This window comes from Pseudorasbora parva, chromosome 1 (genome assembly GCF_024679245.1).
Source record: "Pseudorasbora parva isolate DD20220531a chromosome 1, ASM2467924v1, whole genome shotgun sequence".
Classification (NCBI taxonomy): Eukaryota; Metazoa; Chordata; class Actinopteri; order Cypriniformes; family Gobionidae; genus Pseudorasbora; species Pseudorasbora parva.
Genome location: NC_090172.1, coordinates 70,441,483 through 70,512,032, shown reverse-complemented (window position 1 = coordinate 70,512,032; position 70,550 = coordinate 70,441,483). Strand labels below are relative to the sequence as shown.

General features: G+C 42.4%; 4 protein-coding genes across 4 annotated transcripts; all 4 read right to left on the bottom strand.

The window, feature by feature from the left end:
* Window positions 1-16,681: 16,681 nt before the first annotated feature.
* Window positions 16,682-41,477, bottom strand: LOC137081699 (mucin-2-like). Its single transcript, XM_067447666.1, has 10 exons — window positions 41,398-41,477; window positions 25,218-25,282; window positions 24,537-24,652; window positions 22,738-24,347; window positions 22,536-22,600; window positions 22,034-22,215; window positions 21,832-21,944; window positions 21,685-21,749; window positions 21,419-21,597; window positions 16,682-17,461 (listed from the first exon to the last, which is right to left on the bottom strand). The coding sequence occupies exons 3-10, from the start codon at window positions 24,628-24,630 to the stop codon at window positions 17,370-17,372; spliced, it is 2,400 nt and encodes a 799-aa protein (XP_067303767.1). The 5' UTR covers window positions 24,631-24,652; window positions 25,218-25,282; window positions 41,398-41,477; the 3' UTR covers window positions 16,682-17,369.
* Window positions 25,409-34,865, bottom strand: LOC137082287 (mucin-2-like). Its single transcript, XM_067447706.1, has 4 exons — window positions 34,721-34,865; window positions 31,282-32,705; window positions 26,464-30,750; window positions 25,409-25,423 (listed from the first exon to the last, which is right to left on the bottom strand). Exons 1-4 carry the CDS (start codon window positions 34,863-34,865, stop codon window positions 25,409-25,411), a joined length of 5,871 nt encoding a protein of 1,956 aa, XP_067303807.1.
* On the bottom strand, window positions 36,895-37,437 carry LOC137082271 (integumentary mucin A.1; the record flags this gene model as incomplete). Its single annotated transcript, XM_067447705.1, has 1 exon — window positions 36,895-37,437. A coding segment is annotated over exon 1 (543 nt), but the record flags the coding sequence as incomplete, so codon positions are not given.
* A 1,657-nt stretch (window positions 41,478-43,134) lies between the features above and the next one.
* On the bottom strand, window positions 43,135-47,499 carry LOC137077831 (uncharacterized; the record flags this gene model as incomplete). Its single annotated transcript, XM_067445273.1, has 4 exons — window positions 43,135-43,319; window positions 43,502-43,601; window positions 44,515-44,685; window positions 46,144-47,499. Coding segments are annotated over 4 exons (1,812 nt in total), but the record flags the coding sequence as incomplete, so codon positions are not given.
* Window positions 47,500-70,550: the final 23,051 nt, after the last annotated feature.

Below are 70,550 nucleotides of genomic sequence, written 5' to 3'. Positions count from 1 at the left end.
CTCCGAGAGAAACAGCAGCCGTCCCGCTCCGAGAGAAACAGCAGCCGTCCCACTCCGAGAGAAACAGCAGCCGTCCCACTCCGAGAGATACAGCAGCCGTCCCGCTCCGAGAGAAACAGCAGCCGTCCCGCTCCGAGAGAAACAGCAGCCGTCCCACTCCGAGAGAAACAGCAGCCGTCCCACTCCGAGAGATACAGCAGCCGTCCCGCTCCGAGAGAAACAGCAGCCGTCCCGCTCCGAGAGAAACAGCAGCCGTCCCACTCCGAGAGAAACAGCAGCCGTCCCACTCCGAGAGAAACAGCAGCCGTCCCGCTCCGAGAGAAACAGCAGCCGTCCCACTCCGAGAGATACAGCAGCCGTCCCACTCCGAGAGATACAGCAGCCGTCCCACTCCGAGAGATACAGCAGCCGTCCCGCTCCGAGAGAAACAGCAGCCGTCCCACTCCGAGAGATACAGCAGCCGTCCCACTCCGAGAGAAACAGCAGCCGTCCCACTCCGAGAGATACAGCAGCCGTCCCGCTCCGAGAGATACAGCAGCCGTCCCACTCCGAGAGATACAGCAGCCGTCCCGCTCCGAGAGATACAGCAGCCGTCCCACTCCGAGAGAAACAGCAGCCGTCCCACTCCGAGAGAAACAGTTCAAGACGACGCTATCACGCATGCAGTATCTCAGCTCACCGGTTCTCACAGCGAAACATGTCTCAGTTCAGTGAACGGCCGGAGTTATACTTCAAGATATTAGTTTATGTCTAGTCTGAGGGACTGTCACTCATGTCAGAAAGTGAGTAACTATAGTAACTTGTGGGATCAGCGCTGATTTGAGACATGAACCGTTTAGAACGATTCAGTCCGATTTGGTGAACTGGTTCGACCGGATCACTAAAAAGATCCGGTTAAAAAGAACGATTCATCCGCAAACCGGACATCCAGCAGCTATTGTTTAGGGTTCTTGCCACCACGAGACAAATCGGCATTGCAAATTGAACATATAGCTCGGCTTTAAATTGACTTCTTGTGACTGAAAGTACTGCTAAACAACACATTTTCTGTTCACAGGTTCCATTTTCACGTTCTCACAGCCGACTGCATTCGAACGGTCCACCTAGTAAACACGTTGCCATAATCAACCGCAGAATCATCGACCAGTATCGCGTAGTGCAAGCGGGTTCGATTCGGTGGAAAAAAATTCTAAGGTTTGGCAGAAACCGAACCCGAATCCTGGATTGGGTGCAACCCTAGTTGAAATAAATGAGTTTCTTCAGTGTGCATTATTGGTCTTATGTAGCGTTTGGTGGATTTACATTATATTTGCATTTACACTATACTTTGTTGATGGTCGCCTACTCTAATCATAGGGAAGTATAACTGCTAAAAGTGTTTTAGGTTTATCACAGCAGAGTGTAACTCGTGCAAACAGAGTATAGTAATGTGAGCCGTGTTTCATATGGTAACAAAGTGTGTTTTTTAAACAGAAGTGTATAGTGTTTACAAGAGTGTTTAATTATGCAAAGGATCTGTATTGTTTTGCTAATTGGGTGTTTGGCTGTGCTCATCGTGTGTAGTGTTTGGAAAACACAGGTCCTGTTTTGAAAATCGTGCTTAAGCAATCCAAAAAAACGGTAAATGGTTAATGTGTGTCATTAACAAAAACCTGTGGTTAACTCATGCGAAGCAATGAAACCTGATGGTAAAGTGTTACCGATTCTGCACGACAGCAGAACTCTTCTTGGGATTATAAGCGTGACATATGTATTGATTTCTAAGGAACTGCTCCAGATTCCTCCTGCGCTGTGATTGGACGGTGGGTTTCATGTGATCAGTGCATGCCGTGTGTGTGTGTTGGGCGTGTGCATGTACATTTTTCAGGGTGTGTGCGTTTCTTTTCACAGGTCTGAGGCTATAAATAGTGTGCTGCCCTGAGGCGAGTAAATAACTTCCGCCTCTGAGATCTGCAGTTATCAGAGTTTCTCTGGTTGGGTGTGAAAGGGTGTCTCCAGATCTAGATTAGAGCTGCTCCGTCATCGGCCGTGGGCAATGGCAGGGCTTTAAAAACAAAAAGCCAAAATTTTAACATCAATCCGGGACCTAAACGGTAGCCAATGAAGAGAGGCTAGCACAGGAGTGATGTGCTGGTGGTTTTTAGTGCCAGTCAGTAGTCTGTGTTCTGAACCAGTCTGTGTTCTTTCTTTGACAGCATCATCTTAATTTTAGCAATATATCTAAGTTGAAAGAAACTGCTTTTTACCACAGCGCTAATCTGCTTGTTAAAACATCAAAAATTACACCAAGATTCCTGACACAGTCATGAACATTTGAAGATAGAGAACCTATCTGATGGGGCAAAGATAATGATTTCAGTTGTTTCATAGGTTAGCAGCTCAGTGTGAAGAAATCAACTGTGAGAGCAATTATTAGAAAGTGGAAAACATACAAGACCAATGATAATCTCCCTCGATCTGTGGCTCCATGCAAGATATCACCCGTGGGGTCAACATGATCAGAAGAACGCTGAGAAAAAATCCCAGAACCACACGGGAGGGAAAATAAAATAAAGGGAGGGAATGACCTGCAGAGAGCTGGGACTAAAGTAACAAAGACTACCATCAGTAACACACTACGCCGCAGGGACTCAAAACCTGCAGTGCCAGACATGTCCCCCTGCTTAAGCCAGTGAATGTCCAGGTCCGTCTGAAGTTTGCTAGAGAGCACTTGGATGATCCAAAAGAGGACTGGGAGAATGTCATATGGTCAGATGAAACCAAAAATAGAGCTTTTTGGTAAAAACTCAACTTGTGTTCGGAGGAGGAAGAATGCTGAGTTGCACCAAATCTACTGTGAAGCTTGGGGGGGGGGGGGGGCATCATGCTTTGGTTCTGTTTCTCTGCAAAGGGACCAGGATGACTGATCCATGTATAGGAAAGAATGAATGGGGCCACGTATCGTGAGATGTATCCTTTCATCAGCAAGGACATTGAAGATGAAACATGGCTGGGTCTTTCATCATGATAATGATCCCAAACACACCAACCGGGCAATGAAGGAGGAGCTTTGTAAGAAGCATTTCAAGGTCCTGGAGTGGCCTAGCCAATCTCCAGATCTCAACCCCATGGACAATATTTGGAGGGAGTTTAAAATCTGTGTTGCCCAGCGACAGCCTCAAAACATCACTGCTCTAGAGGAGATCTGAGGGAGGAATGGGCCAAACTACCAGCAACGGTGTGGGAAAACCTTGGGGTGACTTACAGAAAATATTTGACCCCTGCCATTGCCAACAAAGCATAAATAACAATGTATTAAAGTATTTTCCACCATAATATGCAAAAAAAAATTTTTGTTTAAAAATCAGACAATGTGATTTTCAGTTTTTTTTCTCATTCTGTCTCTCATAGTTGAAGTGTTCCTAATAAGCCCCGTTTCCACCACAGGAACTTTACCCAGGAACTAGGAACTTTGGGTGGTACTTCGTGTGTTTAGACCGCAGGAACCAGGGTAAAATTGAAGTTCCGGGTAAATATTTCCCCCTCCAAACGGCCCTGCTCGCGAGGTAGTACTTTTTCAAAGTTCAGGAACTTTCGAGGGCGGGACTTGGGCGCTGAACATGCTGATTGGTTGAGCTCACGCAGTTCAACCGGCATTTTTAAAAGTCTTTTGCGAGGTTCGTTCTGCGTTCAGTAAATATCAGTCTTTGCTCTCTGTCTGGTGGCGCGCGGTCGTCTCAGCCATCTCACGTTCAATGTCCGTAATAGCTGATAATAATATACATTGTCATTTTAAATCTAGCTTTAGAAGCTTTCTGAATATGCTGCATGCTGCTGAATCTGCATATTAGTGCTCTTTTCTGTCATTGTTAATTACCTCTTTAGTAAACCTATACATAACCAGCAAAAGCAGCAAAGCTTGAATCTCGTCCATACTCGTTATTAATTTTTTTTCACCATGTAAACGACCTGACCGATTACTTTTAAGTGTGTGTCCTTACATGACGTGACGGCGCGCGCCGCGCTCATGTTGACAAGAGAGGAAAGTACATTTTTCTGAGGGGTAAACTTTTTATTTCGTAAGTTATGAAGATAATGTTGGAGTAATGACACAGCGTATATTGCCCCAGGCAGTTTTTACTTTAACTGCGCCTGACAGAAGATTTTTTTTTCTGAGATGATTATTACACTTTACAACAAATAGCTATAAATAATACTGTATTAGTCCTGGTGGCCGTTAAGAGTTGCTCTGGCTACAGTAAACACAGCTGCTGGAGAAAACAGCGTTGACATTTTTGATGCGGCAGACAAACTGCATGTGACAAAATGATTGCGATTGAAAGTCATCACATGTAAACACCAGATCGGTTTAGATAACGTCTCATGTAAACAGATCACTAAATCTTTCAATCGGTACACACACAAATGATTACTGTCCTTCACTGATTTGGAGGAACAGTCGCGCGCAGTCCTACATCACCGGACTAATTTGCCTAATCTTCTCGGAACTTTATCGCGGTCGAAACGCAGACAGCTGCAGGTCTGGGGGGGAGAAAAGTTCCTGTAAAAAAGTTCCTGGTACAAATAGTTCCGGGTAATTTTGGTGGAAACGGGGCTTATGATGAACATTACAAGCCTCTCTTATGTTTTGAAGAGGGAGAACTTGCACAATTGGGGGCTGACTAAATACTTTTTTGCCCCACTGTATGTGGAGTTTGAAGAAAAAAAATCTCCCAAGAATAGAGAAATGTGTCCTAGTGATTGTAAAACAACAACAACAACAACAACAACAACAACAACAACACTGCAATAGCAGCTGTAAATGTGGCCTTATTAATTGTTCAGAATCAGTGTTAAGCATATTCACACAAGCACATGCAATATCGGTTGTCTTTTATAGAACTTAAGCTGAGAGAAAGACATTAAACAGACTCAAACACACACCCAGAAGTGTTACAGTGCTGTGGAAATAGCAGCAAAGATAATTTACATATCAATAATGGACGGCCTCAAAGCCATTGTGTCTCAGGTGAGGCCAAAAGAGCTCTCAGATCACCAATACTGTTTCCCCAGTCACAGGATCATCAAACTCCTCATTACAGTTTTACAATTGCTATGACAATTTTGTCAATACCTTTAACAAATTTCCTAAACTCTTAAGCAGCTATCACAACACCTGTCTGTGTGGGCTATACAAATAACACATTTCTTGTTGCTTTGACACAAAATACATGGATTTGTACTGCCGAATTCCCCAGTGCTTAACACTGTGTCAGAACAGATAACACCTTGGTCTAAACCTAACCTTATAGCCTAAAGTCAAGACAGACAGCGGTTCATATTGTGAAACAGAGATATATAAGCTCAACAAAGACCAAAACTATGGTACTGCCAAATTCCCCAGTGCTTAACACTGTGTGTCAGAACAGATAACACCTTGTTCTAAACCTAACTTTATAGCCTAAAGTCAAGACAGACAGCAATTCATATTGTGAATTGTGAAACACAAATATATTTTGTATTTTATTCCAAGGATTGAAGGTTTGCAAATATATACATCTCAGCTGATTTTCATTTAGGAATTGTTCAGGGGTTGATTTTCTTTCATTCACATGGCCATGTATGGTAAACACAGGAGTGAACAATATAAAGCAACAGAAAAATGCCTGCATGAAGGAGAGGAAGATGAGTACCGGGACAAGAGAAAGGATTGGGACGAGGACAAGGTGGATGTTGAGGAGTTAGCATGCATGCTCAATGAAGGACCAGAGTTAGGGTACCTGATGAAATAAGAGCTACTAGCACATGTCATAAACCACAGGCTATCATACAGAGAGGCTGGTGAACGAACACAGCCTAATCTCAGCCGGGACACAGTGGCATCCATTATCCAGGATTTTCCAGAAACCAACAGGAAGGATATTGTGTAAGAGCTTCTCCAACTGCACAATGTGAATCATTTTCCCCTGTATTACAGTGACTTTATATCTCTGGAAATGGGTTAAAAGTACTGACAAAATTGTCATAGCAAATGTAAAAAAAAAGCGTAAAACCAGAGAAGGTGCTGCGATTGACCTGGCCAATTAAAGTACAGGTTTTTTTTCATTCAGTATGACACATTTCTTAAGGTCACTTACTTTCAAACCTTACACACTCCTAACAAAGCTTGGCTAAAAAAGAAAAAGGTTTTGATAGCCTTTGATTTTTTTTTTATTCAGACTATATTTGACTATGGTGTTCCTCTAGAAATGTTGCAGACGTCTGTCTTATTCATTTGTGTGTGTTGGGGTTTTAACGTAAGTTTAAGAGTTTTGAGAAGAGAATGGAAACATGGCCTCTATTGTACATCATGTTTTGCTGGTGTTTGTGTCGAAGAGAGAAAATAATTCATGTAATTTGTAAACAGATGTCGACATGAAGTGTATTTAATGCCAAAGCAATGATAAATAATTAGTTTTTCTGTATAATTCCGGCAGAGATGCGTTGCTTTTAGACAGCAGTGTGCTAGCATTCAAAGAATGTGCTGTAAATATATAGTTCTGCAGATGGGGAATACGAATGACAAAAGTAAAGGTGGTCATTAAATGCATTTTGTGTGAAAGCAATGTTCAATATCATAATAGTGCTGCGGTAGTATTGGCCGATGCGATAAAAACAAACACTGTAAAGCGGTGTGCAGAAACGGTTAACACCAAGAACATGTCACTTCTAATAAGTTGACAAAATAGTGTTCATTTTAAAACTATTTAAAACATGTTAACAGTGTTTTCTACAATCGGCAGGATCCATCTCTCAATATTCACGAGACCTCACTCGGGGATGGCATCATGAGCGGCGGATGATTTATCATCGCTCTGGCTCTAAACGTGTGTCTCTTCATTGACATGCCTTCGTTTCTCACTCAGACACAAACACCAGCGGCGTTTGATGAACTATAAAGGGCCATTTGAACATTTTTTTAATTCTCTTTTCAAAATGTTTCTGTTATTGCTGTTTATAATTAGTTTTAGTTTTGTTTTGTGTTTTTCCTTTTGTTCATCTCTATATTTCCTTCAGTTTCAGTTTGGGTTATTTCAGTCATCAGACCGATCTCAGTGACAGCTCATTTAATTCGTGAGAAACACACACTTCCTTCTTCACACTAAACGCTCCTGACAGATGTGCTTCAGATGTGTGTGTGTGGGTGTGTGTGTGGGCATGTTTTTGTGACATATGAGGACACAAATGTGTGTAATGACATGGGTATGACAGGAGAGGGTGAAATATGAGGACATAAGTAAAAATGCAGAATGTTTCTTGTGATGGGTAGGTTTAGGTGTGTGTGTGTGTGTGTGTGTGTGTGTGTGTATGCTTCCTCTACCCTTAGAACTGTATAATCTATGAGGATCTATGAGTGCTGCTGTGTTTTAATCTGTCAGATAATTCAAAAAATTTGATCCCTAATGAAATGACTTGTAATGTGGAATCAAATAAAGTATATAAAAAAATAAATAAAAAAATGTGTGTGTGTGTGGATTATTATTATTATTATTATTATTATTATTATTATTATTATTATTATTATTATTATTATATTGTAATATTTAAGTTGTTCTTAAATAAAGGGGCAGAGCATGTATTAGTTTATGAATAAAGGAAAAGATGATGGATTATCAGTAAATCTGTTTGTAAATCAATCACCGTGAAAGTAAGAATTCAATAAAATGACAGAAACACATTACAAAAATATTTAAAAAGAGTAGCACAGTAAAATTAAACCTGATAATAATTCTGAATATGAATCTTAAAATATATGAGTAATCAACTGGAATGAATAGCTTTATTATAACCAGAGCTGAAATAAAGGGATATATATCATTAATAATAGATTAGGAAATGTGAAACTTTACCTTGACAACTGAAATAAATAAAAGCCCTAAAACGACAAAACATAGAAACTAAAACCGAAACAAAAATAACCTTAATAATTATAAAAAAAAATAAAAAAATAAAAACTGTCTGACAATCTGAAAACAGAAATAAGAAACAAATATATATTAATGACACTTTATTTTTATTTTTTTATTAGAAGTGAAAAGCATAACTTAATTTGTAAAATTTTAAAAAGACATCCAAAAAAATAAGACAATTAAAGAAAAGGGCTTACAATGTATAAAAATTAAACAATGAAAAAAACCCGAAAATATTAATGACATTTTTTTTTTCTCATTTTCATGCATAATGAATGCCAGGGATAGATATATTAATGACCCTAACGCAGCAGATGAGGGTGTGTGACGTCAGGGTCACGTGTGCAGACAGCAGCGTCAGTCTCGCAGCGCCCTCTGGTGGCACACACACACACACACACACACATACACACACATTTCATGACTTCCAGAGTTTGAGGAGGGGTTGTAAATGACAGATTTGGCAATGCAGTTTTAGGCACGTATGTAGATGTGGCTGGAAGGAATGTGAGAGAGTGAAGTGTGTGCGTGTGTGTGTTTGTGTAGTCACGCTGTCTGGCTGATTTGACTAAGTGGAAATTCCTGCCTCTTGTTTGCTTTGACAGAAGGCATTCAGCAGGTGTGTGTGTGTGTGTGTGTGTGTGTGTGTGTGTGTGTGTGTGTGTGTGTGTGTGTGTGTGTGTGCACGTCTCACTCACTATATTGTCTCTGAGACAGCATTACAGTAAGAGACCTGACCTTTCTTCACTCTCCATGTCAAAGCTTTATTTCTATAGGTTCAGTTCTCACACAGTCAGATATAAATAATGTTTAATAATATAAACTCCATCAGTGACAAAACTGATTTAAAACTCCAAATCCGCTTCATTGATCTGTGGTGTTCCACAATTTTTCTCTCACTTGATATATATATATATACTATAAGTTGTTCAGTCTCTTCATGGCCACAGGTGTATAACTCCAGCTCTCGGCCTGCAGACGCTTCTACACACATTAGTGAAAGAATGGGTCGCTCTCAGGAGCTCAGTGAACTCAAGCGTGGGGCCGTGATAGGCTGACACCTGTGCAATAAGACCATTCCTACAGCAATTCTATGTCTAAGTGAATGTTAAAATCCCCAGCAATAGTAAAACAGTCAAACTCTGAGGAAAATTATTGATAGCAGTTCAGTAAAGTCCTCAATAAAGGCTGCAGAGTATTTCGGAGGCCTGTAAATATTGATAAGCAGGATGCGTGGAGCACCTTTTAACACAATACCCAGATATTCTAGAGACAAATATTCATCAAATTGTAACATATTGTATATGTTATACATATATGAGGTTATGAGGACATCTAGTGGTCATCTGATATAATGACATGGAGTCACAGGTGTATGCGGGGTGAATAGGGAGTTCAATAAAGTGCATGTGATGATGCAGCATCTCGTCTTGGTCTGTCTGTCTAGAAAACAGAACACAAATGACACTTGCTTACATTGAAAGACCTCTTTAAGAAGAGCAGCAACACCTCCACCTCTCCTAACCGCTCTGCAGACACAGTATAGTAAAGTTTCATAAAAGTAAAGTTAGGAGGGGCTGCTTCATTAAGGACTGTTGCACTACAGTTTTCTTCTAGCCACGTTTCATTTAGAAACAAAAAATCTAGGTTGTTTGTGGTAAAGTTGTTGACTAGAAATGATTTGTTCTTAAGTGAACAGATGTTTAAAAGTGCTAACTTAACAGTATTAACTTTTCAATGAAAATCAATGAAATTTCAATGAAATATCGGTTCTTGTCAATTTCTGGTGATATCCCCTGCAAGATTATTTTCTCCCGTAGTATAAACCCTTCCAGGTCTCTCTCCTTCAATCATAGGCTTTCTGAGAAGTCGTCATAGACAGGAAGCAATTTACTGGCTGCTAAAGCTGTCGAATCGCCTATGGTATTCGTTGGATAAAGCCAGTCAATGCCTAGCCAATGTCTTGCCAGCAAAGTTTTGATGGATGGATGTAGTAACAAATCAAAAGGCATCATCTTGCACACATTTTATGTAAACAGAAAGTACTATTGGTCACGTCTTCATTCACGTTCACAAACCGGCAGGCGCCTGTCAGTTTATGCACACATCGCAGTGCGGCGGACAGACTCTATGACAAATGAGTTTTTTACATGTAGTAAATTCTGTAAATAGTTTCTTTCGTTTTTCAGGATGCCGCCAGCCATACGTGGCCACCAGAATCATTGTCTGACCAAAAAAAATGGTACGGTGAACTCCTGGATGACAGGCTATGCTGGAACAATGACCCCACTGAATGTCGGACCGATTTTCCTCAGGCAAAAATTACCGGTTCCGTGGGCAGTCGGGCGGGAGCGTTACCCCTTCTAAGACAGACAAAATCTTCGATTCGACCTCCCACCTGAGAGTGGAGACGAAAAGAGTCTCGGGTAAAATACACTCGGGAGTAGACGGGCGTACGGAGGGGTCAAAATGCGATAAGGAATCAGGTTTGATGTTTTTAGAACACAGGCGGTACGAGAGAGAAAAGTCAAAACGTCCGAAAAAAAGTGCCCACTGAGCCTGCCTAGAGTTGAGTCTTTTGGCGGTTCTGATGTATTCTAAGTTCTTGTGATCGGTCCACACAATGAAAGCCCTTCCAACCAGTGATGCCACTCTTCCAGCGCTAATTTGACGGCCAACAACTCTCTGTTTACCAATGTAATAATTAAGTTCGGCAGGAGATTAACGATGGGGAAAAAACACGCAAGGGTGCATCTTGTCATCTGTGGAAGCACGCTGGGAAAGAACTGCGCCTACCCCCACCTCGGATGCGTCGACCTCTACCACGAACTGACATGATGGGTCAGGGGCCACGAGGATGGGAGACGAAACGAAGCGGCTTTTCAGGTTGACGAATACAGCCTCGGCTGTATCGGACCACCTGAACGTAGTTCGGGGAGAGGTCAAGGCGGTCAGAGGTGCAGCTAGTTGGCTGTAGTTGCGAATAAATCGCCGATAGAAATTGGCAAATCCCAGAAACCGCTGTAGGGCTTTACGGGAATCTGGGCTTGGCCAATCTACCACAGCCTTAACCTTGTCAGGATCCATACGCACTCCCTCAGACGAGACGATGTACCCTAGGAAAGGAACAGACTGTGCATGAAAAACGCATTTCTCCACCTTGACAAAAAGTCCATTCGCTAACAACCTCTGAAGCACTCATCTGACAAGCTGAACATGATGCTGAAGAGAAGAAGAAAAAATCAATATGTCATCCAGGTAGACATATATACTAGTCGACCATATCTCACAGCACGTCATTGATGAGTGCCTGGAAGACCGCTGGGGAGTTGGGCAGCCCAAACGGCATGACCAAATATTTAAAGTGCCCCCTAGGGGTATTAAACGCGGTTGCTGCATCCATCGATTGTCAGCTCGTTCTGTAATCATACACGGACAGTAGATGCAAATGCAAAACACTCTTTATTTGTATGGCAAAAGCCTAGAAGCACACAGGGTCAGACGGTCACAAGCCGATGCCGATGAATGCAGGGACCTCGGTGGACAGCGTGGTGAAGGTGCTCCAATCCCGTGGGTGATCCAGTGAAGTGCTCGAATCCCGGTGCTGAGTGGAACAACCAGACGACAGCACACGACGAAGAACTCCAGGGACCAGAAACAGCGGGGAACAGCAGGAACACACACACAGGAACCACGATCTGACAACATGAGACAAGGCAAGGCAAGGCAAGGCAAGGCAAGTTTATTTATATAGCACATTTCATACACAATGGCAATTCAAAGTGCTTTACATAGAAAGGAATTAAAATAGGGCTAAAAAATGCATAAGAAAAAGAATACAATGTAAAGAGAATTAAAAATAATAAAATGTTGATAATCAAAGAAAAGAACAGGTAAACTTAAACAGTTATAAAAAATTATTTAAAAAATTATGCATAGATAAGGTGCAATCAGTCGGACGTACAGTGGCACAGTGCTCATTCAGTAAATGCACAGCTGAACAGATGTGTTTTGAGTCTGGATTTGAATGTGGCTACTGTTGGAGCACATCTGATCTGTTCAGGAAGCCGGTTCCAACTACGGCTGGCATAATAGCTAAAGGCAGACTCTCCTTGCTTTGAGTGAACTCTTGGTATTTCTAACTGACTTGATCCTGCTGATCTAAGTGATCTGTTGGGTTTGTATTTAATCAGCATATCTGCGATGTATTGAGGTCCTAGCTCATTGAGTGATTTATAAACAAGTAGTAGAACTTTATTCGATCCTAAATGTAACTGGAAGCCAGTGTAGAGACCTGAGGACTGGTGTGATATGGTCATATTTTCTGGTTCTGCTCAGAATCCTGGCAGCAGCATTCTGTATGAGCTGCAGCTGTCTAATGGTCTTTTTGGGAAGGCCGGTGAGAAGGCCATTACAATAGTCCACCCTACTGGGGATGAAAGCATGAACCAGTTTCTCTAAGTCTTGCCTGGAGACAAAACATCTAATCCTTGCAATATTTTTCAGATGATAGTATGCTGATTTAGTTATTGCTTTGACATGACTACTGAAACTCAGGTCTGACTCCAAAATCACTCCAAGATTCCTGACTTGATTTTTTGTTATCAGACCTTTAGCCTCAAGATACGCGTTCACCTTGAGAATTTCATCTTTGTTTCCAAATGTAGTGATTTCAGTTTTGTCTTTGTTTAAACAGTTACTGAACATATAAAGGCACACACTGATGATAACCAGCTGGACCACTCTTGGCAATTACAAATATTCTGATTTGAATGGCCTTTTTGAAAGAATGCCTAGACTTTTTTGACATAAAAGCTTAACAGAAGCACATTTTTTGAGAGAATCATCGTCAATCAAAACATGATCAGACATTCAGTATTATATTTAGGTTATTTACAGGGCCTCAACATTAGCTTTTTTTCTGAATGCTTAAACCCTAACCGTGATTCTTATAACAAAATTTCTAAAACTATTAATAGCAAAACCACTCACTGAGTTTGCAAAACTAAAAGCACAAACACTGCTTTGCACTCAGTTTGCAATTTTGTAGCATACACTTTGCAAAACTGTAGGTACAATCCACTCCACAGGACTCTTATTGCTGAACTGTAAACACAACTCACTGCTCTACACTCAATTCCCAAAGGATCAACACACTCCTAGCAAAACTATACACATGTATGGCTATTATTTACACTATTTTGCCAACTGTCTGGCACACTGTCGCATGTAAAAACATCATTTTTTCACTTTGCAATCAGCCTAAGCACTATAAATAAGCCACAGGTAAGTGGAGTACAATGGAAAGAGCAGATTGAGTGAGAAGAGTGAGAATTAGAGGAGGAGACATGAAGGTGAAGAAGTAGGAGAAAGAGGAGGAAGAAGAGGACACATAGGTGAAGAAGCAAGAGGGTGAGGACGACAAGGACAAGGAGGAGCAAGAGGAGGATGAGGAGGGGGAAGAAGAAAGGTAAGAAGAGGAAGAAATAGAACAACTGATGACATCAGAGCTGCAATAGTGGACCATGTAATGAACCATGGACTGACCCTAAGGAAAGATGGCCGACGGGTTCACCTTAACTTGAGCCGCTACACTGGAGCAAGCATCACAAGGCAGTGTCCAAACAACAATTAAACCAAAACAGTTTAACCAAACAAAACGAAAGTAACGTGGGCAGCCCCTCACGGACAACTGCAACGCGCACACACATAATAAAACGTAAACACAACTCAACGTCAAATCCAGGTCTGGTGATCTCTCCAGATCTATACCTCCGAGCTCCCTCAGAGGACTCGAGACCGCTCGCTCTCTCTCTCGCTCGTCCACCTCGCCACAGAAATATTGCACATATTTTTAATCTGCGCTACTACCCGCCCACACAGAGTTAATTATCTGCCCGCATCCCCGCCCGTGAATTTTATAAATGTCACAATCCACCTGTTTAAGCCACGTTTATGCGGGTACCTTACACGTTGCAGGACTCTGTCATAAGGGCATTTCAAAAGGAGAATCTGTTAGTACAGTCACTTTACACTAGGTTTTGTAGCACTGCCATACTGCCATATAAGAAACACAACAATACACGTAAAATACTGAAATTGTGACTTTACAGAATTGCGTCCAGATGCTGGGGGCAGAGGAAGAATGTTCACTGCAGAACAAGAGACCCATATAGTCAATATGGTGATTGCAAATAATTTCATAAGGCTATGAGAAACACACACTCTTCCCTGCACTCAACCTCCCCCATACTCTCCATTCCTGAGTCCAATAGAAGAGTTCTTCTCTGCCTGGTACTCTCTGCATCTCCATCAACACAAAGCCCTTACAGGCACTGGAGGAGGCATGTGGAGATATTGACTAGGCATCATGTCAGGCCTGGATACGGCATTCCAGAAGATATTTTCCCCGTGCCTTGGACTAGAGGACATCGTATGTGATGAAGACGGAATTTTGTGGCCGGACCCAATATTTGATTGTTCAAGGGCATTAAGCCTATAAATACACTCTCAGAAAAAGAGGTACAGTGCTGTCACTGGGGCGGTACCTTAAGGTACAAAAGTGACCTCACCCTTAAATGGTACATACTAGTACCTTAAAGGTACATGTCAGTATCTTTTCGGTTTTGTACCTTAAGGTACCGCCCCAGTGGCAGCAATCTACCTTGTTCTCAGAGAGTGTAGAGCACATTTCGGTATACTCGTGAGCGCTGACAGACGGCAAACACACCTGTCCTCAGCTAGTCTGACATCGGCCCGTGTGTCATTAGCGAATTGAGCTTGTATACAGTGCTTTTTTAAAAAACGATTTATTGTTATCGGGTATATCATACTTTTATTTGGTCATTTATTAACCATTTAATAAAGTATAGAACAAAGTATAACAATAATAATAATAATTTGCATGGTTTGATGTGAGCTAAGTGATCGTTAGATTTGATGACCATTGGTGGTACAGTTTATTGCTTTTTTGTTCTAAGTTGGTTGTTCTCAGAACCAAAGTGGCAGACATCGTATTCACTTGCTCAGATGACATTTTCTGGTGAAAAATCTTATTTTGGTCAAACTTCAGTGAATCTGAAGTACAGTATCCGCACCGGTGCGGTGACTGACAGCCACACACACTCCTCATCTCTTACAAAGCACTGCTCATTCTGACACAAGCATGCCCTCTAGTGGTCACACTCCCAGATAACATCATAATTCAACATACAACAGATTTTATATGATGATTTATTGGATAATTAATATGCACATGACACATTGCATGTTTGTGTTGGGTTGAAACATAACATGTTTGCTGTTTAACAATTTTAAAATTCTTGACATGTTTGATTTACTCATATTTCTGAGTCTCTTAAATAAGTAACCTTTAATGAGGAAAATGAGAAATGTGAATGGTTTTAATGGTATCACACACTGATCATATCATATGAGATTTTAAGACCTTGCACATTTTGGCTTATTGAAAGTGTACAGTTTCGGCTTAAATGCAAATGAATGTATAAATGAATGAATGAATGAATGAATGAATGAATGAATGAATGAATGAATGGCTGAATGTATGAATGAATTACTGTAAGTGCATTGCTGTAGTGGTGTATTGGGCCCTGCTTCTGCTTGTGACCCAGCAGATGGCGCTATTTAATGGTTTGTGGAATAAAACAGCAATGGCCCAAAATAAATCCTTTCAACAAGCCCAATGTTTGAGAGGAACATTTTGATGTAGAGAGTGAACAGCTCAACATTACTTGTAGTTGCTCTTACTCATGCTGGATTTGAAGTGGTGCACTCTTTTCTATTTATTTATGTTGAACTGGCTGATATAGCAATCATATAATAATAGTAGTGGCCTGTTTCTCTGGCATTGGATTAATGAAGAGAGGCCTTGATGAAGTGAGCAGTTATATGATTTTGCTTTTATGAAAGGTGTCGTATATTTGTAAAAAAGCACTGTTCATTTCTGAGGAAGTAAATGAGGAAGAGGCAGCCTGGCCTAAAGTGATGGCCACATAATTTGATAATAATATTTGAATAAAGGGTGAAGATGTAAATTTAGAGTCTAGAGTAGACGGCACTACTGTGTGTTGGAGACTACAATCTTGAAAGTGATTCTTTCTTTCTTTCTTTCTTTCTTTCTTTCTTTCTTTCTTTCTTTCTTTCTTTCTTTCTTTGTGTTTGGACATTGACTCTCATGATGGAATGTAAAAAACAAAATATCTTTTGTGTGTTTTACGCTCATACAGATTTAGAATGAGATATGAGTGTGAAGAAATGATGACATTTCTTGGTATTTTTATTGATAAAGTTTTGTGATATTTACATATCACATGTTTTAGGGAAAGCCAGCGAATCACAGATGAGCCTGCAGAAACTGAACAGACGGCTGTAGGAGGACAGAGTAACTCTATGATCACTGAGAGAAAGAAAGACAAGAGATGAATGATACAATGATATAATTTTTTTAATTATTTATCACCTTTATAATTCTAGTTGTGCCACCAGAGTTTATTTAGCATGTCCTTAGGAAAGCGATAAATATTATTACATACATATCTCTTATTACCACATCCAGCGTGAACAACAATCAATACAACTGAGAGAAAAGACCTGAGTTTAACATTAAATTAACATAAAAAAATATTGCATATATTTATTTTTTCTAGAATATATAATTTAGAGAATACTGATATAATGCATGAATATATCTGTTAAATATTATGCAGCTTAGTGTGCTTAGAAGATGAGGAATATCCATTTAGTGTTGTGTGAATATAATATTTTATCTGTGCCGTTTCCCACCAGACGTTTCTGATGTTGTGTCCTGTGAGTATTTATCATTCTCCTGAGTTGTTTTACAGGTTTCATAATCATTGAAATACTTCCCCCTTTTGTTGATCATAACCTGTCAGCCAGCATAAAAGAGATTTTCCAAAACACGGTTTACGTCCAGTTTCAGTGGAGTGGTTATACTGCATTTCAAATGCAATTCTTATTAAGATATATATCATTTTTTATGAACGTTTCCGTGTGTCAGGACATAATAGTTCTTATTGTAAAATGTATGCTAGTTATGTTTATGGAGTTTTTTAATCTATATAGAGTAGAGTAATGATAACATTGAGAATCCAATGTTTAATTGTGGAGCTTGTGTTATCCCATTTCTGATCATAATGCATTCCAGAATGATTTAACTTTACAAACCAGTGAAGTATTTATAAAGAACTACTGTACATACAGTAAGTGCACAATGCTGGGTTCTGACATAAATCTATAAAAACATGCAGGAATATACAGATCCAGACCTGTATATGATTATTTAAAACAGTATGCTCATTACTAGTCATTAAGTATAATCCGTAGCTTTATGTCTGAGTCCTTCCCTTGATCATCATTTAGACCCGTCTGAATCCGTTATGTTGGGATCCCGTGTAGTTATGGTCAATCAAACCACGGGACCAGAAGAGACACAGCCACCAGGAGTAAAGCGGTCAGCACACTGATCTTTCTGCTGACTTCAGCTGATGAAAATGCTGCGTTACAGAGAAAACAGAGCAGAATTCATCATTCAATGACATTTGGAAATGTTCCTGAAGCTCAGAGTACAGTATTAATTCATAGTTTCTGCCACGGCATTATAAGGACACCAGGTTTGTAGTAAGTTCTAATGTATTGATATAAAAATACCAAATTAAATATACACCTTTTTGATCATGCATAATTTGTACAGGCAAGCAGATGAACATGGGAAAATTAATGCAACACAAGGTTGTTGTTTTGTTTTGTTTTTTCAACGAAAACCATAAAGAAAATGCGTTGCGTTCACATTCTTGGCTCATTTACTCGCCCGTATATAGTATGCCTCATCAAAGGTGTAAACCAGACAGTAGTGAAGTATTTTCATGTTTGACTTAAGGACTTTTTTTTTTAAAGTATGTGTACTTTATCAGTGTCAAAGCATAATGGTGTACTTTGTACAGTATTACATTTAATTATTTTTCCAACACTTACAGTTTTTTTCCAATTGCTAACACACTAAAATGACATGCACAGCACAATTATTTAAATGGAGACACAGAGAGCAAAACCTCTACTCAAGTCTCCTAAAGTCTAAACACATATTCTGCTTTACACACATTTTGCAATTCAAAATCACTCTTTTCTAAATGCACTTTAGTTTTTTTGCATAAGACACAAATATTGGACATAAAGTCACATGCCATTTCAAAACACCTGGCCAAACACCTCACTGGTTAATGGCTAACACTTCAATCAGGATGGAAGCACTATGAAAACTGCCTTCGTTCCCTAGTCATATGGAAGAAACCTTGGTTTCTGTCCCAGGGGCCAGTGTTGGGAGCGTCCTGTTGCCGGAAGTCTGTTTCAACAGATGCCTCGCTCACTGGTTGGGGTGCGGTCATGGACGGCCGCTTTGCTTGGGGCCCGTGGGAGGGCCGTCATTCCACCTGGCACATAAATTGCCTGGAGATGATGGCGGTCTACAAAGCTCTCAGGAGCTTTTTTCCGGACCTCCGCGGCCAACATGTCCTGGTACGGACAGACAATATGGCTGTCGTAGCGCACCTAAATCACCAGGGAGGGTTGAGGTCGTGCCCTCTATGCAGATTGGCGCATCTAATCCTCCTGTGGTCCCAAGGGAAACTGTTATCCATCAGGGCAATGTATGTCCCGGGGGTGGAAAATCAGAGAGCAGACATCCTGTCGAGGCTGGGGCTGAGGCTCGGGGAGTGGCGGCTCCACCCCGAGGTGGTGGAGGCCATGTGCGAGAGGTTCGGCCCAGTGGTAGTGGACCTGTTTGCGTCTCGAGAGAAGTCCCACTGTCCACTGTGGGTGTCCCTCACGTATCCAGCCCCACTGGGGGTGGATGCCATGGTTCAGACGTGGCAGAGGCTGCGTCTGTACGCATTTCCCCCAATTGCTCTGCTCCCGGGAGTCCTGGAGAGGGTTCGTCAACAGAGGGTCAGCCTACTTCTGGTGGCACCCCGTTGGCCGACTCGAGTTTGGTTCTCGGATATCATAGCTCTGCTGGCAGGTCATCCATGGCAGATTCCTCTGAGGAGGGATCTCCTGTCTCAGGCGGCGGGCACAATATTTCACCCCCGGCCGGAGATTTGGAACCTTTGGGTCTGGCCCCTGAGGCTGGCCTGTCGACAGAGGTAGTAGAGACCTTACTCAGTTCCAGGGCTCCGTCTAAGAGGAGACTGTACAGCCTCAAGTGTAATGTCTTTTCCACTTGGTGCAGGGAGCGTGAGGTGGACACAGTTAACTGCCCAGTGGCTTCAGTGCTGGAGTTCCTCCAAGATCGCTTCTCTGCGGGTCTAACCCCGTCCACACTCAAGGTGTACGTGGCTGCCATTGCAGCTTTCCACACTCCTCTGGGTGATGGGCCTTTGGGTAGGCACCAGCTGGTTGTACAGTTCCTCCGTGGGGCTCGGAGGATTAGGCCTGAGGCTCCAACCTAGGATCTGGCAGTGGTTCTCAGAGGGCTGGCTGAGGCCCCCTTCGAGCCATTGGAGTCGGCGGAAGCGAAGAACCTGACCCTTAAGGTGGCTTTTCTCCTCGCCATTACCTCTCTTAGGAGAGTGGGAGATCTCCAGGCCTTGGCGGTAACGCTAACTTGCCTGGAGTTTGCACCGGGTGGAGTTAAAGCCATCTTACATCCTAGGCTAGGCTATGTGCCTAAGGTCCCATCAAGGTTGGTCAGGTCGTTGGTTCTGCAGGCATTTCATCCTCCGCCTCACGTGATGGTGGAGGAAGGTAGACTTCACCTACTCTGCCCGGTTAGGGCGCTTAGAGTGTATTTGGAGAAGTCTGCACAGTGGAGGAGATCTCAACAGCTTTTAGTGTGTTTCGGTCACCCAAGAAAGGGTTGCCTGCATCTACTCAGACAATCAGTAATTGGATTGTCCAGGCGATAACCATGGCCTATCAGGTGCCCAGTTTGCCTTCACCTATGGCCGTGAGGGCTCATTCCACCAGAGGCATGGCCTCTTCGATGGCCCTCCTTTCTGGGGTCCCCTTGCAGGTTATCTGCGAGGCGGCTGGGTGGACTACCCCACACACCTTTATCAGGTTTTATAGCCTGCATCTCCCTACGACGCCTGGCGCTACGGTGCTCCAGTCAAGTTGTGCCCGGGTTCTGGCTTCACACTAGGGCAGGCGCTACCATTGGTGTGGCCTAGTGGGTACTCGTTTCCCAAATTTGTCGTTCTGACGCAGTGGGAGTTCCCTCGATAAGGGAACGGCTCGGGGTTATGTATATAACCCTTGTTCCCTGAGAGGGAATGAGTACTGCATCGCGTCGCCACACCTCGGCACGCCTGGAGCGCATGCTTCAGAACCATAGCTGCCCCATTTTTTGCCGGCTCCCCTTTTATACTTGCAGGTATGCCGTCACAATGACGTCATCACGCACGCCAATCGGATTGGACTAGTGTTTATTCAGACTTCAGATTCGCTGATGCTTAGGGAGCATCCCCAAGTTCGTTGTTCCGACGCAGTGCTTGTTCCCTCTCAGGGAACAGGGGTTATATACATTTACATTAATTTATGCTATATATGGATCACAAGTGCCCAAAACTTGCATCTTGAAATATCCATGTGTACATTAGCATTCTCTCTCCAGAGGGCATATTTGTTTTTAATGACACTGTAAGTTAAGCCATCAAAATATGAGCAAATTATGTTTTTAAATATAAATGAAAGCAAAATGTTACATTTGTTTATGGTATTTATCTTACAAAATTATTTGGCAATCACTCACAGATAAAATAAATAAATATGAATATTTTGTTGGTGTTTATCATTACTTCGTATGACAAAAAAGACGGCCACACAACTTTCTGTTATTTTTCATTGAGTTATTATCACACATAAAAATTATTAATTCCAAGCACAACTACGCAATGTGACTACAAATTATTTAACACATTTGTAATAATATTCTAATAAAGGGTGAAGATGTCTATTCTTCGGCTGGACATCACTTTTGGCCAGGAGTTTTTATTCCTGTCTAATAATGAAAACTAACTGTGCCTCTTATTGGCAGTTAATACAAACTCCTCACTATTGCTTATAGCGAGGGTTATTACGCTAGTTTTTAAGTTGGGTCACTCTAAAAAACACTGGGTTGTTTCAAGTTAAATTTGTGGCAATCCTAACCACTGGATTACATTTTTAAATACAATTTTTTAAAGTTGGGTTTGTCCATATTTTACCCAAATCTGAGTTGAAACATCCCAGCATTTTTTAGAGTAAGGGATGTACAATAAGGTCATGCAGAATAATGCATTAATATGTGCTTTATAACAGCCAAGAGCCTAGTGATGTGCATGCTAATAAGTAACTCAAATTCTTACCAAATTGTCTTCAAATCAGAGTCTGAATTTTGTTTGTGAAAATGGGGAATTTGCTATTAATAAAGAGCACTTGGACTTGTTGATCAAATACTCATCAAGTGCGACACTTACCTGTACCATTTATCACAATTTCATTTGTGAAGATCTGGAAGGGCAGTGTGTTGTTTTTGGCTGCTCGAACTATAGTGTTCACTATCTGGGTACTGTTGGGTAGGAGGGTGTTCGCCGCAAATGCAAGATCCATAGAGTTTCGGATTGTGGGCACACTCCTTGTTTTTACATTGGCATCACTGGAGAGAGTTTTAAGTCAAAAATCATCCATTAAACCTGAGAATTATGTTAAATCAAAAGCTATCTCTGAGAACACATCTTCATACCTGAAGCTTGTTACAGTTAAGATGCTGAATAATCCAGGGTAATCAGCAATGAAATATGGTTCGAGCTGCAAAACAAGAGTCGTTTAGTTTAGACTACACTGGCAAAAGCATGTTTCCCCAAATAACGAGGTGAATAATCACACTTACCCCTGTTTTTATAGTGCTCGCCCTGGTCTGAAACTCATTTGAACTTGAGTTTGAAAGAGCAGCCACAAAGGTTCCATTGGTCAGGATTCTCAATGGGATTATCTGCAGTGTTTCTACAAAAATGATTTAAAAAGTGTCACAAAATGCACATCATTTTCATGGCAATTTTTTTTATAAAAACAGGGCATATCAGACAACTTACTGATAACAGTAATAGTGTTGACATCAATACTAATGTTTAAGGTTGAGTTTGAAGCTGTTGCTGCTTCTTTCAGAGTCTCCACAATGGCATTGTTGGTGGGAATGGGTTCGGTTGACGTTTGGTTAAACACTAACTCAACCTCCGCTTGCACATTTTCATCTGCCCGGGTTTTGGAGACCGAACTGCAACGAAAACGACACACCATTAATGCTTACGAAAGTAAAATAAATCTTCCCAATTGATCTGCTGTGTTGACAGTAATGAGTATGCTAATATTAATAAATGTGTTTCTAGTCAGAGGAAATCAAGTTTAGGTGTTTAGCGCGAACAGTTCCAGTGTGTGTAGTGATGATGAAATATATTACATTGAATGCAAGTTGTTTTGGATAAAAGTGTCCGTTTAATGCATAAATATAAGTTTATATGACATGCACACAATCTATCTGACATCGAAAGCATTTAAAATAAATTATTCAAATAATGAAGCAAGCTATTAACTTACATGAAAGCAATCACAATGGTCCTGATGAAACGATCTCCATACTTTTTTTTGTAGATGTCATCAAACTGTAAAAACAGGGAGTCAGTTTTATACATGTTTCTAAATATTCTCTAAAAATTAAACCTGTTCTACAGGTACCTCGGCCCTACAGAACATAAGCAGTTTTAAGGAATGGATGGATGTCCTGCAGTTTGAAACTTACCGCAATCTGTACCTTTATGGCAAGGTTTTTAAATTCTGGGGTTTGCGAGTTTGAAAGTGCTGGAACAAATATCTCAATAATAACAATCTGGATGGCTACTATTGGTGGAGGACGTGCTGTTGCTGTGGGGGTGGTTGTGGTGGTGGTGGTGGTGGGCGTTGTTGTTGTTGTTGTTGTTTGTGTGGTAGTTGTGCTTGGTTTGGCAGTAGTGGTAGTTGTAGTAGGTCTTGTGGTTGTAGTTGTAGTTGTAGTAGCACTTGTGGTTGAGGTTGAAGTTGTAGTAGGACTGGTTGAAGTTGTAGTAGGACTGGTTGTAGCTTTAGTAGGACTGGTTATAGTTGTAGTTGTAATAGGACTTGTGGTTGTAGCTGTAGTAGGACTTGTGGTTGTAGTTGTAGTAGGACTTGTGGTTGTAGTTGTAGTAGGACTTGTGGTTGTAGCTGTAGTAGGACTTGTGGTTGTAGTTGTAGTAGGACTTGTGGTTGTAGCTGTAGTAGGACTTGTGGTAGAATCTGTAGTAGGACTGGTTGTAGCTGTAGTAGGACTGGTTATAGTTGTAGTTGTAGTAGGACTTGTGGTTGTAGCTGTAGTAGGACTTGTGGTTGTAGTTGTAGTAGGACTTGTGGTTGTAGTTGTAGTAGGACTTGTGGTTGTAGCTGTAGTAGGACTTGTGGTAGAATCTGTAGTAGGAATGGTTGTAGATGTAGTAGGACTTGTGGTTGTAGTTGTAGTAGGACTTGTGGTTGTAGCTGTAGTAGGACTTGTGGTAGAATCTGTAGTAGGACTGGTTGTAGCTGTAGTAGGACTGGTTATAGTTGTAGTTGTAGTAGGACTTGTGGTTGTAGCTGTAGTAGGACTTGTGGTTGTAGTTGTAGTAGGACTTGTGGTTGTAGTTGTAGTAGGACTTGTGGTTGTAGCTGTAGTAGGACTTGTGGTAGAATCTGTAGTAGGAATGGTTGTAGCTGTAGTAGGACTTGTGGTTGTAGTTGTAACTGTAGTAGGACTTGCTGTTGTAGCTGTAGTAGGACTGGTTGTAGTTGTAGCTGTAGTAGGACTTGTGGTTGTAGTTGCAGTAGGACTTGTGGTTGTAGCTGTAGTAGGACTTGTGGTTGTAGCTGTAGTAGGACTTGTGGTTGTAGTTGCAGTAGGACTTGTGGTTGTCGCTGTAGTAGGACCTGTGGTTGTAGCTGTAGTAGGACTTGTGGTTGTAGTTGCAGTAGGACTGGTTATAGTTGTAGCTGTAGTAGGACTTGTGGTTGTAGCTGTAGTAGGACTTGTGGTTGTAGTTGCAGTAGGACTTGTGGTTGTAGCTGTAGTAGGACTTGTGGTTGTAGTTGCAGTAGGACTTGTGGTTGTAGCTGTAGTAGGACTTGTGGTTGTAGTTGCAGTAGGACTTGTGGTTGTAGCTGTAGTAGGACTTGTGGTTGTAGTTGCAGTAGGACTGGTTATAGTTGTAGCTGTAGTAGGACTTGTGGTTGTAGTTGCAGTAGGACTGGTTATAGTTGTAGCTGTAGTAGTACTTGTGGTTGTAGTTGATGTTGGATTTATGGTTGTAGCTGTAGTAGTACTTGTGGTTGTAGTGGCACTGGTAGTCGTGTCGGTTGGATTTACTGTTGTGTGATTGGATTATATGAAGAATATAGTTCAATAAAATTAACAGTTGAGAAATTATTAATCTCCACTAAGATAAATAAATAGTGTATAAATAACAACTGTAGTTTGCAATAAAGAGTAATACACAAAGCATTCTAAATCATTTTGAATGACATTGAATTGATGATTGTGTTTGTTTGACTTACCTACTACAGTGGTGATGTTAAGGGTGGTGTTACCCTTTAAAAGACTATCACTTATCGCCACATCACTGGGTACACTTCTAAATGTTACATCCATATCAGTGATGATTGATCCAGCACTACAGAAGAGATGGAGAAGAGAAAGAGTCATTATCATCTAAAAAATAAATAAATAAATAAATAAGACTATGTACAGAGACTCTCAATGCATTTGTGGAAGTGCAGCTAAAATTTAAAATTTAGATTCGCAAATTCCCTTTGCAAGTTTTGGAATAATCGTGACAGCCCACACATAGATCTCATCACACCATCATTGAGTCCGTCTGGGATGACATGAAGGGAAAGATTGAGTTGAGATTAAAGCTGACATCCAAGACTTTCCAAGATGCTGGAACAATCTACCAGCAAAACTAATGTACTGTTTAAAGGTTAGTGTCTTTTGTGTAATTCCAGACTGACTCAATAATGGTGAGATCAGATCTCTGTGTGTTCACACCTTCTGTTAAAAGATTCCTTTTCACACAAAATATCCCTGATTTGTAATAGAAATGTTTGGAAATCTAAAAAAATTATTTTCAAATTGTACACATTGTCTAGACTTTTTTACTCTTTGTAAACGACTTTTTACTCGTTGACTTTAAAAAACAATAAATAATTCCTTCTTATAAGTAAAGAGATACCCACCGGAACGAAATAACGTTCAATGCAATGAAGGAGTTACCAAATGTATTTTTAAATATTGGCACAATCTGTGGAAAACAGTTTCACAATGTTAGATTCAACATGTAGTTATCAATTATACATTTTAACATAAGTCCTAAACTTACAACTTAAATGACACTTGGTGGTTATTCATTTGTTTTTACATGATATCCCTATAAGCTGATATACTGATTCAAAATTCAGTGCATATTAATGTTTACTGTAACAATTTTAACTACTGTTTCTGTTGTTATTATTAAACATAAAATATATTTACACAAGTGCACAAATAAAATAGAACACTAACTGCCGTGGAGTAAAATACATTAGATTATTGTCCATGTGGGGTGCAAAAAGTGTTTACTCTAGGATGCAGAATAAAATACTTTATACATGCAAATGCAAATGATTTCTTACTTTTTTACTTGTTTGCAGTCACACTACGTACCTCATCATTAACTCGCGTTTTTCTCTCATTAAAGGCAGCAGAAGATGTATTTGACAGTTCTGGATTAAAAGTTTCATTGCTGGAAAACCTAACACGAACTGTAGAAGTAGCTCCAGTAGTTGTAGTGGCTGTTGATGTTTGAGTTGTAGGTTCCGCAGTTGTAGTGGCTGTTGATGTTTGAGTTGTTGTAGGTTCAGCAGTTGTAGTGAATGTTGATGATTGAGTTGTTGTAGGTTCAGTAGTTGTAGTGGCTGTTGATGATTGAGTTGTTGTAGGTTCAGTAGTTGTAGTGGCTGTTGATGTTTGAGTTGTTGTAGGTTCAGCAGTTGTAGTGAATGTTGATGATTGAGTTGTTGTAGGTTCAGTAGTTGTAGTGAATGTTGATGATTGAGTTGTTGTAGGTTCAGCAGTTGTAGTGAATGTTGATGATTGAGTTGTTGTAGGTTCAGTAGTTGTAGTGGCTGTTGATGTTTGAGTTGTTGTAGGTTCAGCAGTTGTAGTGCCTGTTGATGTTTGAGTTGTTGTAGATTCAGCAGTTGTAGTGGCTGTTGGTGTTTGAGTTGTAGGTTCAGTAGTTGTAGTGGCTGTTGATGTTTGAGTTGTAGGTTCAGTAGTTGTAGTGGCTGTTGATGTTTGAGTTGTAGGTTCAGTAGTTGTAGTGGCTGTTGATGTTTGAGTTGTAGGTTCAGTAGTTGTAGTGGGTGTTGATGTTTGAGTTGTAGGTTCAGTAGTTGTAGTGGCTGTTGATGTTTGAGTTGTAGGTTCAGTAGTTGTAGTGACGTCTGATGTTTGAGCTGTTGTAGGTCCAGCAGTTGTAGTGGGTGTTGATGTTTGAGTTGTTGTAGGTTCAGCAGTTGTAGTGAATGTTGATGATTGAGTTGTTGTAGGTTCAGCTGTTGTAGAGGCTGCTGATGTTTGAGTTGTAGGTTCAGTAGTTGTAGTGGCTGTTGATGTTTGAGTTGAAGGTTCAGCTGTTGTAGTGGCTGTTGATGATTGAGTTGTAGGTTCAACAGTTGTAGTGGTTGTTGATGTTTGAGTTGTAGGTTCAGCAGTTGTAGAGGCTGTTGATGATTGAGTTGTTTTAGGTTCAGCAGTTGTAGAGGCTGTTGATGTTTGAGTTGTAGGTTCAGTAGTTGTAGTGGCTGCTGATGTTTGAGTTGTAGGTTCAGCAGTTGTAGACGCTGTTGATGATTGAGTTGTAGGTCCAGCAGTTGTAGTGGCTGTTGATGTTTGAGTTGTAGGTCCAGCAGTTGTAGAGGCTGTTGATGTTTGAGTTGTAGGTTCAGCAGTTGTAGAGGATGTTGATGTTTGAGTTGTTGTAGGTTCAGCTGTTGTAGTGGCTGCTGATGTTTGAGTTGTAGGTTCCGCAGTTGTAGAGGCTGTTGATGATTGAGTTGTTGTAGGTTCAGTAGTTGTAGAGGCTGTTGATGATTGAGTTGTTGTAGGTTCAGTAGTTGTTGTGGCTGTTGTTGTTTGAGTTGTTGTAGGTTCAGTAGTTGTAGTGGCTGTTGATGTTTGAGTTGTTGTAGGTTCAGCAGTTGTAGTGACTTCTGATGTTTGAGTTGTTGTAGGTTCAGCAGTTGTAGTGGCTGTTGATGTTTGAGTTGTTGTAGGTTCAGCAGTTGTAGTGGCTGTTGATGTTTGAGTTGTTGTAGGTTCAGCAGTTGTAGTGAATGTTGATGATTGAGTTGTTGTAAGTTCAGCAGTTGTAGTGGCTGGTGATGATTGAGTTGTTGTAGGTTCAGTAGTTGTAGTGGCTGTTGTTGTTTGAGTTGTTGTAGGTTCAGCAGTTGTAGTGACTTCTGATGTTTGAGTTGTTGTAGGTTCAGCAGTTGTAGTGGCTGGTGATGATTGAGTTGTTGTAGGTTCAGTAGTTGTAGTGGCTGTTGTTGTTTGAGTTGTTGTAGGTTCAGCAGTTGTAGTGACTTCTGATGTTTGAATTGTTGTAGGTTCAGCAGTTGTAGTGAATGTTGATGATTGAGTTGTTGTAGGTTCAGCAGTTGTAGTGGCTGGTGATGATTGAGTTGTTGTAGGTTCAGTAGTTGTAGTGGCTGTTGTTGTTTGAGTTGTTGTAGGTTCAGTAGTTGTAGTGGCTGTTGATGTTTGAGTTGTTGTAGGTTCAGCAGTTGTAGTGACTTCTGATGTTTGAGTTGTTGTAGGTTCAGCAGTTGTAGTGGCTGTTGATGTTTGAGTTGTTGTAGGTTCAGCAGTTGTAGTGGCTGTTGATGTTTGAGTTGTTGTAGGTTCAGCAGTTGTAGTGGCTGTTGATGTTTGAGTTGTTGTAGGTTCAGCAGTTGTAGTGGCTGTTGATGTTTGAGTTGTAGGTTCAGCAGTTTCAGTGGCTGTTGATGTTTGAGTTGTTGTAGGTTCAGCAGTTGTAGTGGCTGTTGATGTTTGAGTTGTAGGTTCAGCAGTTGTAGAGGCTGTTGATGATTGAGTTGTTGTAGGTTCAGCAGTTGTAGTGAATGTTGATGATTGAGTTGTTGTAGGTTCAGCAGTTGTAGTGGCTGGTGATGATTGAGATGTTGTAGGTTCAGCAGTTGTAGTGACTTCTGATGTTTGAGTTGTTGTAGGTTCAGCAGTTGTAGTGGCTGGTGATGATTGAGTTGTTGTAGGTTCAGTAGTTGTAGTGGCTGTTGTTGTTTGAGTTGTTGTAGGTTCAGCAGTTGTAGTGACTTCTGATGTTTGAGTTGTTGTAGGTTCAGCAGTTGTAGTGAATGTTGATGATTGAGTTGTTGTAGGTTCAGCAGTTGTAGTGGCTGGTGATGATTGAGTTGTTGTAGGTTCAGTAGTTGTAGTGGCTGTTGTTGTTTGAGTTGTTGTAGGTTCAGTAGTTGTAGTGGCTGTTGATGTTTGAGTTGTTGTAGGTTCAGCAGTTGTAGTGGCTGTTGATGTTTGAGTTGTAGGTTCAGCAGTTGTAGAGGCTGTTGATGATTGAGTTGTTGTAGGTTCAGCAGTTGTAGTGACTTCTGATGTTTGAGTTGTTGTAGGTTCAGTAGTTGTAGTGAATGTTGATGATTGAGTTGTTGTAGGTTCAGCAGTTGTAGTGGCTGGTGATGATTGAGTTGTTGTAGGTTCAGTAGTTGTAGTGGCTGTTGATGTTTGAGTTGTTGTAGGTTCAGCAGTTGTAGTGGCTGTTGATGTTTGAGTTGTAGGTTCAGCAGTTGTAGAGGCTGTTGATGATTGAGTTGTTGTAGGTTCAGCAGTTGTAGTGAATGTTGATGATTGAGTTGTTGTAGGTTCAGCAGTTGTAGTGGCTGGTGATGATTGAGTTGTTGTAGGTTCCGCAGTTGTAGTGGCTGTTGATGATTGAGTTGTTGTAGGTTCAGCAGTTGTAGTGGCTGGTGATGATTGAGTTGTTGTAGGTTCAGTAGTTGTAGTGGCTGTTGTTGTTTGAGTTGTTGTAGGTTCAGCAGTTGTAGTGACTTCTGATGTTTGAGTTGTTGTAGGTTCAGTAGTTGTAGTGAATGTTGATGATTGAGTTGTTGTAGGTTCAGCAGTTGTAGTGGCTGTTGATGTTTGAGTTGTTGTAGGTTCAGCAGTTGTAGTGGCTGGTGATGATTGAGTTGTTGTAGGTTCAGTAGTTGTAGTGGCTGTTGTTGTTTGAGTTGTTGTAGGTTCAGCAGTTGTAGTGACTTCTGATGTTTGAGTTGTTGTAGGTTCAGCAGTTGTAGTGACTGTTGATGTTTGAGTTGTTGTAGGTTCAGCAGTTGTAGTGGCTGGTGATGTTTGAGTTGTTGTAGGTTCAGTAGTTGTAGTGACTTCTGATGTTTGAGTTGTTGTTGGTTCAGCAGTTGTAGTGACTTCTGATGTTTGAGTTGTTGTAGGTTCAGTAGTTGTAGTGACTTCTGATGTTTGAGTTGTTGTAGGTTCAGTAGTTTTAGTGGCTGTTGATGTTTGAGTTGTAGGTTCAGTAGTTGTAGTGACTTCTGATGTTTGAGTTGTTGTAGGTTCAGCAGTTGTATTGGCTGTTGATGTTTGAGTTGTAGGTTCAGTAGTTGTAGTGACTTCTGATGTTTGAGTTGTTGTAGGTTCAGTAGTTGTAGTGACTTCTGATGTTTGAGTTGTTGTAGGTTCAGTAGTTGTAGTGTCTGTTGATGTTTGAGTTGTTGTAGGTTCAGTTGTTGTAATGACTTCTGATGTTTGAGTTGTTGTAGGTTCAGCTGTTGTAGTGTCTGCTGATGTTTGAGTTGTTGTAGGTTCAGCAGTTGTGGTGACTTCTGATGTTTGAGTTGTTGTAGGTTCAGTAGTTGTAGTGACTTCTGATGTTTGAGTTGTTGTAGGTTCAGTAGTTGTAGTGTCTGTTGATGTTTGAGTTGTTGTATGTTCAGTAGTTGTAGTGACTGTTGATGTTTGAGTTGTTGTAGGTTCAGCTGTTGTATTGACTTCTGATGTTTGAGTTGTTGTAGGTTCAGCTGTTGTAGTGTCTGCTGATGTTTGAGTTGTTGTAGGTTCAGTAGTTGTAGTGACTTCTGATGTTTGAGTTGTTGTAGGTTCAGTAGTTGTAGTGACGTCTGATGTTTGAGTTGTTGTAGGTTCAGCTGTTGTAGTGGCTGTTGATGTTTGAGTTGTTGTAGGTTCAGTAGTTGTAGTGGCTGTTGATGTTTGAGTTGTTGTAGGTTCAGCTGTTGTATTGACTTCTGAGGTTTGAGTTGTTGTAGGTTCAGCTGTTGTAGTGTCTGCTGATGTTTGAGTTGTTGTAGGTTCAGCAGTTTTAGTGTCTGCTGATGTTTGAGTTGTTGTAGGTTCAGCTGTTGTAGAGTCTGTTGATGTTTGAGTTGTTGTAGGTTCAGCAGTTGTAGTGTCTGCTGATGTTTGAGTTGTTGTAGGTTCAGTAGTTGTAGTGACTTCTGATGTTTGAGTTGTTGTAGGTTCAGCAGTTGTAGTGTCTGCTGATGTTCGAGATGTTGTAGGTTCAGCTGTTGTAGAGTCTGTTGATGTTTGAGTTGTTGTAGGTTCAGCAGTTGTAGTGTCTGCTGATGTTTGAGTTGTTGTAGGTTCAGTAGTTGTAGTGACTTCTGATGTTTGAGTTGTTGTAGGTTCAGCTGTTGTAGTGTCTGCTGATGTTTGAGTTGTTGTAGGTTCAGCTGTTGTAGAGTCTGTTGATGTTTGAGTTGTTGTAGGTTCAGCAGTTGTAGTGTCTGCTGATGTTTGAGTTGTTGTAGGTTCAGTAGTTGTAGTGACTTCTGATGTTTGTGTTGTTGTAGCTTCAGTAGTTGTAGTGACTTCTGATGTTTGAGTTGTTGTAGGTTCAGCAGTTGAAGTGACTTCTGATGTTTGAGTTGTAGATTCAGTAGTTGTAGTGTCTGCTGATGTTTGAGTTGTTGTAGGTTCAGTAGTTGTAGTGACTTCTGATGTTTGAGTTGTTGTAGGTTCCGCAGTTGAAGTGACTTCTGATGTTTGAGTGATTGTAGGTTCAGTAGTTGTAGTGTCTGATGATGTTTGAGTTGTTGTAGGTTCAGCAGTTGTAGTGGCTGTTGATGTTTGAGTTGTAGGTTCAGTAGTTGTAGTGACTTCTGATGTTTGAGTTGTTGTAGGTTCAGCAGTTGTAGTGTCTGCTGATGTTTGAGTTGTTGTAGGTTCAGCAGTTGTATTGACTTCTGATGTTTGAGTGGTTGTAGGTTCAGTAGTTGTAGTGACTTCTGGTGTTTGAGTTGTTGTAGGTTCAGCTGTTGTAGTGACTTCTGATGTTTGAGTTGTTGTAGGTTCAGTAGTTGTAATGACTTCTGATGTTTGAGTTGTTGTAGGTTCAGTAGTTGTAGTGTCTGCTGATGTTTGAGTTGTTGTAGGTTCAGCCGTTGTAGTGACTTCTGATGTTTGAGTTGTTGTAGGTTCAGCAGTTGTAGTGACTTCTGATGTTTGAGTTGTTGTAGGTTCAGCTGTTGTAGAGTCTGTTGATGTTTGAGTTGTTGTAGGTTCAGCAGTTGTAGTGACTTCTGATGTTTGAGTTGTTGTAGGTTCAGCCGTTGTAGTGACTTCTGATGTTTGAGTTGTTGTAGGTTCAGCAGTTGTAGTGACTTCTGATGTTTGAGTTGTTGTAGGTTCAGCAGTTGTAGTGACTTCTGATGTTTGAGTTGTTGTAGGTTCAGCAGTTGTAGTGACTTCTGATGTTGGAGTTGTTGTAGGTTCAGCAGTTGTAGTGTCTGCTGATGTTTGAGTTGTTGTAGGTTCAGCCGTTGTAGTGACTTCTGATGTTTGAGTTGTTGTAGGTTCAGCAGTTGTAGTGACTTCTGATGTTTGAGTTGTTGTAGGTTCAGCTGTTGTAGAGTCTGTTGATGTTTGAGTTGTTGTAGGTTCAGCAGTTGTAGTGACTTCTGATGTTTGAGTTGTTGTAGGTTCAGCAGTTGTAGTGACTTCTGATGTTTGAGTGGTTGTAGGTTCAGCAGTTGTAGTGACTTCTGATGTTTGAGTTGTTGTGGGTTCAGCAGTTGTAGTGACTTCTGATGTTTGAGTTGTTGTAGGTTCAGCAGTTGTAGTGACTTCTGATGTTTGAGTTGTTGTAGGTTCAGCAGTTGTAGTGACTTCTGATGTTTGAGTTGTTGTAGGTTCCGCTGTTGTAGTGTCTGCTGATGTTTGAGTTGTTGTAGGTTCAGTAGATGTAGTGGCTGTTGATGTTTGAGTTGTAGGATCAGTAGTTGTAGTGTCTGCTGATGTTTGAGTAGTTTTAGGTTCAGTAGTTGTAATGACTTCTGATGTTTGAGTTGTTGTGGGTTCAGCAGTTGTAGTGACTTCTGATGTTTGAGTTGTTGTAGGTTCAGCTGTTGTAGTGTCTGCTGATGTTTGAGTTGTTGTAGGTTCAGCAGTTGTAGTGACTTCTGATGTTTGAGTTGTTGTAGGTTCAGCTGTTGTAGTGTCTGTTGATGTTTGAGTTGTTGTAGGTTCAGTAGTTGTAGTGTCTGCTGATGTTTGAGTTGTTGTAGGTTCAGTAGTTGTAGTGTCTGCTGATGTTTGAGTTGTTGTAGGCTCAGCCGTTGTAGTGACTTCTGATGTTTGAGTTGTTGTAGGTTCAGCTGTTGTAGTGTCTGTTGATGTTTGAGTTGTTGTAGGTTCAGCAGTTGTTGTGACTTCTGATGTTTGAGTTGTTGTAGGTTCAGCAGTTGTAGTGACTGTTGATGTTTGAGTTGTTGTAGGTTCAGCAGTTGTAGTGACTTCTGATGTTTGAGTTGTTGTAGGTTCAGCAGTTGTAGTGACTTCTGATGTTTGAGTTGTTGTAGGTTCAGCAGTTGTAGTGACTTCTGATGTTTGAGTTGTTGTAGGTTCAGCAGTTGTAGTGACTTCTGATGTTTGAGTTGTTGTAGGTTCAGCAGTTGTAGTGACTTCTGATGTTTGAGTTGTTGTAGGTTCAGCAGTTGTAGTGACTTCTGATGTTTGAGTTGTTGTAGGTTCAGCAGTTGTAGTGACTTCTGATGTTTGAGTTGTTGTAGGTTCAGCAGTTGTAGTGACTTCTGATGTTTGAGTTGTTGTAGGTTCAGTAGTTGTAGTGTCTGCTGATGTTTGAGTTGTTGCAGGTTCAGTAGTTGTAGTGACTTCTGATGTTTGAGTTGTTGTAGGTTCAGCCGTTGTAGTGTCTGCTGATGTTTGAGTTGTTGTAGTTTCAGAAGTTGAAGTGACTTCTGATGTTTGAGTTGTTGTAGGTTCAGTAGTTGTAGTGGCTATTGATGATTGAGTTGTTGTTGGTTCAGCAGTTGTAGTGTCTGCTGATGTTTGAGTTGTTGTAGGTTCAGTAGTTGTGACTTCTGATGTTTGAGTTGTTGTAGGTTCAGCAGTTGTTGTGGCTGTTGATGATTGAGTTGTTGTAGGTTCAGTAGTTGTAGTGACTTCTGATTTTTGAGTTGTTGTAGGTTCAGTAGTTGTAGTGACTTCTGGTGTTTGAGTTGTTGTAGGTTCAGCAGTTGTAGTGACTTCTGATGTTTGAGTTGTTGTAGGTTCAGCAGTTGTAGTGTCTGCTGATGTTTGAGTTGTTGTAGGTCCAGTAGTTGTAGTGACTTCTGATGTTTGAGTGTTTGTAGGTTCAGTAGTTGTAGTGACTTCTGATGTTTGAGTTGTTGTAGGTTCAGTAGTTGTAGTGTCTGCTGATGTTTGAGTTGTAGGTACAGCTGTTGTAGTGACTTCTGATGTTTGAGTTGTTGTAGGTTCAGCAGTTGTAGTGTCTGCTGATGTTTGAGTTGTAGGTTCAGCTGTTGTAGTGACTTCTGATGTTTGAGTTGTTGTAGGTTCAGTAGTTGTAGTGACTTCTGATGTTTGCATTGTTGTAGTGTCTGCTGATGTTTGAGTTGTAGGTACAGCTGTTGTAGTGACTTCTGATGTTTGAGTTGTTGTAGGTTCAGTAGTTGTAGTGTCTGCTGATGTTTGAGTTGTTGTAGGTTCAGTAGTTGTAGTGACTTCTGATGTTTGAGTGTTTGTAGGTTCAGTAGTTGTAGTGACTTCTGATGTTTGAGTTGTTGTAGGTTCAGTAGTTGTAGTGTCTGCTGGTGTTTGAGTTGTTGTAGGTTCAGCAGTTGTAGTGACTTCTGATGTTTGAGTTGTTGTAGGTTCAGCAGTTGTAGTGACATCTGATGTTTGAGTTGTTGTAGGTTCAGCTGTTGTAGAGTCTGTTGATGTTTGAGTTGTTGTAGGTTCAGCAGTTGTAGTGTCTGCTGATGTTTGAGTTGTTGTAGGTTCAGTAGTTGTAGTGACTTCTGATGTTTGAGTGGTTGTAGGTTCAGAAGTTGTAATGACTTCTGATGTTTGAGTTGTTGTAGGTTCAGTAGTTGTAGTGTCTGCTGATGTTTGAGTTGTTGTAGGTTCAGTAGTTGTAGTGACTTCTGATGTTTTAGTTATTGTAGGTTCAGCAGTTGTAGTGTCTGCTGATGTTTGAGTTGTTGTAGGTTCAGCAGTTGAAGTGACTTCTGATGTTTGAGTTGTTGTAGGTTCAGAAGTTGTAATGACTTCTGATGTTTGAGTTGTTGTAGGTTCAGTAGTTGTAGTGTCTGCTGATGTTTGAGTTGTTGTAGGTTCAGTAGTTGTAGTGTCTGCTGATGTTTGAGTTGTTGTAGGCTCAGTAGTTGTAGTGTCTGCTGATGTTTGAGTTGTTGTAGGTTCAGCAGTTGTAGTGACTTCTGATATTTGAGTGTTTGTAGGTCCAGTAGTTGTAGTGACTTCTGGTGTTTGAGTTGTTGTAGGTTCAGCAGTTGTAGTGACATCTGATGTTTGAGTTGTTGTAGGTTCAGCAGTTGTAGTGACATCTGATGTTTGAGTTGTTGTAGGTTCAGTAGTTGTAGAATCTGTTGATGTTTGAGTTGTTGTAGGTTCAGCCGTTGTAGTGACTTCTGATGTTTGAGTTGTTGTAGGTTCAGCAGTTGTAGTGACATCTGATGTTTGAGTTGTTGTAGGTTCAGCTGTTGTAGAGTCTGTTGATGTTTGAGTTGTTGTAGGTTCAGCAGTTGTAGAGACATCTGATGTTTGAGTTGTTGTAGGTTCAGCTGTTGTAGAGTCTGTTGATGTTTGAGTTGTTGTAGGTTCAGCAGTTGTAGTGACTTCTGGTGTTTGAGTTGTTGTAGGTTCAGCAGTTGTAGTGGCTGTTGATGTTTGAGTTGTTGTAGGTTCAGCAGTTGTAGTGACTTCTGATGTTTGAGTTGTTGTAGGTTCAGCTGTTGTAGAGTCTGTTGATGTTTGAGTTGTTGTAGGTTCAGCAGTTGTAGAGTCTGTTGATGTTTGAGTTGTTGTAGGTTCAGTAGTTGTAGTGTCTGCTGATGTTTGAGTTGTTGTAGGTTCAGTAGCTGTACTGACTGCTGATGTTTGAGTTGTTGTAGGTTCAGTTGTTGTAGTGGCTGTTGATGTTTGAGTTGTTGTAGGTTCAGCAGTTGTAGTGACTTCTGATGTTTGAGTTGTTGTAGGTTCAGCAGTTGTAGTGTCTGTTGATGTTTGAGTTGTTGTAGGTTCAGCTGTTGTAGTGTCTGTTGATGTTTGAGTTGTTGTAGGTTCAGTAGTTGTAGTGGCTGTCGATGTTTGAGTTGTTGTAGGTTCAGCAGTTGTAGTGTCTGTTGATGTTTGAGTTGTTGTAGGTTCAGTAGTTGTAGTGGCTGTCGATGTTTGAGTTGTAGGTTCAGTAGTTGTAGTGTCTGCTGATGTTTGAGTTGTTGTAGGTTCAGCAGTTGTAGTGACTTCTGATGTTTGAGTTGTTGTAGGTTCAGCAGTTGTAGTGACTTCTGATGTTTGAGTTGTTGTAGGTTCAGTAGTTGTAGTGGCTGTTGATGTTTGAGTTGTTGTAGGTTCAGCAGTTGTAGTGACTTCTGATGTTTGAGTTGTTGTAGGTTCAGCAGTTGTAGTGACATCTGATGTTTGAGTTGTTGTAGGTTCAGCTGTTGTAGAGTCTGTTGATGTTTGAGTTGTTGTAGGTTCAGCAGTTGTAGTGTCTGCTGATGTTTGAGTTGTTGTAGGTTCAGTAGTTGTAGTGACTTCTGATGTTTGAGTTGTTGTAGTTTCAGCTGTTGTAGTGAATTCTGATGTTTGAGTTGTTGTAGGTTCAGCAGTTGTAGTGGCTGTTGATGTTTGAGTTGTTGTAGGTTCAGTAGTTGTAGTGACTTCTGATGTTTGAGTTGTTGTAGGTTCAGCAGTTGTAGTGTCTGCTGATGTTTGAGTTGTTGTAGGTTCAGTAGTTGTAGTGACTTCTGATGTTTGAGTTGTTGTAGGTTCAGCAGTTGTAGTGACTTCTGGTGTTTGAGTTGTTGTAGGTTCAGTAGTTGTAGTGACTTCTGGTGTTTGAGTTGTTGTAGGTTCAGCAGTTGTAGTGACTTCTGATGTTTGAGTTGTTGTAGGTTCAGCAGTTGTAGTGACTTCTGATGTTTGAGTTGTTGTAGGTTCAGTAGTTGTAATGTCTGTTGATGTTTGAGTTGTTGTAGGTTCAGCTGTTGTAGTGACTTCTGATGTTTGAGTTGTTGTAGGTTCGGCAGTTGTAGTGACTTCTGATGTTTGAGTTGTTGTAGGTTCAGTAGTTGTAATGTCTGTTGATGTTTGAGTTGTTGTAGGTTCAGTAGTTGTAGTGACTTCTGATGTTTGAGTTGTTGTAGGTTCAGTAGTTGTAGTGGCTGTTGATGTTTGAGTTGTAGGTTCAGCTGTTGTAGTGACTTCTGATGTTTGTGTTGTTGTAGGTTCAGCAGTTGTAGTGTCTGTTGATGTTTGAGTTGTTGTAGGTTCAGTAGTTGTAGTGTCTGCTGATGTTTGAGTTGTTGTAGGTTCAGTAGTTGTAGTGACTTCTGATGTTTGAGTTGTTGTAGGTTCAGTAGTTGTAGTGTCTGCTGATGTTTGAGTTGTTGTAGGTTCAGTAGTTGTAGTGACTTCTGGTGTTTGAGTTGTTGTAGGTTCAGGAGTTGTAGTGACTTCTGATGTTTGAGTTGTTGTAGGTTCAGTAGTTGTAGTGGCTGTTGATGTTTGAGTTGTAGGTTCAGCTGTTGTAGTGACTTCTGATGTTTGTGTTGTTGTAGGTTCAGCAGTTGTAGTGACTTCTGATGTTTGAGTTGTTGTAGGTTCAGCAGTTGTAGTGGCTGTTGATGTTTGAGTTGTAGGTTCAGCAGTTGTAGTGTCTGCTGATGATTGAGTTGTAGGTTCAGTAGTTGTAGGTTCAGCAGTTGTAGTTACTTCTGAAGTTTGAGTTGTTGTAGATTCAGTAGTGTTAGTGACTTCCGATGTTTGAGTTGTTGTAGGTTCAGCAGTTGTAGTGGCTGTTGATGTTTGAGTTGTAGGTTCAGTAGTTGTAGTGACTTCTGATGTTTGCATTGTTGTAGTGTCTGTTGATGTTTGCATTGTTGTAAGTTCAGCAGTTGTAGTGGCTGTTGATGTTTGAGTTGTTGTAGGTTCAGTAGATGTAGTGACTTCTGATATTTGAGCTGTTGTAGGTTCAGCAGTTGAAGTGACTTCTGATATTTGAGTTGTTGAAGGGTCAGTAGTTGTAGTGGCTGTTGATGTTTGAGTTGTTGTAGTGGAAATAATATAAAATGTAATAAATGCCATTAACAGTTGAGATTATTAATGTACAGCAAAATAAATAAAACAAATAGTGTATAATTAACAACTATAGTTTACAATAGTAAAAATAATAAAGAGTAATATAGAAAGCATTCTAAACCATTTTGAATGACAATGAATTTATACATTTGTTTGTTTGACTTACCTACTACAGTGGTGATCATTAGAGTGGTGTTAGCCTCTAAAATACTATTGCTTATCGACGTATTACTGGGTGTACTATTAAATGTTGCATCCATATCAGTGATGATTGATCCCTCACTACAGAAGAGACAGGGAAGCGAAAGAGTCATTTTCATATAAATAAATAAAATAAGAAAGAAACTACAGCACAGAGACTCTCAACATATTAGTTGAAGTGGTTTGCTGTAGTTCCCTTTCGAATAGGAACTCGTGCTGCATCATTCGACACTACGGGGAATGCCTTCAGCGTGACAGGTGTCTGAAATAGCTATCAAATCACAATCCTACTGACCGGCGGCAGCCAGTGACGTCATCACTGTGCGACCAGGAAGTATAAAAGGGTGTTTTGCAAACATGACACTATTATTTCGTCTTCAGAGACTGTTTTGTCTGAGTTGACTGAAAATCCAATATGAAGTGCACAGAGGAGAGGAAGTGCGCCTATAGAAAGTGTGCTGACCCGTGTCCTAGGTTCCTCATGCCTGAGGACATGCACACGCTCTATGTTCTCTGCCTGAGGGAAGAGCACGTGTGGGAGGTTCTCGAGGGGGCTTCCTGCGCGAACTGCGAGCGGTTCTCAATGAGGACACTCTGCTCTCGTCTGGCCCTCTTCTCGAGGGAGGAGGCTGCAGCCTCTGGGAGTGGTCCCACTCATGCCGAGGCTGAGCGGTGACGGCTGTCCTTGGGCTCCCAGGTGGATCTGGCTCATTGCCTGGAGAGCACGGTGCTCACAGATGATCAGCCAGATCACGAGGGTAGTCTGGCGGAAGAGGAGTCGGATGGAGACTCCTTCTCTTTGTCAGCCCACCCAAACAAAGGATAGCTATGGATGAGGAGGATGATGAGGCTGAGGCCAAATCCTCCCATCCATCCTGCCCCGTGTACAGCTGCTACGGGAGCTGCTGGAAGTAATGGGGCGCGCGTCCCACAGGCTTCAGTTGTCTGGATAGGTTTGGCTATCGGTTCCTCCCTGACCATAGCCGCCGAGCCTTCCATTCCTCCCCGATCTTCATGAGCAGATTTTCTCCTCGATGCCCCGGTCTCGCCCTTGAAGCTTTTTGGCACCTCCGTCGAGCCGGTGGTGGGAAATTTCAGAGCATAATTTACCTACCAGGCAGGCTTAAGAACTCCTCTCAGTGAGGGTCGTCTGCGAGTTTAAGGCTGCCTGGGCCTGATCAGACGGTCAGGCCCCTCTCGGGACCTCCCAGTTAGATCAGCATGTAGGCCTGTCCGGCCTCCTGAGCACTTCTGTAATACATGTGTTCAGTAGATCCTAGAATCGAGCAGAAAAAAACTCCCCTCACTAGAAAGGGTTAGAAAGCACTATGCTGAGTACTGCTCTCCAGGATACCCATCTTCGAGATCCAGTTTGAGGAGGACACTGCCGGTTTGCACTCTCTCAGTCTGGATGCTTATGAGTAAGCAACGGTCCGGAGGTTCTGTTACCAAACAGACATGGTTGGCCAAGCCGGGGTGTCATACATAAGTGATGCCAGGCCAGGCCTCCCTGGTGGCATTCGGTGAAGAAGTTCCCTAATAGCTGCTCGCTGGGCCGCCCTCAAGCCCCCTAGCTACATTCCCTTAAAGGGACCCCTTCTGTTGAAGTAGTTGGTCCCAGGCCTTTGAGCAGCCAAGGGTAAGAGACCCAAGGTAATTTGATAAGGTCCTCACTTATGCAATTAGCTTGGGCTATGACCATACGGAATGCTGTCACTGACAGTCTAGTGTGACCAGAGGGGGAGTGGTTCAGACATTTCATTTGAATTTGCTTGTCCTGACAATTGTCACTGCCAGTGGGCAGGCACTCCACTCAGCATGGTGGGGTGGGTTAATAGTTCCCCGTAGCGTCAAGCTGACGCAGCACGAGTTCCCTTTCGAAAGTCTCAGGTTAAAACTGTAACCTTGGTTCCCTGAGAACAGGGAATGAGACGCTGCATCATGTTGCCATGCTTCAAGGTCTGCCTGCCAACAGTCCCTTCAGACAAAGTGGATAGTGTCATGTTTGCAAGGCGCCCTTATATACTTCCTGGTAACACGGTGAGGACGTCACTGGCTGCCGGCGTTCAGTAGGATTGTGATTTGATAGCAATTTCAGACACCTGTCACACTGAAGGCGTTCCCCATAGCGTCAGCTGATGCAATGTCTTGTTCCCTGTTCTCAGGGAACCAAGGTTACAGTCGTAACCAGAGACGTTTTTTTGTGGTATTATACAAGTCTGTCAGATTATGTTATTAACAAAATATACACGATTCAAAATCATTTGACAATAAATAATAATAGCAGTTTTAGTGCACCAGGAGAATTTTAGATTTACAGAGTTTTGGAATAATCATGACAGCCTACACAGATCTCATCACACCATCATTAAGTCAGTATGGGATTACATGAGGAAATAGATGGAGTTGAGACTAAATGTAAACCCTACTGTTCAAACCAGGACTCGAACCCGGGTCCGACGGCATGAGAGTCAGATGCTCTAACTAGGAGGCTAAAGGCTGCAACCTGTAGCGTCAGTCGCTAGAGCGTCTCTTGAGATCAGAGGAGTGAGGTTTACTCACACAGCAACTACTAGCTGGGCTCTGTTACATAAAGCTGACATCCACAGAACTGTGGAAGCCTTTCAAGATGCTGGAACACCCTACCAGCAAAACTACTGTACTGTTTATAGGTTAATGTCTCTTATGCAAATCAAGTAAGTGTTTGGTGTGACCACACTTGGCCTTCAGATGTACACAGTTTCTATGGTAGGTTGCATGCAGGTTGTTACAAGCGTCTTGGAGAAGTTTAGGGTTTAGCCTCAGTTGCTTCTGTATCTTCCATGTAATTCCAGACTGACTCAATAATGGTGGAATTAGATCTCTGTGTGTTCACACCTTCTGTTAAAAGACTCCTTGTTCAAATAAAATATCCCTGATTTGTAATAGAAATGTTTGGAAATCTAAAATTGTTATTTCCAAATTGTATACATTATCTAGACTTTTTTTCTGAAACAAAAAAACAATAAATAATTTATTCTTGTAAGTAAAGAAATACCCACCGGAAGGAAATACCATTCAATGCAATGAAGGAGTTACCAAATTTATTTTTAAATATTGGCACAATCTGTGGGAAAAAGTTTCACAATGTTAGATTCAGCATTTAGTTATCAATTACAAATTTTAACATAAGTCCTAAACTTACAACTTGAATGACACTTGGTAGTCATTCATTTGTTTTTACATGATAAGCTGATACACTGATTCAAAATTCAGTGCATATTAATGTTTACTGTGACAACCTTTAGTATTTTTAATTACAGTTTCTGTTATTATTAATATTATTAAACATAAAATATATTTACACAAGTCCACAAATAAAATAGAACACTAACTGCAGTGGAGTAAAATACATTAGATTATTGTCCATGTGTGGATGTGTGGTGCAAAAAGTTTGCACAAATATTTACACTAGGTTGCAGAATAAAATACTTTATAAATGCAAATGATTTTTTTTTTACTTTTTAACTTGTTTGCAGTCACACTACGTACCTCATCATTAACTCGCTTTTTTCTCTCATTAAAGGCAGCAGAAGATGTATTTGACAGTTCTGGAAAAAAAGTTTCATTGCTGGAAAAGGTAACACGAACTGTAGATGTAGGTCCAGTAGTTGTAGAGACTGTAGATGTTTGAGTTGTTGGTCCAGCAGTTGTAGTGGCTGTTGATGCTTGAGTTGTTGTAGGCTCAGCAGTTGTAGTGAATGTTGATGTTTGAGATGTTGTAGGTTCAGCAGTTGTAGTGGCTGTTGATGTTTGAGTTGTAGGTTCAGTAGTTGTAGTGGCTGTTGATGTTTGAGTTGTAGGTTCAGCAGTTGTAGTGACTGTTGATGCTTGAGTTGTTGTAGGCTCAGCAGTTGTAGTGGCTGTTGATGTTTGAGTTGTAGGTTCAGCAGTTGTAGTGGCTGTTGATGTTTGAGTTTTAGGTTCAGCAGTTGTAGTGGCTGTTGATGTCTGAGTTGTAGGTTCAGCAGTTGTAGTGGCTGTTGATGTTTGAGTTGTAGGTTCAGCAGTTGTAGTGGCTGTTGATGTCTGAGTTGTAGGTTCAGCAGTTGTAGTGGCTGTTGGTGTTTGAGTTGTTGTAGGTTCAGCAGTTGTAGTGGCTGTTGATGTTTGAGTTTTAGGTTCAGCAGTTGTAGTGGCTGTTGATGTCTGAGTTGTAGGTTCAGCAGTTGTAGTGGCTGTTGATGTTTGAGATGTTGTAGGTTCAGCAGTTGTAGTGGCTGTTGATGTTTGAGTTGTAGGTTCAGCAGTTGTAGTGGCTGTTGATGTTTGAGTTGTAGGTTCAGCAGTTGTAGTGGCTGTTGATGTTTGAGATGTTGTAGGTTCAGCAGTTGTAGTGGCTGTTGATGTTTGAGTTGTAGGTTCAGCAGTTGTAGTGGCTGCTGATGTTTGAGTTGTAGGTTCAGCAGTTGTAGTGGCTGTTGATGTTTGAGTTGTAGGTTCAGCTGTTGTAGTGTCTGTTGATGTTTGAGTTGTAGGTTCAGCTGTTGTAGTGTCTGTTGATGTTTGAGTTGTTGTAGGTTCAGCAGTTGTAGTGGCTGTTGATGTTTGAGTTGTTGTAGGTTCAGCAGTTGTAGTGTCTGCTGATGTTTGAGTTGTTGTAGGTTCAGCAGTTGTAGTGGCTGTTGATGTTTGAGTTGTTGTAGGTTCAGCAGTTGTAGTGGCTGTTGATGTTTGAGTTGTTGTAGGTTCAGTAGTTGTAGTGGCTGTTGATGTTTGAGTTGTTGTAGGTTCAGCAGTTGTAGTGAATGTTGATGATTGAGTTGTTGTAGGTTCAGCAGTTGTAGTGAATGTTGATGATTGAGTTGTTGTAGGTTCAGCAGTTGTAGTGAATGTTGATGTTTGAGTTGTAGGTTCAGCAGTTGTAGTGGCTGTTGATGTTTGAGTTGTTGTAGGTTCAGCAGTTGTAGTGACTGTTGATGTTTGAGTTGTTGTAGGTTCAGCAGTTGTAGTGGCTGTTGATGTTTGAGTTGTTGTAGGTTCAGCAGTTGTAGTGGCTGTTGATGTTTGAGTTGTTGTAGGTTCAGCAGTTGTAGTGGCTGTTGATGTTTGAGTTGTTGTAGGTTCAGCAGTTGTAGTGGCTGTTGATGATTGAGTTGTTGTAGGTTCAGCAGTTGTAGTGGCTGTTGATGTTTGAGTTGTTGTAGGTTCAGCAGTTGTAGTGACTGTTGATGTTTGAGTTGTTGTAGGTTCAGCAGTTGTAGTGGCTGTTGATGTTTGAGTTGTTGTAGGTTCAGTAGTTGTAGTGGCTGTTGATGTTTGAGTTGTTGTAGGTTCAGCAGTTGTAGTGAATGTTGATGATTGAGTTGTTGTAGGTTCAGCAGTTGTAGTGACTGTTGATGCTTGAGTTGTTGTAGGTTCAGCAGTTGTAGTGAATGTTGATGTTTGAGTTGTAGGTTCAGTAGATGTAGTGGCTGTTGATGTTTGAGATGTTGTAGGTTCAGCAGTTGTAGTGGCTGTTGATGTTTGAGTTGTAGGTCCAGCAGTTGTAGTGGCTGTTGATGTTTGAGTTGAAGGTTCAGCAGTTGTAGTGGCTGTTGATGTTTGAGTTGTAGGTTCAGCTGTTGTAGTGGCTGTTGATGTTTGAGTTGTAGGCTCAGCAATTGTAGTGGCTGTTGATGTTTGAGTTGTTGTAGGTTCAGCAGTTGTAGTGTCGGTTGATGATTGAGTTGTTGTAGGTTCAGCAGTTGTAGTGGCTGTTGGTGATTGAGTTGTTGTAGGTTCAGCAGTTGTAGTGGCTGTTGATGTTTGAGTTGTTGTAGGTTCAGCAGTTGTAGTGGCTGTTGATGTTTGAGTTGTTGTAGGCTCAGCAGTTGTAGTGGCTGTTGATGTTTGAGTTGTTTTAGGTTCAGCAGTTGTAGTGTCTGTTGATGATTGAGTTGTTGTAGGTTCAGCAGTTGTAGAGGCTGTTGATGATTGAGTTGTTGTAGGTTCAGCAGTTGTAATGACTGTTGATGTTTGAGTTGTTGTAGGTTCAGTAGTTTTAGTGTCTGCTGATGTTTGAGTTGTTGTAGGTTCAGCAGTTGTAGTGGCTGTTGATGTTTGAGTTGTTGTAGGTTCAGCAGTTGTAGTGACTGTTGATGTTTGAGTTGTAGGTTCAGTAGTTGTGGTGTCTGTTGATGTTTGAGTTGTTGTAGGTTCAGCAGTTGTAGTGTCTGTTGATGTTTGAGTTGTTGTAGGCTCAGCAGTTGTAGTGGCTGTTGATGTTTGAGTTGTTGTAGGTTCAGTAGTTGTAGTAGCTGTTGATGTTTGAGTTGTTGGTTCAGCAGTTGTAGTGTCTGTTGATGATTGAGTTGTTGTAGATTCAGCAGTTGTAGTGGATGTTGATGATTGAGTTGTTGTAGGTTCAGCAGTTGTAGTGTCTGTTGATGTTTGAGTTGTTGTAGGCTCAGCAGTTGTAGTGGCTGTTGATGTTTGAGTTGTTGTAGGTTCAGCAGTTGTAGTGTCTGTTGATGATTGAGTTGTTGTAGGTTCAGCAGTTGTAGTGACTTCTGATGTTTGAGTTGTTGTAGGTTCAGCAGTTGTAATGACTGTTGATGTTTGAGTTGTTGTAGGTTCAGCAGTTGTAGTGGCTGTTGATGTTTGAGTTGTAGGTTCAGTAGATGTAGTGTCTGCTGATGTTTGAGTTGTAGGTTCAGTAGATGGAGTGTCTGCTGATGTTTGAGTTGTAGGTTCAGTAGATGGAGTGTCTGCTGATGTTTGAGTTGTTGTAGGTTCAGCAGTTGTAGTGTCTGCTGATGTCTGAGTTGTAGGTTCAGTAGTTGTAGTGTCTGCTGATGTCTGAGTTGTAGGTTCAGTAGATGGAGTGTCTGCTGATGTGTGAGTTGTAGGTTCAGCAGTTGTAGTGTCTGCTGATGTTTGAGTTGTAGGTTCAGTAGATGGAGTGTCTGCTGATGTTTGAGTTGTAGGTTCAGTAGATGTAGTGTCTGCTGATGTTTGAGTTGTAGGGTCAGGAGTTGTAGTGTCTGCTGATGTTTGAGTTGTTGTAGGTTCAGCAGTTGTAGTGTCTGCTGATGTCTGAGTTGTAGGTTCAGTAGTTGTAGTGTCTGCTGATGTCTGAGTTGTAGGTTCAGTAGATGGAGTGTCTGCTGATGTGTGAGTTGTAGGTTCAGTAGTTGTAGTGTCTGCTGATGTTTGAGTTGTAGGTTCAGTAGATGGAGTGTCTGCTGATGTTTGAGTTGTAGGTTCAGTAGATGTAGTGTCTGCTGATGTTTGAGTTGTAGGTTCAGGAGTTGTAGTGTCTGTTGATGTTTGAGTTGTTGTAGGTTCAGCTGTTGTAGTGTCCGCTGATGTTTGAGTTGTTGTAGGTTCAGCTGTTGTAGTGACTGCTGATGTTTGAGTTGTAGGTTCAGCAGTTGAAGTGTCTGCTGATTTTTGAGTTGTCGGTTCAGTAGATGGAGTGTCTGCTGATGTTTGAGTTGTTGTAGGTTCAGTAGATGTAGTGTCTGCTGATGTTTGAGTTGTAGATTCAGTAGATGTAGTGTCTGCTGATGTTTGAGTTGTAGGTTCAGTAGATGTAGTGTCTGCTGATGTTTGAGTTGTAGGTTCAGTAAATTGAGTGTCTGCTGATGTCTGAGTTGTAGGTTCAGTAGATGTAGTGTCTGCTGATGTTTGAGTTGTTGTAGGTTCAGTAGATGTAGTGTCTGCTGATGTTTGAGTTGTAGGTTCAGTAGATGTAGTGTCTGCTGATGTTTGAGTTGTAGGTTCAGTAAATTGAGTGTCTGCTGATGTCTGAGTTGTAGGTTCAGTAGATGTAGTGTCTGCTGATGTTTGAGTTGTAGGTTCAGTAGTTGTAGTGTCTGCTGATGTTTGAGTTGTAGGTTCCGTAGATGGAGTGTCTGCTGTTGTTTGAGTTGTTGTAGGTTCAGTAGTTGTAGTGTCTGCTGGTGTCTGAGTTGTAGGTTCAGTAGATGGAGTGTCTGTTGATGTTTGAGTTGTAGGTTCAGTAGATGTAGTGTCTGCTGATGTTTGAGTTGTAGGTTCAGTAGATGGAGTGTCTGCTGATGTTTGAGTTGTAGTTTCAGTAGTTGTAGTGTCTGCTGATGTTTGAGTTATAGGTTCAGTAGATGTAGTGTCTGCTGATGTCTGAGTTGTAGGTTCAGTAGTTGTAGTGTCTGCTGATGTTTGAGTTGTAGGTTCAGTAGATGGAGATTCTGTTGATGTTTGAGTTGTAGGTTCAGTAGATGTAGTGTCTGCTGATGTTTGAGTTGTTGTAGGTTCAGTAGATGGAGTGTCTGCTGATGTTTGAGTTGTAGGTTCAGTAGATGTAGTGTCTGCTGATGTTTGAGTTGTAGGTTCAGTAGATGTAGTTTCTGCTGATGTTTGAGTTGTAGGTTCAGTAGATGTAGTGTCTGCTGATGTTTGAGTTGTAGGTTCCGTAGATGGAGTGTCTGCTGATGTTTGAGCTGTAGATTCAGTAGATGGAGTGTCTGCTGATGTTTGAGTTGTAGGTTCAGCAGTTGTAGTGTCTGTTGATGTTTGAGTTGTTGTAGGTTCAGCAGTTGTAGTGTCTGCTGATGTTTGAGTGGTAGGTTCAGCAGTTGTAGTGTCTGCTGATGATTGAGTTGTAGGTTCAGTAGATGGAGTGTCTGCTGATGTTTGAGTTGTAGGTTCAGTAGATGGAGTGTCTGCTGATGTTTGAGTTGTAGATTCAGTAGTTGTAGTGTCTGCTGATGTTTGAGTTGTTGTAGGTTCAGTAGATGTAGTGTCTGCTGATGTTTGAGTTGTAGGTTCAGCAGTTGTAGTGTCTGCTGAAGATTGAGTTGTAGGTTCAGTTGTTGTAGTGTCTGTTGATGTTTGAGTTGTAGGTTCAGCAGTTGTAGTGTCTGTTGATGTTTGAGTTGTAGGTTCACCAGTTGTAGTGTCTGCTGATGATTGAGTTGTAGGTTCAGTAGATGGAGTGTCTGCTGATGTTTGAGTTGTTGTAGGCTCAGCAGTTGTAGTGGCTGTTGATGATTGAGTTGTTGTAGGTTCAGCAGTTGTAGTGTCTGCTGATGTTTGAGTTGTAGGTTCAGTAGATGGAGTGTCTGTTGATGTCTGAGATGTAGGTTCAGTAGTTGTAGTGTCTGTTGATGTTTGAGTTGTAGGTTCAGTAGATGTAGTGTCTGCTGATGTCTGAGATGTAGGTTCAGTAGTTGTAGTGTCTGTTGATGTTTGAGTTGTAGGTTCAGTAGATGTAGTGTCTGTTGATGTTTGAGTTGTAGGTTCAGCAGTTGTAGTGTCTGCTGATGTTTGAGTTGTAGGTTCAGTAGATGTAGTGTCTGTTGATGTTTGAGTTGTTGTAGGCTCAGTAGTTGTAGTGTCTGTTGATGTTTGAGTTGTAGGTTCAGTAGATGTAGTGTCTGCTGATGTCTGAGATGTAGGTTCAGTAGTTGTAGTGTCTGTTGATGTTTGAGTTGTAGGTTCAGTAGATGTAGTGTCTGCTGATGACTGAGATGTAGGTTCAGTAGTTGTAGTGTCTGCTGATGTTTGAGTTGTAGGTTCAGTAGATGTAGTGTCTGCTGATGTCTGAGTTGTAGGTTCAGCAGTTGTAGTGTCTGCTGATGTTTGAGTTGTAGGTTCAGTAGATGTAGTGTCTGCTGATGTTTGAGTTGTTGTAGGCTCAGCAGTTGTAGTGGCTGTTGATGATTGAGTTGTTGTAGGTTCAGCAGTTGTAGTGTCTGCTGATGTTTGAGTTGTAGGTTCAGTAGATGGAGTGTCTGTTGATGTCTGAGATGTAGGTTCAGTAGTTGTAGTGTCTGCTGATGTTTGAGTTGTAGGTTCAGTAGATGTAGTGTCTGCTGATGTCTGAGTTGTAGGTTCAGCAGTTGTAGTGTCTGCTGATGTTTGAGTTGTAGGTTCAGTAGATGTAGTGTCTGTTGATGTTTGAGTTGTAGGTTGAGTTGATGCTGTTATAGTTGTTGAAGTTTGAGCAATGCCTCTACAAAATACTGTTGTTAAAAAAAAAACATTGATCATAGAGTAATTGTAATAATATAAATAAAGAATTTACATGATCAGTAACTTACATACCTAAAGTTAACACTGTGATGATCAATGCTTTCCTACTCATCTTGGTAGCTGTCAAGTAGCTTACCTATAAACATATAATAGATAAGATCAGAAAATACACAATGAACAGATCGTTTTTGCACAGTCATTGACAGTGGTAAAACAACAACCTTGGCTGTTTCTCAAAACTAAGTACACAAACTTCAGACTTGCATCCTTATTTGATCAGACTCGCCAAGTTTGAGTTAGGAGAACAAACTACAGAGGAAGTCTGTTAATTCTGCAAACAGAACAGCAGCCACTCCAGTTATCTCTGTATGCATATTTGAGGTAACAATAAATTGACATTTGTTATAAAACATGCCCAGATATTATTGTGACATTGAGTCAATGTTAAAATTCCACCTGAGTCTGAAATTTCAATGCTAAGTAATATTGGATCAATGCTGAAAATACGATGCTAAAAACATAATGCCAGCCCATATCGGGTTCTTCTCTTTGGCCTGACTGTTTCCCCTCGCACCTTCACGAAGTGCATGGATGCAGCTCTGGCTCCACTGAGACTCCAGGGCATCCGTGTACTCAATTTTATCGACAACTGGCTCATTCTTGCCAGGTCGTCCGATATCACGGTTTGACGTCGAGATGTCGTTCTGGCCCACATGAGGTGCTTGGGGCTAAGACTCAACACAAATAAGAGCGTGTTGATGCTCTCCCAGCTGACTACGTTCCTGGGGGTTGCATGGGACTTGACAACGATGCGGGCACAGCTGTGGTCCATGGGAGACCCGGCATTCTTCCTGGCACATCAACTGCCTGGAAATGCTGTCTGTCTTCAAAGCTTTGGGGAGCTTTTTCCCAGACCTCCGCGACCACCATGTCCTGATACGATCCGGCAATATGGCCGTAGTATAGTATCCAAATCATCCAGGTGGCCAAACTGAGTATGGTTCTCTGACATCATCGACCTCGATGGCCTCCCGTGGCAGGTTCCTCTGAGGGGGGGTTGGGGGGGGGGGTCTGCTGACTCAGGCCGGGGGCATGATATTTCACCCCCGGCCAGAGCTGTGGAACCTCTGGGTCTGGCCCCTGAGGGGGCACAGTTCATAGGTGAAGTTCTGTCAGCAAGTTTCATGGAGACCTTGCTTAGCTTCAGAGCTCCTTCCACCAGGAGACTGTTCAGCCTAAAGTGGAATGTGTTTTCCACTTGGTGTAGAGGGCGTGAGGTGAACCCAGTTAACTGAATTATCCTGATTGGCTTCATCACTAGGTCTCCTCTCCACCAATCAGCTGGTGTGTGGAGAGCGTTCTGGCGCAATATGGCTGTCGTCGCGTCATCCAGGTGGGTGCTGCACATTGGTGGTGGTTGAGGAGATTCCCCCCTTCAATGTAAAGCGCTTTGAGTGCCTTGAAAAGCGCTATATAAATCGAACGCATTATTATTATTATTATTATTATTATTAGTATTATTATTAACTGCCCGGTGGCTTCAGAGCTGCAGTTCCTCCAAGATCGCTTCTCCGCCGGGCTTACCCTATCCACACTCAAGGTGTATGTGGCTGCCATAGGGGCTTTCTACGCACCTATATGTGAGGGACCGCTGGGGAGGCACCATTTGGTTGTACGGTTCCTCTGTGGGGCATGGAGGATGAGGCCTGTGGCTCATTCAAGAGTCCCAAACTGGGACCTCCAAGGCCTTGGCTGGACAAGACCCCCTTCGAGCCGCTGGAGTGGGCAGAGACCCTCAAGGTGGCTTTTCTCCTTGCCATCACTTTTCAGTGATGAGTGGAGAGTGGAGAGTGGGGGACCTCCAGGCTTTGGCAGTCTCGCCAAATTGCTTGGAGTTTGTCCCAGGCGGAGTTAAAGCCATCTTGCACCCGACCCCGGGCTATGTGCCTAAGGTGCCAGCCAATGTGGCATGGTCGGTTTTTTTGTAGGCCTTCCATCCCCCTGATGGTGGAAGAGGGCAGACTTCACCTCCTCTGCCTGGTTTGGGCATTGAGGATTTATTTGGAGAAGTCTGTGCAGTGGAGGAAGTCAGATCAGTTGTTGGTGTGTTTTGGTCCACCTAAGAAAGGGCTGCCTGCTTCAAAACAGACAATCAGCAATTGGATTGTCCAGGCTATAGGCTTATCAGGTGCGCAATTTGCCTTCACCTATAGTCGTGAGGGCTCATTCTACCAGGGGCATGGCCTCCTCGGTAGCCCTCCTTTCCAGAGCCTCTTTGCAGGAGATCTCCACACACCTTCATCAGATACTATAGCCTGCAGCTCCCGACGCCGCCAGACGCCAGAGTGCTCGTTTCCTGAGTGTGCCTGGAATCGGGCTTCACACCAGGTGGTTACGATTGGTGCGGCATAGTGGGTACTCGTTCCCCAAACTGTCATCTCGATGACACAGTGTGAGTTCCCTCGAGAAGGGAACGTCTTGGGTTATGACTATAACCCCTTGTTGCCTGAGAGGGAACGAGACACTGCACGTCGTCGCCACAGCTCGTCAGAGCACTCTTCCGGGTATTCCACCACACACTACGTCATGACGCAACACCAATCAGGATTGAATTTTATTAGCCACAGGTTGCCATTTGGTGGAAAACACAGCGTATTGTTGTCATGGAAGCCAGCAAACGAACTGCGATTGCAGATTCTACCCGACTCTAAAAATCGTATATCTTTAAACAGAAGCACTTTAAAATGTGGATAAATCAACTCATTATCTTGCAGTGAGTCTACTCGCCCTCCATTGTCAGTCGCTCCTGTCGCATGTTTTTTAACTGGAAACCCGCGTGAGCATTGAGTCGGAGGAGGAGCGGGGCAAACTATTTTTGAATTTGAAATGCAGTACCAATTTCAACCACTAGCTGTTATCCCACATACAGCGCCTTTAACACTGCATGAAACACTGATTACATGTGATTTCTACATAAGCAGGTGCGCGGAGCTATGGAAATGCATATGATGACAGGAAGGAAGGACATTGCATTACTGTATTTGGACCGAATTCAGTTCAGTATTTTTATGAGTGGGACTGGACAATGTCCCTTCACTTTAAACATGATTTGTTATTTTCATGATTTTTCACAACTTTTTTTTTCTTCAGGAGCGTCACGCTGGAGGCGTTCCCCAAACTGTCATCTCGATGACGCAGTCTCATGATGACGCAGTGTCTCAGGGAACATGGGTTATAGTCATTACCCGAGATGTATTTTAGAGGTAAGTACAAAAACCATAACAAAATGTATTATAAAAAAATATTTTGTGTTTTTATTTTTCTTTATTTCTTGCAACTTGTGTGCTTCTCATAGGCTAGTCAGAGTGAACTGCGATGTTAATAGAGTCACGCGAATGCCCTCGATTCATACACAACCAACGGTCAGGAGTTTCAGTTTGTTTTTCACCAAACCCTATCATAGTTTTATTCATCTTTATTTCTTAAGATTGGTATACACTGTGATTTTCGTCCGAATTGTGACTCGTTCAACACTTTTTTGTTGTTGTTGTTGTGTGTCGTTTGTTATGAGGTCTTCGTCTTTACGGGATGATTTTAATATAAAGATGATTAATCTGTGCGTGCAACGAGTAAAATGTGGATTTGTGGAAACAGTGCTGCGCATGCATTTATTGACTTGTGAGTCGATCCTATTTGATTCATTTGGATTTTGAGACAATGATCAAATATGATCGACTCACAAACAAGTCAATGAGTGTATGCGCAATTACACGGCACCGTTACCCGCACAGATTAATAATTTCGATACTAAATTAATCCCATATTCATTCAGTGTAGAAACGAGGCACGTCAGATGAATTTCTGGCATGGCAGTAATTGTGATCGGCCCTCGTGCGGGTATCGCATAGCTGAAGCAGAGCTAGAACTGATTGACCTATTGGCGCGGTGAGGGGAAACATTCAGCTCGTATACTCTGCTTTAACATTGATTCAATATTGATTCAGTGTCAAATAATGGATTTCATTTTAGTTGAAAATGAATTGATTTTAAGCAAATCTTGATCTATTTTACATAATTAAAATAATATTATTTCAGGGTGTAAACCTAAAGAAAAATCTATGTTAAATTTCAACATTGATTCAATGATATTTTAGTGGATGCATTAACACTGATTCAACGCTGATTAACTGTTTGTCTGCTATCTGGGACCACTCTGCCTCTTTTCGTATATTTTTCTCCACACATACTGCTTGGAATTAAGGCCAAAACATTATATCTTGGTCTCATCAGACCAGATAATCTTATCCCACCATCTTGGAGTCCTTCAGGTGTTTGTTTTAGCGAACTGTGTCTAACACTGAGGAGAGGCTTCCGTTGGGCCACTCTGCCATAAAGCCCCGACTGGTGGAGGGCTGCAATCTCTCATTTGAAAGCCACGTTTCTAGCATCTGTAAAACCGCATTCTACCATATTAAAAATATATCTAAATTACGGCACATGCTCTCAATGCCAAATGCTGAACAGTTAGTCGATGCGTTCATGAGCTCAAGGCTAGATTATTGTAATGCTCTACTGGGTGGTTGCCCTGCTCGCTTAATAAACAAACTCCAGCTGGTCCATGATAGATAGATAGATAGATAGATAGATAGATAGATAGATAGATAGATAGATAGATAGATAGATAGATAGATAGATAGATAGATAGATAGATAGATAGATAGATAGATAGATAGATAGATAGATAGATAGATAGATAGATAGATTATTGTAATGCTCTACTGGGTGGTTGCCCTGCTCGCTTAATAAACAAACTCCAGCTGGTCCAAAACGCAGCAGCTCGAGTTCTTACTAGAACCAGGAAGTATGATCATATTAGTCCAGTTCTGTCAACACTGCACTGGCTCCCTATTAAACATCGCAGACATTTTAAAATCTTGCTTATTACTCAAAGCACTAAATGGTTTAGCTCCAGTACTTAAGCGAGCTCTTAACACATTATACTCCATCACGTCTATTGCGGTCTCTAAACTCTGGCCAGTTGATCATACCTAGAATATCTAAATCAACTGCAGGCGGTCGATCCTTTTCCTATTTAGCTCCTAAACTCTGGAACAGTCTTCCTAGCATTGTTCGGGAAGCAGACACACTCTGTCAGTTTAAATCTAGACTAAAAACACATAGATCACTAGAGTTTAGATTCTCTACCCGAGCCCGAACCTGACCCGAACCGACCCGCGGGCCGGGTCGGGCTGAGATTTCCCTGCACTATCCTCGGGTCGGGTAGGGCCGGGCCCGTGATCAAGCGTTTGTTTTTTTAATCATTAGCCTACTTTACTAGTCTAATTGGGTGGGCAGAAAGCTATGCTATAATCAGAAATGATATATAGGCCTATATTTAGCAAAGTAAGAACTAATACAACAACAAAAAAAAAAATGTGTAGGCTACAAAGTTGCACAAGTCAGGATTAGTGTAAAAATGGGTGTTAAACTCACAGCTCGAGCAGTGATGGAGCGCAGCATTATAAACAGAAACGCTCTGAGTCAAGAGCTGCTCGCGTCAACACTGCACTTTGCTTAATTAAATATCTTCGAATCGTTTCGTTTAAAAGTGGTCATTTCAAGCTTTCTATACGCATATTTCTCATGTCTGTGAGGCGAGAAGCTGCTGAGTTTGGGTTTATTTATGAGACGCGCGCTCCAGTTCATGAGATGAAATGAAAGCAATCACTCCCACGACTTCACCTCGCGATTATAGTCTGCTATTTGCTTTTTATTTATTAAATCCAGGCAATTGGCCCAAGAAACCTTTTTTAAAATTAAGATACAATTTAAACAAAATGAAATAAATGCTTTCTAGAAAACAAAACTTAATATTAAACTAAATATAACCACCAAAATCATTTCTGACCCACTCGCATCGTTTCACTCATCATAATCAGATGAAATGTAAAAATAAGATTATAATATTTAAACATAAATATGAAGGAAAAAACACATTGTTTAATGGCTACAACAAAGTAAGCTCCAGATAAATGTCTGAGCTGGATTTGAGCAGACATCAGTTTACCGGTGAGCGGATCACGAGCGCCCCTGCGGATTATTGAGCCGGTCAGCTTTATTTATAGCCTACAGCGCTTTTACAATGATGATTGTTTCACAGGAGCTTCAAAGTGTTAAACATGAAAAAATGGCAACAAAATGTTATTCGGCTGTACAGTCGCTGTGGAGAAAACTGGAAACTAAATGTAGTTTTATCATGAGCCTCACCGGTCCGTTTCGCTGCGCTTTGCTCATTACAGGCTCGTTCTCATCAAACGCCCATGGATTGAACAATGGTCGGGTTTAAGTCGGGCTCGGGCTCATAATTAAAGTTAATGTGTCGGGCCGGGCTCGGACACAACGTGCACGGGCTCGGGTAGGGTCGGGCTTGATTTTTTGAGCCCGATCTAACCTCTAGCTTACACACAGAACATTATTAACTCTCATTATTCAGATCAATTGACTGATTGTTAGGCTGCATTAACTAGGTCAGCCGGAACCGGGAACACTTCCCATAACACCTGATGTACTCGTTACATCATAAAAAGAGTGACATCTACGCTAATGTTAGTCTCTCTGTTTATCCCGAGGTTTATCCCGGATCTGGGCCGTGTCCGGATCGGATGGTGGACCTGCCTGGACATGACCAGCTCATCCTGGAGTGTCTGCTGAGCCGTGCCAAATTGTGTCTCCTCCGAATTTGCCTCACCGGCACGTCATGCTCAATAAACCCGTCCCCGGCGCAATAACTCCGATCTTTCATGTATTCATACTCTTGTGTAATCGACGCCCCATCCTAAATAAACCCGTCTCTTGCGTGATACCCTGAAATTTTGAATATTCTGCTCTAATATGATTTCTGAGCTGTGCGGTGTCCAGAATAATAATCCTCCACTGTGTGTTAATAGGCCAGAGGAGAACTGAGTCTGGTTTCTCCCAAGGTTTATTTTTCTCCATCATGCCCTGATGGAGTTTCGGTTCCTTTGGTCGCCTTTGGCTTGGCTTGCTCAGTTGGGGACACTAACATTATGATCAAAGTTATTCAACTAAATATACAAATAACATTAATGAATGAGGTCTTCTTTAATTCTATAAACTCTAATACTGATCTGCCAACATTGTCTCTCTATGATAAATTAAAATAAGCTGATAACATCACTGTTTACTCCAGAACGACTGTACAGCCAAATCTAATTCTGCTGCAGTATTGTCCTGTTTAACACTGAAGCTGCTCTGACACAATCGTGATTGATTATTTGATTGCAGTGATACGCTACGGGGAACGCCTTCAGTGTGACGGGTGTCTGAAATCGTGTTTTAGGTGGAATTAATGGAATTATATTTTAGTTGGACTTGGTCAGAACTCTTTCCAAAATATTTTATCTATATGATGCCTGCTGCCTTTGGGCTCAGTGATGTTGAATTTAAATGATATGTAAAATAAAGATGTTATGTTACATTGTGATGTAATGGTGTTTTCTGGTAGGGCTGAAAGAACAAAATACTTTTATCAGCTGAAAGGCAGAATACAAATGTTTTTATTAACTTAGATATTATAGAACAGTTTCAGGTGTTTTAGTGTTGGTAACATTTCTCACATTGTCCCACACAAATTTAGTAATCGTCCCACATTTGGTTTGTTTAATTGTGGTAAACCTTATCCTGACTCCTGAATATTTAATTTAAGTTGCATAGATTTTATTCTTGCACTGATGTTAAACTGTTAGCCATGTTGCACTTTGGCAGTCAGTTTGAGATGTAGGCTATATTCGATTTAAATTGTGTTTATTTAATTATTTAAATGATTCTGACAGTTTTTGCATTTGAAATGTCCCAATCATCCTGAATTCACACTATACTCTTTGAAATCAATTATATTGCATTAAATTGCTTGAAACCCCAAATAGTACAACATTATTTATTAATTATTCAAAGTTATTTGTCATTGTAAAAAAAATAAAAAAAATAATAATATGTAGCTTCAATGTAGCTATCTACTTTTTGATCATAAGTTGTAGTGTAGCTAACTACTTTTTCAAAACGGTATCTTGAATGTAACTTAACTACTTTAACTTACAAGTAGCTTGTAAAGCTACAGTTTCAGAGTAGCTTCCCCAGCACTGATTTTTCATCATTACTCATCATCATTGATCTTTCATTACTACAGTCTTCAGTGTCACAGGATCCTTCACTAATCATTTTCATATGAGGATCTGATCATCAACACACATTTCTGATTATTATAACATCCTTAAAATTGCATTTCTAAAAAAAAAATAATAATAAAAAAAACTCTTGCTGATCCCAAACTTTTGAACGGTAGACCAAAATGATCAGTGTGGTTTAAATATTGTCACAGATAAGTACACTTATACATTTTAAGATTGACAATATTGTTGGACTTCCTTATGCTATCCTCATTATTTTGCATTTATTATAGCACCCTATTACATTTATAGTTTTATTTTTAATGTCTGGTAAAATGTACAACAATCACTCCATCTTCAAATTAAAAACATTTAAAAATATTTAATTTCAATTAATTGTAATTGCTGTTGAAGTGTCAGCCATTTCTCAGGTAAGTATTGTATGATATGGTTAGTATGATTATAGTAACAAGTCAAACTCACCAGACCCATTGCTTGTTTTGAAGGTAATATCATACACACAGGTTGAGCTGTTAGTCCCTCAAATAAACTCAGGTAAAGTTCTGCTCTCCTCAGAATCATTGTTTATATAAGCTTCGAGTCACATGACACAAGTGAGTGGTGGTGCATTATAGCATTCCATTTGTAACTGTACAACAATGCATTCTTCCCTAAGCATGCAGTTTTATAGAAATACGTCTGTCAAGACTAAGGGATGAAGGGTGTGTTTTGTTGTGTGCTTTACAGGTGCTTAAGTTCAAATGATTACACCTATAAAATCTAGTCTGCTTTTTAAGAGCAGTGTATATTATATTTTTTACATTTCTTATTTAAATGACCATATAATGTAGACCAAGCCTGCATGCATTTATTTCTTCATTGAGTGGCATATATGAGCGATTGGCATGATGTGAGGGAGAGTAGATGGTGACAGATTTTAATTTGATGAGCTGTAAGCCTGGGTTAATGCCAACTCACACCATTTGATCTTCAATCCCTACGTGTTCTCTGAGCATATCTGTCCATCTATCTGCTAAAGGCGTAGTCAATCAGAACACGCATCCCCCATGAAATAGATTGCATCAGTAATGCATTCATTCACATTTACTCATTTAGAATTAAAGTTATACAAATGAGAAAACGTCTCAGGTTACGTATGTAACCCTAGTTCCCTGAGGGAACGAGACGCTGCGTCGAAACGCTGTGAGAACGCCTCTGCGTTAATGCGTCGTGAAGCGCCTGTAGAACCATTCCATCGGGAGATCGATCGTCGCCGACGTGATGACGTCATCAACCGGAGACTATAAAAGGTCCGCGAACACAAACAGGAACTAGCTTCTGATAAAGCCTGAAGTAAGTGATCACGGGCACGCCGGGAGTATGGCAGGGCGACGCAGCGTCTCGTTCCCTCAGGGAACTAGGGTTACATACGTAACCTGAGACGTTCCCTTTCGGGGAACTCGAGCTGCGTCGAAACGCTGTGAGAACGCTTATACCCACATCGCCATAGGACCAAGTGTCTCGTATGTGTGAAGCCGAAGCGCACACGGTTACGAGAGTACCTGTGCCCCAACTGTAGATGCCAGGTCTAGTTCGTAGAACCTGACAAAAGTTAGCGGAGACGACCAGCCGGCCGCATTACAAATATCGTGGAGGGAAGCCCCCGACAAAAGTGCTTTTGAAGCAGCCATACCCCTGGTTGAATGCGCCCGGACAGCCAGTGGAGACGGCTGCCCGGCCGCTTCATAAGCAAGTGAGATGGCCTCGACCACCCACTTGCTCATCCTCTGCTTAGATACTGGGGCCCCTTCTTAGGGGGCCCGAAACAGACAAACAGCTGATCAGTTTTCCTCCACAGGGCAGCTCTGTGGACATAAGTATCTAACGCCCTGACAGGGCACAGCAGATTCAATCTTTCCTGGTCTGACGTCGTGAAAGGAGGAGGACAGAATGCCTGAAGAGTGATGGGGCCCCGTGGGCTCGTAGGAACCTTGGGGACATAACCCGGCCTGGGATGCAGAAATGCTTTCACCATCCCAGGCGCAAACTCTAAACATGAGGGCCCTACAGACAGGGACTGAATATCTCCTATTCTCTTTAGAGATGAAATAGCCAACAAAAATACCGTCTTGAGGGTAAGGAACTTATCCGAAACCTCCTCCAAGGGTTCGAATGGAGGCTCGGACAAGCCCCGTAAAACAATGGCTAAGTCCCATGCTGGGACCCTCGAGTGCATCACAGGCCTCAACCTTAAAGTGCCACGGAGGAAACGTGTAATCAGAGGGTGTCTTCCCAAAGACACTCCACCGAAAGGGACGTGGAAGGCACCCAAGGCCGCCACGTACACCTTTATTGTGGAGGGGGTCAACCCTGCCGAGAACCTTGCCTGCAGAAACTCCAGCACTGTACCAACCGGGCAGTTAACTGGGTCCCACTGGCATTCTCTGCACCATGCTGAGAAAAGTTTCCATTTCAGAGCGTACAGTTTCCTCGTGGACGGAGCTCTGGAGTGAAGGATGGTCTCTACGACCTCGGCCGAGAGACCTTCCTCTATGAGCCTAGCCCCCTCAGAGGCCAGGCCCACAGTTTCCACATCTCCGGGCGTGGGTGCAGGAATCTCCCGCCCGCCTGAGAGAGTAGATCCCTCCTGGTCGGAATCTCCATCGGAGAGCCTTCCAGGAGAGATATCAGGTCCGAAAACCATACTCGGGTCGGCCAGTACGGAACCACTAGAAGTACCTGGGCCCCGTCCCGGCGTACCCTCTCCAGAACTCCTGGAAGCAGGACAATCGGGGGGAAGGCGTACAGAGGTAGCCTCGGCCACTCCTGTACCATGGCATCCAACCCCAGCGGGGCTGGATGGGTCAGAGAAAACCACTGCGGGCAGTGGGAATTCTCCGCCGAAGCAAATAGGTCTATTTCCGCTTTCCCATAAACCTTCCATAGGAGCTCCACCACCTCTGGGTGGAGTCTCCATTCCCCGGGCCTCGGCCCCTGTCTCGACAGGCTGTCTGCTTCCTGATTTAGGACCCCGGGGATATATACTGCCCTGATTGACAGCAATTTCCCCTGGGCCCACAGGAGGATCCGATGTGCCAATTTGTCCAAAGGACGGGACCTCAGACCCCCCTGGTGATTTATGTAGGCGACCACCGACGTGTTGTCTGTCCTGACTAACACATGGTGGCCCCTGAGGTCGGGCAGGAACTGTTTCAATGCAAGAAACACTGCGAGCATCTCTAGCCGATTTATGTGCCAGTGCCGCTGATGTTCCTGCCATAGACCCTGGGACGAGCGACCACTCATGGTCGCCCCCCAGCCCGTGAGAGAGGCGTCTGTCGTTAGCGTTACGCGACGAACATGAGCCCCCAACACGGGACCCTGAGATAAAAACCCCGGGTTTTTCCACATGACCAGAGCACGTAGGCATCGCCGCGTGACTTTGATCGTGCGGAGCGGATTTCCCCTCGGGGAGAACCCCTTCGTTTTGAGCCACCACTGCAGTGGCCTCATGTACAGTAGGCCAAAAGGTATCACGTTGGACGCTGCTGCCATGAGACCTAACAGTTTCTGGAACTGTTTCACAGTGACGGCCCGGCCTAGCTTCTGTTCTCTGACGGCTGCCAGGACCGATGCTATGCGTGTTGGCGATAATTGCGCCCGCATAATTACCGAATCCCAGTTCACACCTAGAAAAGTGGTTCTCTGAGCCGGAGAAAGCACACTCTTCTTGGCGTTCAGCCTCAACCCCAGCTTCGACATGTGGGCGAGAACAGCATCTCGATGCTGAACCGCCATCTGCTCTGTATTCGCTAGAATCAGCCAGTCGTCGATATAGTTCAGTATGCGGATGCCCTGTAGACGCAGCGGCGCCAGAGCTGCATCCACACACTTGGTGAACGTGCGGGGTGACAGTGCTAGACCGAAGGGAAGTACACGATATTGGTATGCCTCTCCCCCGAAGGCAAACCTCAGGAACTTCCTGTGATGTGGAAGGATGGAGACATGAAAATACGCATCTTTGAGGTCTATGGTGACAAACCAATCCTCCGATTTGACCTGCGCTACAATCTGTCTGAGTGTAAGCATCTTGAATTTGAGCTTGGCCACCGAGCGATTCAATGGCCGCAGATCTAATATCGGGCGTAAGCCCCCATCCTTCTTCGGCACGATGAAGTAACGGCTGTAAAAGCCAGACTCCCTGCTGGGAGGGGGAACCCTCTCTATAGCCCCTTTTTGCAGGAGTGTCTCTACTTCCTGTGCCATTACCAGAGCCTGCTCCGGGCCCACCTCTGTAGGTAGGACACCGCAGAAAGGAGGTGGCCGACTTCTGAACTGAATGGCGTACCCCTTTTCTATTATCTGCAGGACCCACTGAGATATATTTGATAGACGTTTCCACTCGTCTAGAAAATCTACTAAGGGAACCAGCCTCTCGAGGCTGGCCTCTGGTGTATTTTGAGCAACAAGCACAGTGCCCTGAAGCGGCGGACCGGCAGGGAACGACTGACTTGACTGCTCGGGAGCCCCCCGAAGGGGGAGCGGACCACCCTCGAAAGGCCCGCGGGGACCGTCTGCGCCCTGGCATTGCGGCGGGGTTGGCAGCGCGGCCCCCAGAGGGCGCTGCAGGACAACGGGTACCGTAGGCAGAGGTAAACACCGTTTCCCTTCGGAGGGGACTACCCTCAGCGTCCTTTTGTTTCCCCTGCCCTCCGAGGAGGGGGCGGACCACCCTCAGGTGGCCCGCGGAGACCCTCTGCGCCCCGACATTGCGGCGGGGTTGGCAGCGCGGCCCCTTGAGGGTACCGAAGGAAGACGGGTACCGTATGCTGAGGTAAGCACCGTCTTCCCACGGAGGGGAAACTAAGGGAACCAGCCTCTCGAGGCTGGCCTCTGGTGTAATTTGAGCAGCGAGTGCAGTGCCCTGAAACGGCGAACCGGCAGGGAACACCTGACCTGACTGCTCGCATGCCCTGCGAGGAGGGGGCGGACCACCCTCAGGTGGCCCGCGGAGACCCTCTGCGCCCTGACATTGCGGCGGGGTTAGCAGCGCGGCCCCCTGTGGGCACCGAAGGAAGACGGGTACCGTGTGCTGAGGTAAGCACCGATTTCCTTCGGAGGGGAAATGCCAGGGACGATGCAGCTGAAGGCGAGAGATAGCTCGCAAGCGTCTCTTCGATCTTCGGCATCGCCCCATAACCATAGTGTCTCAGCCCAAATATATTACTATATGCAGATGTATGTGGGCTGAACACTCTATATGATACCGGTTTCCTCCATGACCTAGACACCTCGGTGTGCAGGTCAGGGAAGAATGGCAGGACGTTGATGCTTTGCACGAGAGGGCAGGAATCGCTCATCTAATTTCGTTTTCTCTGATTTCGATGGGATTCAGATATTTCAGCCAGCCAGTCATTCCTTATTTTTATATTTAACCTGGCCACAGCTCTCGTGAGAACCTCAACTCACTAGCGGGTGACTGAAGTGGCGAGTCTTCAGTCGCGATGCTCTCAACGTCCACCTCCTCAGAGCTGGATAGTTGGAGCACCGGTGCCCCGCCCAGGGAGGAAGAGAACGCAGAGCGGGCTTCCAAACCCCGAGACGAGACACTGGACGATACAGGTGAGGGCTGAGATAAGGCTGGGCCCGTCTCAAACCCCTCTGTAAAGTCCATGTGTGAACCCCACGACTGAAGCCACCGCTCTGCCTCGGCAGCAGCGGGACCAGAGCCGCGGGGAACACGAGCCGAGGCACCCTCCTCGAAGAGTGCCCGGCGGGAGCGCAGCGTTCTCAGTGGCATACGCTCACAGTGCTCGCAAGCAGCCCCCTCGAGGGCTGCCTGGGCATGCTGCTCTCCCAAGCAGGCTACACAAAGAGAGTGTGTATCCCCGCTCGTGATGTAGCGTGGGCAGGGATGAACACACCTCTTAAAGCTGCTTTCACTCGCCATTTTACTCTATCTATTTTATTTTCTCTTTGTTTGTTAATATATACTGCAATATTTAACAAAAGGGTGGAAAATCTCTGGATATAGACAGACAAAAACACCAAATAGACAGACAGGTTCACACAGATCGCTTGCTGAAGGCTCAGAAGCTAGTTCCTGTTTGTGTTCGCGGACCTTTTATAGTCTCCGGTTGATGACGTCATCACGTCGGCGACGTCATCACGTCGGCGACGATCGATCTCCCGATGGAATGGTTCTACAGGCGCTTCACGACGCATTAACGCAGAGGCGTTCTCACAGCGTTTCGACGCAGCTCGAGTTCCCCGAAAGGGAACTCACATTTGTCATAGAAACCAACAATATTCATACTAATAAACACGATTACACTGAATAAAATGGTGTAGAGTTTGCGTGTAAAAAGTAAATTAGTAAATTAAGTAACTTTAACAGATATTTAAAAAGAAACTGAAATTTGAAATAGTATTATTGCCAGATATGTATAACTTTGTATAACAATATTATACACTATTAACTATGACTTTTGACTCAATAAACTCCTAATTTAATGCTTATTAATATTTAGTATGGTAGTGTGGCGAGGGGGCGTGGTTTATCGAAGTCTGTGCCGGGAGAGAGAGTCAGAGGACGAGTGGCATGGCACGTAAGTGGATCAAGCACAAATGATGAACACCTGTCTCTTGTTGCAGTAATTGGTGTGGAGAGAGAATATATGCCAGGAGGACAGAGGAGAGAGAGCTGCAGATGCACACACTGGGACTCGACTGGGAAGGGCAGAGAGGAACTGCTGTAAAGGAAGCTGACGATTGAGATTGAGATACTGAGATCTAATGTTTTGTTTTGGTGTGATGTGCACCGTGTTGTAACCTGAGTGAATTGAGTTATTAAAAGTTACGAGTCCCAGTAAGCCGGCCCTTGTCTTCTTCCTTACCATCATATGAACTTTGCTACACTGGTGCCGAAACCCGGGATAGGAAGAAGACCAGATCCACCACCATGCAAACCCCGTCAGGATCGTCATTTGCGGAGGTAATCCATTCGCTCGCGGGCCTGCACCAGGAACAACATCGGGCACTGCTGGAGATTAAAGAGGAGCAGGAACGGCGATTCCAGGCACTGACCCAGAAGCAGGACCCCAAGCTGTTCCGGAGCTGGATCGACCGGGAGGTTCAGGCTGGGGGAATATCATTGACCCTGGCCAAAGCCACCCACATGCAACTCACCAAAATGGGACCGCAGGACGATCCAGAGGCCTTCCTCAACCTATTTGAGCAGTCCACTGAAGCATGTGGGTGGCAGCGGTTGGACTGGCTGGTCCGCCTCATCCCACTGCTGTCAGGGTAGATAGCAGCCCAACAACTGCCAGTCCAGAACCTCCTGGTCTATGACGACCTTTGACGGACCATCCTCCAGCGGGTCGGGCTCTCCCCTGAACAACATCATGAGCAGTTCCGGTTGCTGCCCTTTGGGGAGAACAGCCGAGCCGCAGATGGCTGATGGCTGACCAGGGTGACGTTGGCCAGATCGGGAATCAAGTGGTGCTGGAGCAGTTAATTGCGCGGCTGGCCAGGAAGACCGCGCAGTGCGTCCAGTGTCACAGGCCAGCGTTGCTAAATAATAATGATAATAATAATAAATCGTTTGATTTATATAATGCTTTTCAAGGCACTCAAAGAGCTTTATATTGAAGGGGGAATCTCCTCAACCACCACCAATGTGCAGCATCCACCTGGATGAGGGGATAAGGCCATTGAACTGGAGGGGGACCAAATGGTGCCCAGGGGTCGGCGAACCCCTTCCGGCAGCTTCAATCTCTTTCCCCACCCCTTCTGTTTTTTCCTTCCCTTACAGGCCAGTTCTGGCTCGGATGAGGGGAGGGTTCCAGAACCGGGGTGCAGCCATCGGGAGGTTTGGAGATTTCCCAGAATGGTTTCCGAGGCCGTGGGTGCCCCCCAGAGGCGTGGAGCTAAGCTTCGGGTCCAGTTTCCTCTCCCTCTCCTTGTCAATTCTTTGATCCGCTTGCTGTCACTGAGGTGGCTGGGAAGTCTGGGCCGGCCTGTTGGCGCTGCGGTGACCTGGGTCACTTCATAGATCGCTGTCCAGTGATGGAGGAATGCTGATCTGGGCACCCGACGTGCCACAGGCTGCCCTCGATCGAGACGGGCTGTACCAGATACCAGTAAGTATCCAGGGGGGTACCTATCTGGCTTTGGTGGATTCAGGATGTAACCAGCCCTCCATCCATCAAAGCCTGACACAGCCATTGGCATTGAATAATAGCCGCATGGTTAAGGTACAGTGTGTTCACAGGGATGTGGTGAATTATCCGCTGATGACTGATGTTGTCCAATTTCGGGGACAAAAACAGTGTGGAGGTGGCAGTTAGCCCACACCTCCAACATCTGCTAATTTTGGGAACCAATTTGCCAGCCTTTAGTGAATTATTGGGGTATTTATGTACGTAAGAGAGGGGTTGTGCAGGTGGGAGAGACTATACTGGGACCGGGGAGAGTCTCAGACTATACTGGGACATCACTGAACGTGATGACTTCCCTCTGGAACAATCCCAGGATGAGTTATTAAAAAATGCCTTTTCTCAGGTCAGTGCGATTGAAGGACAGTTTCTTCACCCTGAACCACAGATCTCTTATCCTTATTTTAACATATTAAAAGATAGGTTGTATCGAGTGACCTAGGACACTCAAACAAAACAAGGTTCAGCCCAGTTGTTAGTTCCAAAAAGACGTCGGGAAATGCTTTTCCAGGCGGCTCAATCTAATCCGATGGCTGGGCATTTAGGTCAGGCGGCAACACTGAATCGTTTAATGGTCCGATTCTTCTGGCCGGGCATTCATGAAACTGTGCGCAGGTGGTGCACATCGTGTCGTGAATTTCAGCTGGTAAATCCATCGGCCTTACCAAAAGAGCCATTGCGCCCTCTACCATTGATGCAGGTCCCCTTTGAGAGAATTGGGATGGACCTCATGGGATCATTAGAGCGATCTGAACAAGGGCATCATTTTGCATGGGTCCTGGTGGATTATACAAGATGGTACCCCGAAGCAATTGCCCTCCGCAGCATTTCGGCGAAGAGTGCTGCGGACGCGTTGTAATCTCCCGAGTGGGCATCCCGAAAGAGATCCTCACTGATCAAGGCACGGCATTTATGTCACATACTCTACGCAAACTTTCTGAATCATTGGGCATTAAATTGGTTCGCACCAGCGTCTATCACCCACAAACAGATGGCTTGGTGGAGAGATTTAATCGCACTTTGAAGATAATGATTTGAAAGTTCTTACAGAAAGACACCAAAAATTGGGATAAATGGTTGGATCCCCTTGTCGTGAGCGCTGGGAAAGAAAGAACAGAAAGATCTAAAATTGCGAATAAACAATGGTTTATTACTCTCAATTCACACGGTCGATCAGAACAGTAAAGTCTCAAGGCAGAAAGGCAGCTCAGTTCAGATGGCCACAAGGCAATGAGGCAACTCAGTCCGTGAAGGGGAGACGGCAGGGCACTGGAGGAATCCATGAAGCAGGGAGGCATAGGCAGACACGGTCGGCTGGAACCGGTACAAAACACGAACAAACAGGAAACCCACAGGACACACTGAAACGATCTGACACAAGACTGAGTGAGACACAGGAATATATGGGCCCGGTAATGAGGTGCAGCAAGTGAGAGTGATCGGTGATGAGTAATCAGTGACCATGCCTCCAACAACACCACACAACACAGACAAAATTAGACGGTGAATTCATGAACCGTGACGGCTCTGTTGTTTGGCATTCGCAAGGTCCCGCAAGCCTCCAAGGGGATTTCCCCCATTCAAGCTCCTCTATGGACATCAGCCCCGCAGGGTGTTAGACATTCTCAGAGATGCTTGGGAGGACGGACCTTCGCAAGGGAAAAAATAAATTCAGTATGTCATCGACCTGAGAGCAAAACTCCACACATTGGGATGGCTATCTATGGAGAATGTGTTACAAGCTCAGGACAAACAAAGCCAGCTATTCAATAGGGTAACCAAACGTCTTGAATTTACACTGGGAGATAAGTGCTTATATTGCTCCCAACTTCTAGTTCAAAATTGCTCGCCAAGTGATAAGGTCCCTTTGTGGTCTCACGGCGATTATGAGGTAATTTGGTCAGATAGGAGCGGAGCACACCAAATATACCACCTTAACCTCCTAAAAAAATGGAGCGAGGCAGAGTCAGTGATGCTAGCAACAGTGGTGAGTGGAGAAGATGATCTCGGGCCAGAGGTGAACACAAAAAGTACATCTATTGCTCCTTTTAATTTGACGCTGGATTTAACAAAGGGATATTGCCAGATCCCCAAAAGCAGGTTACTTTAGTGCCTTTAAAACCTTTTCTGGTTTTAAACAGGAACACTTGTAACAGTGTTAGCTGTTATTCTTGTATCTTATAAATATATTCACCCTTAGGGGGCGCGCTTGAGCGCTAAAACCCCTTGTATAAAAACTGAGAGTAGAGTAGAAGAAGTCAGTTTGTTTGGAAGAGGAAAGCATGATATTAACTTTGCACCTCCAGCATCACACATTTGGAGTCCTGATTGAGAAACTTTGTTTCCTGTTCAATCATATGGACTCTTTAAAGGTTACCATATTTGTATATTGTTGTGAGGAGTCTGCATGAATTACAAAGGCTCCACAGACATGGTTAGCAAGTGACTCCTAACCCATGGATGGTTCTCCCTGGGTTTCCTGAGGGAATGTCAAATCCTGACTCGGTGAACTATTAATGTTTCAGTGGATGATCTGAAGAACACTTGAAGAGTTTCATATTCGTTTGTTTTGAGTGAGGTTTTTCTAACATCATCAGGATTTGGACATCAACTTTAACTTTGACTGTTTTCAACTTTCACTGTAGTGATGCCATATGTACCTTAATAATCACTCATCTACAACCCTGAGCTAATCTGAGAAACATTTCATATTTGCATTGTCCTATGTTTATATATATATATATATTGATTTGTATCACGGACCATCATGGTGTTTATATTTCTTTGATTTGCTGTATTGGTATTATTTCCATTTATTTTCATTTCATGTAAATGCATTACGTTGATTATTTTTTGGTGTACCTTAAACATTTTCTTTATATAAAGTTATAAGAATTGCATTTGGTCTCCTATCGGTTGTGACAATATACTGGGAAAAATAATAAGCTATGTTTTGGCAGCGTTCAGATAATAGTTGGTGGGCCCCTCATATTATTCAGATATATGTAACTACGGGATGTTACAGTGGACCGTGGTTATACACTGGTGAGTGAAACATGAACCTGCTGGATAAGTATGTCATGCAAATAACTCTCAACAACTCTACATATCAACAACAGCGTATTTGTATTAAAGCACAGAAGTGTGCTTTCTCAGGCCTGCATAGTTGTTGTTTGTTTGCAATGAGATGCACTGCATTACCAAAGGTTTTGTCAAGTCACTTTTATTTATATAGCGCTATTTACAAGTCCAGTTGTTTCAAAGCAACTTCACAGTGTTAACAGGAAAATACTGCAACAGAATTTGATAATGTTCTATGTGTATGCCATAGTAAAGAGATGTGTTTTTAGTCTAGATTTAAACTGACAGAGTGTGTCTGCTTCCCGAACAATGCTAGGAAGACTGTTCCAGAGTTTAGGAGCTAAATAGGAAAAGGATCGACCGCCTGCAGTTGATTTAGATATTCTAGGTATGATCAACTGGCCAGAGTTTAGAGACCGCAATAGACGTGATGGAGTATAATGTGTGAAGAGCTCGCTTAAGTACTGGAGCTAAACCATTTAGTGCTTTGAGTAATAAGCAAAATTTTAAAATGTCTGCGATGTTTAATAGGGAGCCAGTGCAGTGTTGACAGAACTGGACTAATATGATCATACTTCCTGGTTCTAGTAAGAACTCGAGCTGCTGCATTTTGGACTAGCTGGAGTTTGTTTATTAAGCGAGCAGGGCAACCACCCAGTAGAGCATTACAATAATCTATCTATCTATCTATCTATCTATCTATCTATCTATCTATCTATCTATCTATCTATCTATCTATCTATCTATCTATCTATCTATCTATCTATCATGGACCAGCTGGAGTTTGTTTATTAAGCGAGCAGGGCAACCACCCAGTAGAGCATTACAATAATCTATCTATCTATCTATCTATCTATCTATCTATCTATCTATCTATCTATCTATCTATCTATCTATCTATCTATCTATCTATCTATCTATCTATCTATCTATCATGGACCAGCTGGAGTTTGTTTATTAAGCGAGCAGGGCAACCACCCAGTAGAGCATTACAATAATCTATCTATCTATCTATCTATCTATCTATCTATCTATCTATCTATCTATCTATCTATCTATCTATCTATCTATCTATCTATCTATCTATCTATCTATCTATCTATCTATCTATCTATCATGGACCAGCTGGAGTTTGTTTATTAAGCGAGCAGGGCAACCACCCAGTAGAGCATTACAATAATCTATCTATCTATCTATCTATCTATCTATCTATCTATCTATCTATCTATCTATCTATCTATCTATCTATCTATCTATCTATCTATCTATCTATCTATCTATCTATCTATCTATCTATCTATCATGGACCAGCTGGAGTTTGTTTATTAAGCGAGCAGGGCAACCACCCAGTAGAGCATTACAATAATCTAGCCTTGAGCTTATGACATCATCAATTAATTAGTGTAGATGCCGTTCTTCTGATTATGTAACAAGTACATCAGGTGTTATGGGAAGTGTTCCCGGTTGACCTAGTTAATGCAGCCTAACAATCATTTAACTGATTTGAATAATGTAAATTGATAATGTTCTAGTGTATGCCATAGTAAACAGAGTGTGTCTGCTTCCTGAAGTTGGAGTTATAATAGGCTGAATGATGGATCCGGAGCCTGCAGACAAGAAAAAAGTGAAATAACAGAAGTGGAAAAAGTGACTTTGTAAGGGAATATTCTGTGATTAAAACACATTCTCTTTGCAAATAATGATAATTGAAAAAAAGCTGTGTGTGTTATTCTGGTCATACTGTGTTAAATACCTGAAGCATGAGTGTAGAATAACTTTATTTGTTTCTAAATGTATATAGCATTGTTTTTATTTGCAGTAAAAAGCCGCCCAAGGGTATTCTCTGTGTCTGCCGTTCACTTTCATGCCATTTCAGCTGGAATCTCTTCTGAGGGCTCTTTAATGATGGACTTTAAGATGAAGAAAACACTGCCAATCATCTCACACAGAGCCGCCCGCTCAGGCTTTCAATCACATATGAAAAACACATCCATTAGGATTGAACAGAGTTTTAAACAAACTAATAAACATCATGTGATGCATATTTGTCAGTCACACCAATGAAACAGTTCAGGTTTCTGTAATAATATTAATAAACTGAATATGTTCTGAAGTTTCCCTATTGTTTCTGAGGTTTTCCCCTTCATGTAGTGCGTAATAGAGCTGGTTGTGAGTGTAATTCAGTCTCACTTCCTGATGAACATGTATAGACTTGTAAATAATTTGCATAATGGCCAAATATGGTCTTCATTGGCTGCCGGAAACACTTATCTTAAAGTGCACAGGTGTTTTTGACCTTGGATGGTTGTACACCTAATGCAGGAGACTCCAAAACAAAATGAAGAACTTTTAAAATAGCGTCATAGCAAAAGTCAGGCCTTTATAAGGACATATTTATTGATCAGCAATAAATCCAGTTTTTCTCCTCAGGTTGTGATCGGCTTATTTTGACCCAGAGAGGATTGTCTTGCTAGCTATGAAAATAGTAGTTTGATTTACTGCATTAGACTAAAACGTACTGACATTACTGACATTACTCAACCAGGTTATAAATACTTTCCCAAAACGTCTTTCCAGTAGAACAGGTTTTGTATTTATTTAACTCAAAATGTTTTGATCAGTGTTTTACCAACAAAAAAAGCAATATTTTGTGTGTAATTTGCCAATATCTAATAAAGTTCAAAATACAATTTATCACACTAGTGTGCTTTGATGTTTAACAAGGAATTATGTTTTGAAATATTATATTGAAATCATTTATTTTGTACAAAATGGCACAAAGTTACAATTTCACAAAAATTACTGGCCTTACTTTTAAATCTTGTTATACATTTACATTTACATTTAATAATTTAGCAGATGCTTTTATCCAAAGCAACTTACAAAAACGGGAGAGCAATAGAAGCAACGAAACAATTAAGGGCAACAGCTGGCAAGTGCTGTTTAATTGAGAACAAGTACACCATTTGTTTCCCCCAAAAAACTAGTAAAGAAGTTCATGTGAAGCAATGCACTTTCAGTCTCTGTTCTTGGCCCCACTTTATATTAGGTGGCCTTAAGTACTATGTACTTACAATAACAATAAGAACAATGTACTTACTGTTTTCAAATTGTATTGCAAATCACTTTTTGCTGATATTGAGGTGGATACGGGTAGAGGTAGGGACAGGTGTGGCGTGTGTGTGAGTTTAAGGGTAGGGTTAGGTGTAAGGGAAGTGCC

Excerpts from the sequence above, each read along its gene's own strand:
- LOC137081699 (XM_067447666.1), bottom strand. The coding sequence starts at position 24,630 with ATGGATGTAACATTTAGAAGTGTACCCAGTGATGTGGCGATAAGTGAT. Across the intron at positions 24,348-24,536 it reads TAACATCACCACTGTAGTAG|TAAATCCAACCGACACGACT; the intron begins GTAAGTCAAACA and ends ATCACACAACAG. Across the intron at positions 17,462-21,418 it reads AATTGTGATAAATGGTACAG|CATTTTCATCAGCTGAAGTC; the intron begins GTAAGTGTCGCA and ends TCTGTAACGCAG.
- LOC137082287 (XM_067447706.1), bottom strand. The coding sequence starts at position 34,865 with ATGTCACTACAACTGCTGAACCTACAACAACTCAAACACCAGAAGTCA. Across the intron at positions 32,706-34,720 it reads GCAGACACTACAACTACTGA|ACACTACAACAGCTGAACCT; the intron begins GCCTACAACAAC and ends AAACATCAACAG. Across the intron at positions 30,751-31,281 it reads CAACCACTCAAACATCAGAA|ACATCAGCAGACACTACAAC; the intron begins GTCAATACAACT and ends ACAACAACTCAA.